This window comes from Cupressus sempervirens, chromosome 1 (assembly GCF_028749045.1).
Source record: "Cupressus sempervirens isolate cs-2001-9-10 chromosome 1, ASM2874904v1, whole genome shotgun sequence".
NCBI classification, from domain to species: Eukaryota; Viridiplantae; Streptophyta; class Pinopsida; order Cupressales; family Cupressaceae; genus Cupressus; species Cupressus sempervirens.
Genome location: NC_143118.1, coordinates 601,713,262 through 601,785,350, shown reverse-complemented (window position 1 = coordinate 601,785,350; position 72,089 = coordinate 601,713,262). Strand labels below are relative to the sequence as shown.

Genomic DNA, 72,089 nt, shown 5'->3' with positions numbered 1-72,089 from the left:
CTAAGTCATATCATGATATCTTCTTTTCAAATCCTCTTCATCAATCAAATTATATGGCACTCTATACTATTAGTAAATGTCTTACCATTCATGTTTGACATTAATGACAACATAAAAATTGTTCCATAGTTGTAGTTCCAACAAAGAAGTAAATTTGGTGAATGAGTGAATCAACCGAGTGAGTAAAGAGAAGAAGAAAGACCAAGAGTAGAGATTTGAACAAGAAAAGGTAGTTTCTATTCTTAATGGATTATTTATGTTGTTACTATTTAACCATTGTAGTAGAAATTCATAAAAGAATTGAGTGTACCTAGCAGTTCTATGAAATCCTATATGGTAACATCAATTAGTGGTGTTTGTATTTCCTTTAAATTAGGCTAATATTTAGTCATAAACAAGGAGTGATAAGGTCTAGATGATCCTTTGGTAAAATCCTTGAAAAAGGTCACATTAAAAATTTGTGTGTAACCTTTAACAAGGCTCATTCCTAGAAGAGATCACTTCATAAGAGTGAAAAAAATTGGGTTTCTAGTCCCAAATGGTTTTTCCCTTCACAAGATTTCCACGTTAAAATATTGGTGTCAAATGTGTGAATTTTATTTGTGTTTCAATTTAGTTTACATGTTTTAATAGTTTACTACAACTTGGTAATAACTGGATAGTTTATTGATAGTCAATAATGAAAAAAATAGAAAGTGAATACTTAGTAAAGAAATAAATGAAAGAGTTAAGTGTTAAGTTGATTGACTAAAATGAGTGATTTTTGTTAAGGTTTATAATTTTTTATTAGTACTCAAATATTTAAAGAGACTCTATGATAAATAAACATAATTGATTCACCCACTCCCCGTCCCCTCCCTTCCCCCTCTCAATTGTCTAACAATTTAGTATCAAAACTTAGTGCTTGAAGAAATAAGTTTAAAGGAACTTGAGCTAAGATTGAAGATGTATGAGAGGTATAAAAGCTAAACAAGGAGAAACTTTCCTCATGGAAATACTGAATGAAACTACATCTTTCTAGTATTGGAGATAATGGAATACATTGGTTGGAAAGTGAATATGTCACCCATGTTGGTCCCTAGACTATATTCAATTGATTGAAAAGAGGAATAATAATATTCTAATGATTGAGATTTCATCTTCACTCAATGATGTGAAGTTTGATAATATCAAGAAAAATGCTAATGCTAAGCAAATGTGAGATAAATTAAAACTAATGCATAGAGGAGATGATAAAGTAAGAATAGTCAAAGAGGAAAGATTGAGAAGAAAATATGATGACACAAGAATGAAATAAGGTGAGAATGTTAGACAATATGTGAACCAAATCAAAGATGTTGTAAGTTAAATTAGAGTTTTTGGATGAACTATGATGGATTCTAAAATTGTAAGTAAATTTCTTAAAACTCTTCTGCATGTTTAAGATATTAAAGTTAATGCAATTCAAGAAGCAAGAGTTATGCCTAATAATGATTAGACACTTGATAGTCTAGTTGGTCAGTTGACTTCATTTGAGTTGATCAATTATGAGAATAATATGGTTACAATGGGAAATGCATTTAAGTCTTCACTAACCATTAGCAATTCAAAGAAAGAGAAGGAAACAAAAAAATTAAGTTAATCTAAAACTGAAGATGATTAGGATGAGCTTGAAGTGTTACTTCCAAGAAGGTTATCAAGAGGTAAAGGTAAATCACCCTTGATCTATTTGAAATGTAATGAGGTTGGTCACTTTATTGCTAAATTTCCTAACAGAAGTAAATCTAATAAAATTGGTAGAAGTGACAAGAAAGATTTCAATTATAGGAAGAACATGGATTTCAAAGACAAATGTAAGAAGTCATGCTACATTGCTGAAGAAGAGCACACCAAGTCTAGTTCTGGTGAAGACAAGGAAGAAGTTGAAATGGTTTATGTTGCAATAAAAAGGGATCCAAGTGGTGAAAAGTATAAAAGAGAAACTATCGTTATTTCACATCTTAGTAAGAATGATTCTTGGATTATTGATTGTAGTTTCTCACATTGCATGACTGGTGATCTAAGTAATTTTTAAAAAATTGAAGAAATTGATGATGGTGGGATGATTAAGCTTGGTAATGGTGTTACATGTCTAGTGAAAGGTAAAGAATCACCAATGTTCAAGGATAATATCAGATGTGATCATGCATATTAGGTTCAAGGACTTGAATATAATCTTTTGAGTGATTCTTGGCTGAATAACTTAGGTCACAAGCTGGAATTTGAGAAAAGTAAGGTCAAGATCTTTGATGATGAAGCAAATCTAATTGGAATAGGAATGCAATCAAAAGGTAACTTATTTTACCTTGATCCTATAGGTAAGACATGTTTATTTGCTAGAGTTGAGGATGTGTGGTTATGACATAAACGGTTGTGTCATGTAAACTTTGAAAACATGGTGAAAACCAATATAAAGAAAAGAGTAAGAGGCTTACAAATCTGCAAAAACCTAAAAATGTTGTGTAAAGAATGTCAACTTAGTAAGATGAAAAATTATAGTTTTTCTAGTAAGAAATACACTTCAAATGATATTTTGGAATTGGTGCATACCAATTTATGTGGTTCAATTGGAATTGGCAGTTACTATGGTGATAGGTATTTCATATTGTTTGTTGATGAATATTCAAGGATGATGATTGTAATGTTCATGAAGGTAAAATCACATGAATTTGATATGTTTAAGTGGTATAAATCTAGATTTGAAAAGGAAATTGGTAAATTTTGAAATTTTTGGCATCTAATAGAGGTGGTGAGTTTATGTCTATTAAATTTACTAAATTTTGTGCTAAGAATGGTATTAAAAGATAGGCATCTACACCAAGGTCACTACAACAGAATGGTATTGTTGGAAGGAGATATAGATCTATTGTGGATTGTGCAAGGACCTTGATTATTGAGTAGGTATAACAGATATTCTGAAGAGAAGAAATCAATATTGTGTTTACCCTCTCAACCGAGTTCAATTGAAGAAACAGAGAAACAAGATACCCCATGAACTATGGTGCAGTTATACATCGAATGTAAGTTATTTCAAAATCTTTGTAAGTAGATGTTATATTCACAAGGATGTTAGGAATGGTAGACTTAAAGTTAAAGGAATGAAGGTATGTTCCTTGGTTACTCATCTAAGAGTAAAGCTTATAAATGTATGAACAAAGATACTAATAAGATGATTGAAAGTGTAAATGTAAGATTTGATGAGTTTGCAGAGAGGAATGATGTGGAAAGAAAGAAGGAACATAAATATTACAAAGAGTTTAGTTATGTCTATGAAGAGGCACTTGATACTCTATCTGAACTAGAACACAGAGCTACCAAGAACTAGACAGTTGCTTCCAAGTTACAGAATGTTTTAGCTAAGCACAAAATAGTTCAACTTGAGTAGGATGTTGAACCTCTATTGAGTGAAGGAAATCATGAGAATCAAATATCTGAACCTATATTTCCCAAATATTGGAGGAAGAACTATTCACTTGAATAAGTAATTGGAGATAGAAGTGTTGGAGTACAAATAAGAAGAAAGATGAGAAGGTGCACATTTGATAGCTGATTTTGAACCAAGAACAATAAGAGCTACATTGGATGATGAATATTGGGTTCATGTTATGAATGAAGAGATTGATCAAATTGAGAAGAACAATACCTAGACACTAGTGTCAAGACTTGGTGACAATTATGTGATTGGAATCAAATGGATTTTCAAATATAAGTTGAATGAGAATGGAGAAGTGGTAAGAAACAAGGCATAACTACTATAAAAGGGGTATGCATAAGAAGAAGGAAATAATTATAGTTAAACTTTTGCACCTATGAAAAGATTGGAAGGAGTAACGACATTGTTGGATATGCTACATAAAAGAAGTTCAAGGTATATCAAATGGATGTAAAATATGCATTTCTAAATGGAATACTTGAGGAAGAAGTCTACATGGAACAACCAAAATGATTCATTGAACTTGAAAAGAAGAACATGGTCTACAAGTTGAACAAAGCATCGTATGGATTGAAATAAGCCCCAAGAGCATGGCATGAAAGATTACACTCTTATCCAATTAAGATTGGATTTTCTAGAACATGTGAAAATAGTAATATGTATTTGAAGAATGAATCAAAAGATGTGGTTTTGATTTTTGAAATATTTATTCATAACATAACATTCAAACAGGAAATGATATGTTGAGTAAGACATTTGTTGAATAAATGAGTACTGAATTTGAAATGTCAATGTTTGAAGAGATTAAAAAATTCATTGTATATTGTAAGTCTACCAAACTATGAAAGGTATCTATATCACTTAGTCTAAGTATATGAAAGAAATCTTGAAGACATTTGGGATGGATGAGTCTAAGGAAATTGATACACCAATGGTGATTATAATGAAATTATCAAAAGAAAGCACTGCTAGTGAGGTAGATGAAACTCAATACATATCTATGATTGGAAAGCTACGATATATTGTACATAGTAGACCAAATATTGTACTAGTTGTTGGAATTGTTGTAAGGCTTTCATCTAATCAAAAGGAAATTCATATGAATTTTGTGAAAAGGATATTTAGATATCTCAAAGGAACAGATGACTATGTCCTATGGTATAAAAAAAAGGATGACTTTAATCTTAAAGTCTACACTGATGTTGATTGGGCTAGTAATGTTGATAACAGAAAAAGAACAAGTGGTGGATCTTTCTTTCAAGGAGAAAGATTGATAACATGGATAAGAAAGAAATAGAATTATGTTTCACAATCTGTTGGAAAATGAAGATGGGGTAACTGAGAGGGGAGGGGTGAATCAGTTGCCACAAAAACAAATTCAACAGTCCCAAAGATGCCTTAAACTTAGTTGCTATTGCTACTCGGTAAACACATAAATTACTGCTTAAAACTTGATAGATGTTTAGTTAATTTATTAAGCATTTACTGAAATAAGCGACCATGCAAAAGAAAGTAATCATGAACACAGTAGACACCAGATTTACGTGGAAACCCAATATGGGAAAAACCACCAGCAACTAGTCACCAATTTTCACTCTTCTGAAGTGAGCCTTGTTAGGAGCCAACCCTGTTAAAGGTTACAAAACACACTGTTAGGTGTGACCCTGTTAGAGGATTTAATCACCCTGTTAGGAGTGGCCTTGTAAGAGGTCTTTAGAACAATTCAACTAAATTGCCACCCTGTTAAAGGATTTATGGAATGGCTGTTAAACCAACTCTGTTAGGAGATTTTGGAATCACTGTTACAATGGTTAGAAAGAAACAATGAATGATCTGAAAATACATGCAACTTATCTTGCTGAATACAGATCTCAGTTTAGCTCCACAAGATCCTTACTGATTAAATATATCTTTGCAGCTCCAAGATTTCCCTCTGCTCAACTCTGCTTAGGCACACACAAGTCTCTTCCTTGCACTTCCTTGCACTATCCGTATACACTCTCTATTCCACACTTTTCCGCATCTTGAGCACCTCTTTATATACTATACATAATACCAGGTCGGCCCAACCAACTTGACAAAACATATTCCAAAGTCGGCTTGAACTAACAATCAAAACAAAATTCTTCACTGGCCGACGCTGCTCGGTCAATACAGAACAAAAAAAAACTGCTTCCTGTGTTAACCGGCAGAACTCGGTAAAAACTACAATTACCGGGGAATTCGGTAAACCTGCCACTTCCTTTGGGAACCAACTAGACTCAGTAAAAGCTGTCTTCGACTATCGAGTGAGCTCGGTGAAAACTAAGCTTTCCTAAGCTTACCGTGCGAACTCAGTTAACACTAACCGTCCGCTACAAAATCCTTTGATACCCGAGTGATCTCGGTAAGAACTAAACTTTCCTTAGCTTACCGTGCGAACTCGGTTAACACTAACTCACCGTGTAACATACAGGAATGCTCGGTATACACTGCAAAAGGCTTTACTGACCGACTGAGCTCGGTAGACTCTGTAAACTGTTTTCCTGACCGACAGAACTCGGTAGACTCTGTCTGATAACTGATATGGCATTTGTGTAACATCAAAGACAATACACAATTACTTAATTGTATCCAACAATCTCCCTCTTTGGCATTGATGGCAACACAACATGTCATAGCAGAAATGAAATTTAAAAGCAAGTCTATAGCAACACAACACAATTAACAATTCTCCCTCTAAGATAGAGAACTCTCCCTCTTACAGTAATCTCCCTCTGTGAAGGAATTACATAATCAAATTTCGGAAAGATATCACAGTAAAACTCTCCCTCTTTGACAACACATGCCAAAGACAATCCAATTTCAATGAATTTCATTGTACCTTTAGTACTGATTCATATGCAATATTTCCTTGATTTGCTGCATCAACTGATGATTGTTCAATTTTGTAAGAGTTGATGCATCACTAAAACTTATTTTTAGTGAACTTCAGATAGGGGAATGACCCCTAACTTACCTTTGAGATACAAAAATGCATCCTTAGGTAAAGGCTTTGTGAATATGTTAGCAATCTGTTCCTTTGTATGGACATATTCCAATCTGATTTCCTTGTCCTGCACCAATTCTCTGACAAAGTGATACTTGATTGCAATGTGCTTAGTCTTAGAATGCATTACTGGATTCTTAGATATGTTGATTGCACTTGTATTATCACAAAACATGACAACTGGTTACTTGATTTCCATCTTCATGCCTTGTAGCAATTGCTTGAACCAAACAATATTAGAACAGTTTACTGCTGCCGCAACATACTCTGCCTCTTCTGTTCATTGAGATGTACAATTTTGCTTTTTTCTTGTCCAAGAAACCAACCTCTTTCCAAGAAAGAATGCACCTCCACTTGTGCTTTTTCTGTCGTCAAGGTTTCCTGCCCAATCAACGTCAGTAAACACTTTTAAGTCTAGGTTTCCTCCAAATTTATACCATAATCCATAATCTTCAGTTCCTTTCAGATATCTCATTATCTTCTTGATTGTCATCATGTGATTTTCTCTTGGTTTGGCTGAAAATCTTGCCACAATTCCAACTACAAGAGCAATATCTGGCCTAGTATGAACTACATATTGTAACTTTCCAATCATAGATCTATACAATGTCTGATCTATTTCCTTTGAATCATCTTCTTTGGTAAGTTTTAGTCCAGTACACATGGGAGTTCCAACTGGTTTACAGTCTTCCATACCAAACTTTTTCAATATCTCTTTGATGTATTTTGCTTGAGTGATGTAGATGCCATTCTTGTTCTGCTGAATTTGAAGTCCAACAAAGAATTTGATCTCACTGAACATTGACATTTCAAATTCCTTGCTCATTTGTTCTGAAAATTCTTTGCAAAGATCATCATTCCCTGTGAAAACAGTATCATCTACAAATATTTCTGCCAGGACAATCTTATTTTTTGGTCCTTCCTTGATATACAAACTATTGTTATCATTATTTCTTTGAAATACAATTTGAATAAGATAGCTATGCAATCTTTCATACCATGCTCTAGGGGCTTGTTTCAGACCATACAGTGCCTTGTGCAATTTGCAAACCATGTTCCTTTTATCTGGATCTATAAAACCTTCAGGTTGTTCAATGTAGACCTCTTCATCCAGTATACCATTTAGAAATGCTGACTTGACATCCATCTGATAAACTTTAAATCCTTTGTAAGTAGCATATGCTAATAAGGTTCTAACACCTTCCAATCTAGCAATGGGAGCAAAAGTTTCTCCATAATCTATGCCTTCCTCTTGAGAATATCCTTTGCACATTAATCTAGCTTTGTTTCTTGATACTTTACCATTTTCATCCAACTTATTTCTGAAAACCCACTTTGTACCGATTACATTTTTGTCTTTAGGCCTGGGTACAAGAGTCCATGTCTTGTTTTTCTCTATCTGCTCTATTTTTTCATTCATTGCTTCAATCCAATTATCATTTTCTAATGCATCTTTGACAATTCTAGGTTCAAAATCAGCAAGTAAACAAGTACCTTTCAACTTACTTCTTGTGATGGTTCCTTCAGATTTATTTCCAATGATCTGATCTGATGAATGATGTCTCCTGACATACTTGGCTAGAATAGGTTCTTTTCCTTTTGGATGAATCTTGTTGTTATCTTCTTGCATTTCACCTTCATGCTCGATTTGGTCTGGCTTGGTATCAACTTGCTCGGTATGCACATGCTCGGTTACCTCTGGCTCGGTAATCTCTAACTCGGTATTCTCTGACTCGGTAGACGTTGGCTCGGTAGATGTTGGCTCGGTAGATGTTTCCTGCAACTCGGTTAGTGATGACTCGGTAGAATAAGGTTTCTGATTCTCAGATGCAGTTGATATTATATCCGGTTCACTGAAGACGAATCTTTTGTAATCTTCTGGTTCTCTTCTGCTTTCTTCTTCAGTCTTTTCTGCAAACTCGTCAACTTTCACATGTATACTTTCTATGACTTTGTGAGTAGATAAGTTCAAGCATCTATATGCTTTACTCTTGCATGAGTATCCAAGAAATATACCTTCATCACCTTTTACATCAAATTTACCTTTTCTAGATTCTTTCAAGATATAACATTTGCTTCCAAATACTTTCAGATAACTTACATTGGGTTTATAGCCATACCATAATTCATAGGGAGTTTTGAATGAGTCTTTTTTCAACTGTACTTGGTTTAAGGTATGAACTGCTATACTGATAGCCTCCTTCCAGTATTTGATAGCAACATTCTTTTCTATCATCAAGGTTCTTGCACAATCCATGATGGATCTGTTCCTTCTTTCAGCTATGCCATTTTGTTTAGGAGTACCTGGTGCTGAAACCTGTCTTTTGATTCCTCTTTCAATACAAAAGTTATTGAATTCATGTGAAATAAATTCACCACCTTTATCTGACCTTAGGCATTTCAATCTTTTCCCTGTTTCTTTTTCTACTCTTGCCAAATACCATTTGAACTTTTCAAATGCTTCTGATTTGTTCCTTAGGTACATGACGGTCATCATTCTTGAATAATCATCAACAAAAAGAATAAAATATTTTTCACCAGTATAGCTTTCAGTTCCAATAGGTCCACATAAGTCAGTATGCACAATTTCTAATAAATCTTCAGACTGATAATTTTTGCTTTTGAAACTAGACTTATCCATCTTTCCAATTTGACAATTCTTGCATAAACCGACCTCTGGTTTCTTTAAATCAGGAATGCCTCTCACTTTCTTGAATTTGCTTATCTTTACCAAATTGTCAAAATTCACATGACATAACCTTTTATGCCATAACCAACTCTCTTCTACTTGAGCAATAAAACATGAATGTTCACCAAGTTCAAGATAGAACAAGTTACCTTTAGTTTGAGTACCAGATCCAATCAGCTTTCTTTTACCGTTCAGCAGTCTTGCTTTGCCTTGGATGAATTCTACTTTGAGTCCATTTTTGAGTAACTATGCCACACTCAACAAATTGTTCTTTAGGCCTTCTACCCAATAAGCATTATCACATACAAGTTCCTGGGTTAGAGTGATTCTTCCTTTTCCTTTGATGCAACAAGGTTCATTGTTTCCAAATCTTACACTGCCACCATCATACTCTTCAAATTGATCAAACTTTGTTTTATCTCCAGTCATATGATGTGAGCAGCCACTATCAATGATCCATGTATCATTCTTACTTATGTGAGAGATGAGTGCCATTTCTTCATTGTCAGATTCATCTTTTACAACAATGTAAACAATCTCATCCTCTTCTTCATCATTAGAATCATTAGAATCTTTAGCCATAAAACATGATTTCTTACTTTTATCCTTAAATGATTTGAGATCTTTCTTACTGTTCCATTTATTATCTTTCTTTTCATCTTTATCTTTCTTGTTTGGACACCTTGCAGCAATATGACCGACTTCTTCATATGAAAAGCAGATTATGGGTACTTTACCTTTGTATTTACCTCTTCCTCTTGAATATTTCCTTGCAAGTAGAGCTTCAATTACTTCAAGGTCACTGTCAGAACTCTGATCTGATTGATCTTCACTCTCTGACTGAGATTCCTTCTTCTTCTTGCCTTTGTCCTTGAGTGAAAGCTTGGCTTCAAATGCAGACTCAATGTTCTTTGCAGTTGGAACATAATTATCAAAATTATCTAGTTCAAATGCTATCAATCTTCCAACTATGGCCTCTAGGTTTATCTTGTGATTGGCCTCACACCTTCTTTCTTGAATGGCTGATACCCTGATGGCATAAACTGGAAGTAGAGTTCTAAGAACTTTACTTATGACTGTCTCTTCACTGATACTTCCTCCAGAAGCTTTGATAGCACTGACACATGCTTTAATTCTTTCAACATATTTGGCAATGTTTTCATCTTCTTTCATTTTCATCTGATCGAACTATCCTCTCAGACTTTCAGCTTTGGCTCTTCTGACATTGTCATCTCCACCATAGATCTCTTTCAGTCTTTCCCACATTTCATAGGTAGTAGTGCAGTCCTTGACATCATCAAACTCTTCATAACTCAAGGCAGATGCAATATCAATCATCATAATGTTATGAGTCTTCTTTATAGCAATGTCATTGACTGATAATGTACCTGATGGTTCTACATATTCCTCATCAAGATATTTCAGACCAGTGTCACCAATGGAAGCTAGATGAAGTCTCATTAATCCCTGCCATGCTGAGAAGTTGTTTCGGTTAAGCCTTGGGATTTCCCTCTTGTAAGACATCTTGATCTTTGGCTTAGATCTTTGAAATCTCCTCCTGCAAGCACCAAAAGCTCTGAGACCAATTGTTGGAAAATGAAGATGGGGTAACTGAGAGGGGAGGGGTGAATCAGTTGCCACAAAAACAAATTCAACAGTCCCAAAGATGCCTTAAACTTAGTTGCTGCTGCTACTCGGTAAACACATAAATTACTGCTTAAAACTTGATAGATGTTTAGTTAATTTATTAAGCATTTACTGAAATAAGCGACCATGCAAAAGAAAGTAATCATGAACACAGTAGACACCAGATTTACGTGGAAACCCAATATGGGAAAAACCACCAGTAACTAGTCACCAATTTTCACTCTTCTGAAGTGAGCCCTGTTAGGAGCCAACCCTGTTAAAGGTTACAAAACACACTGTTAGGTGTGACCCTGTTAGAGGATTTAATCACCCTGTTAGGAGTGGCCTTGTAAGAGGTCTTTAGAACAATTCAACTGAATTGCCACCCTGTTAAAGGATTTATGGAATGGCTGTTAAACCAACTCTGTTAGAAGATTTTGGAATCACTGTTACAATGGTTAGAAAGCAACAATGAATGATCTAAAAATACATGCAACTTATCTTGCTGAATACATATCTCAGTTTAGCTCCACAAGATCCTTACTGATTAAATATATCTTTGCAGCTCCAAGATTTCCCTCTGCTCAACTTTGCTTAGGCACACACAAGTCTCTTCCTTGCACTTCCTTGCACTATCCGTATACACTCTCTATTCCACACTTTTCCGCATCTTGAGCACCTCTTTATATACTATACATAATACCAGGTCGGCCCAACCAACTTGACAAAACATATTCCAAAGTCGGCTTGAACTAACAATCAAAACAAAATTCTTCACTGGCCGACGCTGCTCGGTCAATACAGAACAAAAAAAAATTGCTTCCTGTGTTAACCGGCAGAACTCGGTAAAAACTACAATTACTGGGGAATTCAGTAAACCTACCACTTCCTTTGGAAATCGACTAGACTCGGTAAAAGCTGTCTTCGACTACCGAGTGAGCTCGGTGAAAACTAAGCTTTCCTTAGCTTACCGTGCGAACTCGGTTAACACTAACTGTCTGCTACAAAATCCTTTGATACCCGAGTGATCTCGGTAAGAACTAAACTTTCCTTAGCTTACCGTGCGAACTCGGTTAACACTAACTCACCGTGTAACATACAGGAACGCTCGGTATACACTGCAAAAGGCTTTACTGACCGACTGAGCTCGGTAGACTCTGTAAACTGTTTTCCTGACCGACAGAACTCGGTAGACTCTGTCTGATAACTGATATGGCATTTGTGTAACATCAAAGACAATACACAATTACTTAATTGTATCCAACACAATCTACTATTGAAGCTGAATATGTTGCTACTACAATCAATTGTTCAATATTTTATGAATTAAACAATTATTGGAAGGAATGCAAGAAGAGGTAATGAAGCCTATTACTATTTACTATGATAATACAAGTACAATAAATATTTCAAAAAAATTGATGACGATACAAAATAAAGCATATACGAATCAAATATCATTATTTGAGGGAGAAAATATAAGAGAAACAAGTGAGACTTGAATATTTGAAGTCTAAGGAACAAATTGCTAACATATTTACTGGCCACTACCTATGAATGCTTTTTAAGTATCTAAGAGGTAAACTAGGAGTTTTTCCCCTATCCAAAATTCACTAGGTGAAAATGTATGTTACATCAATTCATGGGTGAATTGTAATATCTTTATGAGGTTGATGCAAAAGTGTTCACACTTTAGGAGCTTTTCTAAAGTTGTGAAATTGATTGTGATGCAATTGATGTATACAATATATGAAAGGTACAAGGATAACTACAAGATTTTATAAGTTTCATGGTGAAATTTATAAGGACCTTTGTCATTGATGTCAAAAGGGGAGATGGTATGGATGAAATGATATGGATATATAAGATGATATAGGAGAGAGTAACTAAAGAGGAGAGAAAGAGTAAAAGAGAAAGTTAATCAAAAAGAGAAGAAATTATAAAAGAACACAAAATTACCCAAAAGGGAGAGCACATACTAAAGAGTGAAATCTATTACAAAGATGAAGATGAGATTGAACCTAAAACAAGAGATCATATTCTATGAGGGAGAAATGTTGGAGGTATTGAAGAAGTTTTTGCTACAAAAGATACATACTAAGTACTAGATTGATGACAAAGAATTACAAAGTTGTATTTTTGGCACTACATACATTTAATTATTTTATGTAATGTTTTATAATGTAAAATCTTGTGTTGTGTGTTATCATTAATACCAAAGGGGGAGATTATTATCGTAAACTGCTAATGTAATTGATAGTGGGGGTTGTTAAGTGATTATTCTATGAATGTCTATAAGAGAGTCATATCAGTTGTTATATTGTCATTGATGTCAAAATTCTTAGTTGACTAGACACTTTTCTAACTCGGTAGAGTGTCATATTATTAGATTGATGAAGAGGATTTGAAGAAAGTATGATGAAGACAGAAGTTATATGTAAGGTATTCAATGGGTACTTCAATGAGTTGGACAATAATAAAGTAATGTAGGTTTGATTGTTTTACAATTCTATATTGTTGCAAAGTATTGAAGAATACAAGGTTAATTGAGTGACAAGGTTAATGAAGGGAGACTGTATTCATCGAGTGACTACAATGTTTCTCAAGCAATTGGAAAAGGAAGAAGAAAAGAATAGTGTTTCCTGAGCAAGTCAAAATTAATCAAGTTCTACATTACCCAAGTGAATGTTATGTTTACCAAGTAATAGTTGGATGAACAAGATTGGGGAATTGGAATCTACGGCCAACTTTTGATAGAAATATGGAAAGTTCAAGATAGTTTAAGGTGTGAGTCAAAGTTTGTGGCAAGATCTATGGCTAGGAAAATTCAAGAGGGATCTAATGAAAGAAATTGAATGAAGATAAGGATGGAAACAAAGTTTTATGAAATTTATAATTTCAAAGTGTCTAAATTCATTGTATAAAGGAAATTTTTTATAAACCTAAGATCAACAATGGTAGTTAAGTGGTAAAAGATGGAAGGATCAAGAAACACTAAGAAAACTATTTAAGGAGGAGAACAAGATAGTTTAGGATGTTGATCAAGAGTTGATGATGTTGGTTAAGATCTAATTGAAGGTTGGTTTGAATGCAAAGTTCTTGAAGGAAAAAGAGTAAAGAGTTTAGCCAAGAGAAATAAGAAAAGCATAGGAAAGATAAGAAATAGAGTTGATGACTAAGTGAATTAGTCAAGTGAGTGAAGAGAAGAAGAAAGAGAATGAACAGAGATATCAACAAGAAAAGGTAGATGTTATTCTTAAAAGATCATTTCTATTGTTATTATTTAACCATTGTAGTATAAAATTTTGGAAGAACCAAGTGGACCTAACAAGTCTATGAAGTCTTATATGGTAACATCAATTAGTGGTGTTTGTAATTCCTTTAAATTAGATCACTCTTTAGTTGGGAACAAGGAGTGATAAGGTCTACATGATCTTTTTGTGAAATCCTCTAACAAGGTCACATTAAAAATGTGTATGTAACCTTTAACAAGGTTGGCTCCTAGCAGAGCTCACTTTAGAAGAGTAAAAAAATTTGGGTGGTTGGTCCTAGGTGGTTTTTTCCCTTCGCAAGGTTTCCACGTTAAAATATTGGCATCAAATGTGTGAATGTTATTTGTGCTTCAATTTATTTAAAATGTTTTAATAGTTTATTGCAACTCAATAATAACTACATATTCACTAAGCAATAATTGGATAGTTTACTAACAGTTGGTAATGCAAGGAATAGGAAGTTAGTAGTTAAAAAAGAAATGAATGAAAGAGTTAAGTGTTAAGTGAGAGTTATCTAACAAGAATATCGAATAAATAAAGTTGTAGTGTTGGATAATTGCAAAAATAATTGTATAAGGGGAGTCTTGTAGATATTAGACTTTGTGTCATTGGTGTGAAAGGGGCCATGATGCAAAGATTACATGAGGAGTGGGGGAGATTATTGGTAGTATACAAATATTTTAGTGTTTTTATTGATTTCAAACTTGGTTAATTTTTAAATTGGTTACAAATAGTTTATTAAGATGTTTGAAGTATATTCTATAACATTGAGGTGATGTCAAAGCGGTTGTGTCAATTTTAGGTAAATAGTGTAACTAACAATATGTTGGCATGTATTTTAATATCTTGATTAATGATTTTGGTGTGGTATTTGTGGATATACTATTCATTTTCTCTAGGTTGCAAGTGAGAACCTTTCATAAGAGTTATGTTAAAATTATGTGTTGGATTCTATAATGACAAAGTACTAGTTGTTGTAATGCTTTATATTCTTAGCCTTTGATAGTTTTGTTTTTTTGTTCTTGTATATGTTGTATAGGTGTTAGGAGATGTTATGTTGTTCATTACATATGTTATTAGTGATTTGTATGATGATTTAAGATTTTTTTGTTTTCTTTCTTTACCAATTCTATATTCTAAAGCCTACCTAAGCAATTTGGGATAGTCTAATTACATGTTGTGATAAAGGTAGAGCTTTGGGAGTGCCTAGATGGTGTACTAACATAGTTTGATGTTTCATGCATTGTTTATCTTTCTACTAGGCATTAAAGATGGTGTTTTTTGTTTTTTTTGTAGTAAATATTTCATCTAATTAGGCCAACCTAATTGATGATGTCAGTGTCTTTGTTTTCGTTGTTCATATCATTTTGTAGAATGGAAACAAATGGGAAACAATTTTATATTTCTTTGGGCACCCACTTGGAAAAACTAAATTGTCACCTTAGATGTCATGATTGGCTATATGTTTCTTTTATTGATAACCATGAGTGTTTCATAAAGAGTGGGTGTCGGGTTTCTAAGAGGCCTATAAATTGGGGCTCATACTTCTTGTTTAATCATCCAAAGTTAAACATATAATCAATAGTTAAATTTCTCATCTAGAAAGGAATGGATCATTCATAATTCAAAGCTCATATGAAGTTGAAAATAAGTATCCTTGATTTGAAAGTTGAGTTTAGTTCTAATTTGTAAGTCTTTTAACATGTTCCTAATGATTTAGAATATTTTAAAATTATATTTTCATCTACTGAAATTATAAAAAAATCATTGATGTTTATTCTTGCATTTTTTGCAATATTCTCTTTGTTATTTTATGTGTGAGTGTGAGGTGAAGGAGTTCTTCATCAATAGCATCAAAGCATGTGTTTGGGACTTCAAAGTTTCAAGGTTATTGTTGATTGTATTCCTTTTCTTTTCCTTCTTGAATTCAGTTAAGTATTATTATGTTATTATTGTTAATTTTGGGTTATTTATCATATCTTACCTTTTTCATAGCCTCTAATCCTTAAATTCTAAAATAAATGTTTTTTATATTAATCAATAGAAAAAACTAGAATGTTAACCCTACAAGAGCTTGAGGGCATACAAACAACATGCTAACAATAGAAAAACATCGATCAAAAGTAGCCAACAATAGAAATAATAAAGCAAATAAACCTAGGTCATCACTCAACAACCTATAATGATGAAAGTTACCACCATAGTACCGGTAGTTCTAATTGTAACAAAACAAGCCAAAATCCTACTAATACAGTTGAATCCATAGCACAACCAAATAGAGTCCAGCAAAAAGTTACATAGTCTAATAGTTAAAATATATAGAAAAGTCCAAGAGGGGGATGAGGTCAAATCCCCATTAAGCCTTTTTGGAGGATTTGGATTTGGTGCGGTCCAACCCAACTAATACAACACATGGGACCAATCCTCAATTAGGATTTAAACAAGTCTCTTTTTCCTTCATTGCTTATATTTTCCTTCACCTTATTCATCTTCACCAAGCATCATGTATCAATTTTTAATAGGTAATCTATGTTATTAATTAACTTTTGTGAATATTGAGATTTCCTTTTATTGCTACATGTTTTAAACATCTCAATCATCAAAGTCAAAAATCTATCAAAAATCTTGCACTTGTAAAATGTTAGAGATTCCTTTCTACTCACACCCTTCATTTGTATTCTTAGTCACCAAAGTTCAAAATATAATTTTATCCTATATTCATGTGCTCTTAAATATCCGAAATGGATATTGGCCCGATTTTATCTCAAGATAATTTTCTAAACATAAACATATGAAGATGCATTATAAACCAACAATATAAACCAATCGATTCTCATAAAATACCTTAGAATATGTTATTGCATTATAGATCAGCAATACAATAACTAACATTCGAAATCCAATCTTAAACACAATTTTACAATCAGATTGAAAAACTAAGAAAAAAAACCTATAAGCACATGTGAGACATCTAATGTGACCTCTCCATGGAAAATGGGTTTGCATCCATTGTCTACCGGCATGAGGGTTTATGTCCTCAAGATGGATGAAATTTGAAGTTTTTCAAATAACTCTCTCAAGAGAGAAACTAAAATTTGAATCATAAAACCAAGCATATGGAAATGAGCTTCTCCTCCTCCTTTAAAAGACCCAACTTGTGACTCTTCAAATTTTGTATTCTTGTCCCTATCCCTCATGCCAAAACATCTCTTATTCACTCTCCTTTAATTAAAATTGAGTTAATAACTATGTATTAAGTCCTCAAAGGTCATATATGGGATTGGCCTATCAATTTTTAATGTCCCAAAAAAAGGGACATTACAGTCCCCCCCTCTCGAGATTGTTTTCTCTCAAACAACTGCAAGCATGCAACCATGATACTTGGGTCCTATATCAAAATCATGAATAATGCTCCAACAATCTGCTATGCTGCTGTGATATGAATGAAGGACTGAGAACTGCAAAGTCATTCACTGTCTTCCCATAATAACAATACATCAAGTGTGCTAATGTCAAGATCCCAAATCATGTTGTCATGAGCATTGGATATGATGAGATAAAAATGTATCAAGGAGCTATGTATATCACAGTAGATAGTAATGACCCAACCTAAATTGTTGATGTAAGAAACAAGTTGCTCAATAGCCAAAATCAACAACATGGCCACATCAAATACCATATTGTCAACATCAATCTAGAGAACCCCCAAGTACATAGGTACTATGAGTAAGAATGAGGCTGAAAAACCATCCCCTATTATCAAAACATAACTCTCATCAATCCTCCACCAAGATCTATTAAATGGTTGATGTATGAAATCCATCCAACTCATATATAGGTTGGAATCAAGAACCAAATATGGGTTGATCAAAGGATGAGAAACTATAGTGAATCCACCACAGCAATCCTGTAACCAAGATTCACTACTAGGAATTGTATCTGGATCCAAAATTCTAGAGTCTAGATCATCCTCTTCATGAAAATCAAAGGGAGTCTCCTCATTTATCTCAAAAAGGGGATTATCGGAAGTCCAAATAGCATCTACTTGAAACAAGGGATTGTCTACAAGTTGAATGTGATCTAAAATTTTGGTACTTGATCTTTTGGGACAACTATCCAAGTCATAAGTCTGTTGAATGCTATCAAGTTCATTAATTATTTATTGGAAAAACTCCTGCCTCTCTTTACTCTCATGCTCCCTAGTATGATTTGTGACCCTAACCTAATTTTTTTCTTTATAAAGAGAAATCTATGTATCATACAATGCCTTGTGAGTATACTTAAGCTCCCTACTGAGCTCCATAATCTCATTCTTTCCTTTACTCAATTGATCAACATATATTCCAACAAGCTTAAGAATGTAATCCTTGTTGAAAAGCAAACATAAATTATCTAATTTTGTAGATTCAAGGGTTGTTTTGACTACCTACAAACCAACAACAAGAAAACTTCCTTCCACTCCCTTTTGAGCCTTCCTATAGAGATCCTCAACCATCCAATGAGTTTTGTCATAACATACCAAAGATGCCACAACCATGTATTCACTAACCTTCAACTATTTTTTTAAGCCATGCATCTCATTATTGTTAGGTTGATACAACTCATCATCTTGTAGTGTCATCTTAGATTGTTCCTCAAAGTTAATATCATGTGTATAAGAAACACATGGCTCATCACACCTCTCAAAAGTATAATCATAGGCATCAATTTCCTTGTACCTTTGATTTGCATGCAAAGGCAAAAGTTTTTCTATGTTACCATTTTCACACAAAGGCTCGTCATACAAAGACTCCAACATGCTATTACTTTGAGTACAACTAGCCTCATCAACATGTTTGTCAAAACTAACCTGGAACTCACCAATTTAGAAACTTGTATGTTCCTTATCCATAGATGAAATCATCTTATCTACATTTTTCCTAGCTCTCATGGTTTGAATTTCTTTAGCCTCCTCTTCGTTATTATGATTCTCACAAATATGATTGGGTTTACTAGTGTCCTCACATGTAAAGAAAATTTGTTCTTGCTTCATAGGGGTTCCTTTAATTTTTAAACCCATGGAGATCAACTCACTATCCATCATGTGATCCTAAAAATTTTCGATTCTATGCCTAAGTACTTCCTCCATGAGCTCGAAGGCTGCAAAGAGATCATCAACTTAAATGGCCCTTTGCAATATCTATGTTTCCTCCTCCAAAAGGCTAACAAGGTTGACTACAACCTCTTGAAAATATCAACATCAACCTCAAGAATTGAAGATATAATAGTGTGCATGATCTTTACACTTCCTGAATGGTAGCTCCTAATTTCAAACGAGAAGCATTCTAATAGCTGAAGAATTAAATCATTGCATTCAAGGATAATCATAATATAAAATAATCTCATCTTTGCCATAATATTCAAAATATGAACCCTCTTGTCAAAAGCAAGGTCATTGTCATTATGTAATCCCTCCAAGTTCTTCACTATCAGCTACAAAACTTTCTTCAACGCCACATTATTGTAGATTGTTGTAGGAGATGTTATTCGCATAATCTCATTACAACAAGAGGCAATTGTATGCCTCACATCTTTATGTGGATGTTCCATAAACTTGGGTTGGACCAAGGTAACCATTGAAGGTTGTAAAGCTCAATTCATGAGCCTACAATCTGCCTACTCTACACAGGTCAAATATGTCTCTACCTCTTCCAATTTGGAGAGAACATCATTTGAGGAATCCATGTGTTATAGTTGCAACCTGAGTATGTATAGCCAACCCAATTGTTTTTCTTTGTGCAAGTTTCTCAGTTGAGGTCCATTGAAAGTATTGTTAAATTCCTTTGAAAAAACATTGTTGTTCAGATCTTCCATTTTTCTCAAATCTAAAATCCACAATGCAATATGCTAATCTTATTTTAATATTTTGTTTAGTTGACTTTAAGAAAAAATCTCAAAATTGCATGAATAGTCCCTATGATGATATCCCAAATTCTATCCAACGGTCTTAGCAGTTAGACCAAGTTATAGAGCCCAATATTGTCTAGTGTATTCTTGCAACTTCAGTTTGGTAGACCTCCCTGACTTTTTTTGCCTTGATGTTCTTGAACCTCTATTTTTTGTAGATTGGCATTGGGTTATTTTTTTTGCACCAATTTTTGAATAATTTGAAACTTGTCAATAAGCAACTGCCAATAGATTTAACTCCATAGTGTTATCTATTATATTCTTCGTAACTTGAATTCTACAACTTAGAATCACAATGATATTTATGAAATCCCAACACTTACTAATCACCCAAAATTACTTCATGGATTTTGAATACTTAATATCTTGAAAAGTTGGGGTAGATATAATATGACTCAGATTATACAGAATAACACTTCTTTATATCAACATGACATTGCGACTTAAGTAATGACAAACCTGTTCAATTTATGCTAAATGATGTAATCCATGTGATTGTTGTGTGTTAACCTGGGAAGGTCTCCTTGATACCTTCTAATGCTTGAATGTCTGACTAGACCTATGTGGCTTACCACATGCACACTTGACCCTTCTTGGACACACGCAGAGTATGGGCTTTCAAGGTGTTCAACAATTAGATAAAGAGCTATATTAACAGTCAACCATTTAACGTCCCGATTGACTATGATTGGGTGACTTCAAGAGCTTTAGGTAGTACCAATTTGTGCTTTTGTAAGTTCAGACACACTCTATGACATCCATTGTGATCAGAGGAGGTATTGGCATCAACGAGAAACTCCAACTAACTATGCTAACACTACCCTCAATAAGTTACTCAGAATCATGTCAACATTACAATCACTCAACACTACTTATTGTCCCCTTCAAGTATACAATTATGCTAGTGGTAATTTCTGAGTAGTTCTTTGCAGTCCTTGCACTCACTCAACTATACTAATAATTGTTGATGGCCCAAACTTTTAAGTCAACGACAAATATTATTACTTGGCTCTCAAAATCCTACTAATAGGGCTTAACAAGCTCACACGATATATCCGGCTATGTTCAATCAACTATTTAAATATTGGTGTTTCTGTATCTCAATTGTTCGACGATATTTTAAGCTCATGCACATTTCACAATCTTTCAATAGATGATTTTCATGATAGTCAAACTCCAAGTTTAATGAATCTCAATACTATGATACCTAGTTAGAAAGAAAACTCCTTGCCTTAGGTGGCTTGATGCATGTCTAGAAAGGCTATGAGCTCTATGTTTAGAGAATATATATTTGTAACTCCCTGAATACTAATGATGAGCTTCTCCCATGACATTCTTCTACACACAATAACAGTTACCAATCATTCGACTACCAAATATTCTTACTGTCTCCACATCTCCACTCCATGTTGCCTATTATGGAAGATGTCTCTTAAGATTTTCATTCCCAAAATCCTAGCAATCGACACACTTCAATTTATTGCACCATTTTTTTGTGTGCATTGCCCATATGGACTATGTGAATGATAATAGGACCCAATAAATTTGTCTTATATATGTGCCCAATGAAGTATATTTATCACTTGGCTTTCATCATCAACAAAATCACTTATATTCATTCCAGCAGCCAAAATGAATGACTTACAACAATCAAAATGTATTAAATTCCCAAAATTATTTCCTTGACCCCCAATAGTGTCATTTGAGTTTCTCATAACTATTCATGGCATGTACCATTCTCGCATCAGTCAAACATAATCAAAATACTTGTTGTGGACATTAAGACAACATTTCTAAGCGTTGGGCATATGAAAGTCAATGCAAATTTAACTCCTTCAGCGTTTGAGGTTGCTACGAACAATCTTCATGGTAATTGATGAGTAAATTCTGCTCATGTCTATTCACATTCCTCTATAATAGCAGCCCCCAATATCTTTAGTTGGCAATCTAGTCAATTCATGTGCCAATCAACTCAACCATTTTTGGGTTGTGTATCTAGTTGTGATGCTGAAACACAAGCCTCCCATGACCAAGGTTAGAGGATAGATATAGGTTTACATGTTGACCATTTCCTCAAATGAAGCATAATACTTCCCACAGTCTATCCAAAAGCGCGTCTAGATGTTAATTGTAGTGTGTATGAAATAGAGTCACTTGAGACTTATTCACAACCTTGACCAATCTTTAGTTGAATATCATCACATGTTGTGCCCACCAAATACCCAATGCTTCCCTTTACAGAAGTTGAGAGATTGAACTATGGAAACAAAAGCATATATTTCTCTGCCAATAATTTCTTCATAAATATATAATTTTGTACTAGTTAGTAGTTGAAATTATGGCAATATTGTAGTCTCTGAGAAAATTCATAGGCTGGTAGGAAAATCAGCTTTGATATCATTGAAATATCCCAAATGGATATTGGCCCAATTTTATCTCAAGATAATTTTCTGAACATAAACATATGAGATGCATTATAAACCAACAATATAAAGATTCTCATAAAATACCTTAGAATATGTTATTGCATTATACATCAGCAATACAATAGCTAGCATTCAAAATTCAATCATAAACACAATTTTACAGTCAAATTGGAATACTAAGAAAAGAACTTGTAATCACATGTGAGACATCTTGTGTGGCGTCTCCATGGATAATGGGTTTGCGTCCACTATCTATCAGCATGAGGGTTTACATCCTCAAACTCAATGAAAGCTTAAGCTTTCTAAATCAATCTCTCAAGAGAAACTTAAATATGAATCATAAAACCAAGCATATGGAAATGAGCTTCTCCTCCTCCTTTAAAAGACCCAACCTGCGACTCTTCAGCTTTTGTAGTCTTGTCCATGTCCCTCACGCCAACTCATCTCTTATTCACTCTTCTTTAATTAAAATTGACTTAATAATTCTATATTAAGTCCTATCAATTTTTAATGCCCTAGAAAAGGGGGCATTACAGTTCTGATCTTTCAAGCTATCATTGTTCCCTTGATTTCCTACTAAATTTTGTCATCTTCAATCCTTAAAACTCAAAAGCCTTCAATTTTAAAAATACTAAGTCCTTTATGTGTTGGACATCTAAAATTGATCTTTAATACATTCTTTGGTGCATTTCTATGGTTCCTACATTCCTTGTTCCTTCAATATTAATAAAATTTATAGAAGTCTTAAATTTTCTCTACTATTTATCTCATTTTGAACATTAAATTTTTCCTTGCCTCCTCATCCTTTCCTTTTGTGATGTCCTAAAATTTTAATTTTAATTTACCTTTAGACTCTATTATCTCGTCATCCCTTGTCAAACTTATCATCTTGATCTTCTTCTCTTTAAAAGTCAAACATATATTTTTCTTTTTTATGAATAGACCTTTTCCAAAATTTAAAGATACATATTCACAAAAAAGGGGTCGGGGGATACAGGATCACCCCACGAGTTCAAATGGTCCAATGCCAAAGATCAACTATTCATCAAAAAAACATAGATAAGCAAAAAACATAAAGCCTTCAGGCTGCAAGGGCAATGCCAGCCGAAGGAGGGTCTTTATCATCTTAGCCCCAGAAATCCTTGGGGTTAGTGGTTGGCTCAGGGGGAGCCCAGCCGTCAACATCAACATCATTTTATTTATCTTCTTCATCCCTGGGAGGAGAAATGGCAAGATCCAATTGAGGGAAAGCCCATTTGGGGTCATGGTGAGTAAACAGCCAAACCGCATCAACAGCAACAAGGGGAGCCACCAAGGACCAACTCGAGCCTAGCCTCCAAAGAAGCGAGGTTGAGCGGCGACAGCCACAAAAACCACCACTAGGAGAGCTGCTATGAGGCTGTGACCTAGGGATCTATGAGTAGCAAACAGATCTACTCCAGCCTCATTGGTAACTGTGAGGAGGAGTGCCATCACCGAACAAAACATCTAGTGGCATGCAACAACTATATAAGGGGCATTTCCCTAGTGAGCAAGTAGCTCTTACAAGTGAGCCACCTCCAGTGAAACTTTGTCAGTTTGTACTTGTATCTACAACATAACATTATTACATATACGTGCCTAAGAGTACATTGCAACATGAATATCAAGAAAACTATGAGAGAATAAAATAGTATTGTGATCTTTCCAAATAGTAAACAAAATCTCCATTATAAAAGCATGCCAAATCTGGGCATATCTAAAAGGGAGTCTGGGAGCATCACCCAAAACCACCATATGCCAAGTGAAAGCCTCTGGATGAAAAAGCTTGTAAAAATCATAAATCCAGAACTAATAATTATGGGCTCATTTGCAAAACCAAAAAATATGCATGAAACTTTTAGTCTAACCATAAAAAGGGCATATAAGATCTGGAACTCCCAGATGTCGGAGCCAAGGACCCAAAGGCAAGATCTGGAAAAGGAGACACTAGGCGAAGTGAGTAATCTTTGGCTCTGTGATGATATGCCAGACAGTGGCAAATCTAAGACTCCAAGTCTTATGAGAAGAATGCAAATGACAATGCTGATTAAAAGTATCAACCATTTGGAAAAAGTTGAACATTTACAGAATTCTATTAGTCCTTTTGAAAATTCTACAAATTCTTTTAAATTTTTGTAATGTCTCGTCCTATTTCACTAGCATGGAGTGGAGATCTATTGTCTGGGACTGGGTCGGCGGCTTATATTAATGGTACTCTCTTTCCTTGCTACTTAAATGAAAAATCCTCCATGAATTTGGAGAGCGCCTTAGAAACAAGCTTCATTCCCAATAATAGACGAGTTGTAGATTAGCATTTCACTCTACTATTATTACAAGGACTAATTTTTATCATTTTGAATTGGTTTCCTTGGACAATGGTTCTTTGAACACCGAAGATTGTATACCCACAACTTTGGCATCTAGATTGTTTAGACACGGATAACAGCACATTTTGTTTAGGTTATATTTTTTTAACAAATCATGCCCATTCCCACTGGATGCGAACTCATTCCCACCCTTACAAAAACAATATGTTCTCTCTTCTCAGCTCTATCTCATCTTTAGCGGAGTGGGGCATTGCAGATAGACAAAATGTCAGATGGCAGTGATTCATTCAATGGACATGGTGACGATAGTCATGATGATAGTGGTGGCTATGATTCTCGAGCGACTGCAGACACGGAAGAAGATGATCATTCAAGGAACAGTCTTCCACCACCTCCTACAAATTGAGTGGTGGTATATGAACTGGCTCCCGCTAGAACAATTAATGAAACTAATCATCTTAATTTTGGCATAACAAGGTGCTCTATTTGTTTGGGAGATTTTGAAGCAGGGGAGGAGATTCGGGAAATGCCCTTTGTCATCACTCGTTTCACTCTCGTTGTCTTTGTAAATGGTTGTTAGAGAGTCATGCTAATTGTCCCTTCTGCTCTCAGAGGTTGCGACAAGATCAAGAAGAGCATAAACAAGACGAGGAGGAAGAGGAGGCTGATTTTGAGGCGGTGCAGAGATAAAACGAGGAGGAAGAGGGAGCTGAATTTAGGGTGGAACAGAGACAAGACGAGGAGGAAGAGGAAGATGATGTGTGGGAAGAGGTAGATGAGGAAGAAAAAGAGGAAGACGAGGAAGAGGAAGATGAAGAGGATGATGAGTGGGAAGAGGATGATGAGTCGGAAGAGGATGATGTGTGGGAAGAGGTAGATGAGGAGGAAGAAGAGGAAGACGGGGAAGATGACGAGTGGGAAGAGGATGATGTGTGGGAAGAGGTAGATGAGGAGGAAATGGAAGCTATATTTGGGGTGGTACAAAGACAAGATGAGGAGGAAGAGGAAGATGATGAGTCGGAAGAAGATGACGAGTCAGAAGAGGATGATGTGTGGAAAGAGTTAGATGAGGAGGAGGAAGAGGAAGACGAGGAAGAGGAAGATGAGGAAGATGACAAGTGGGAAGAGGATGACGAGTTGGAAGAGGATGATGTGTGCAAAGAGGAAGATGAGGAAGAGGAAGATGATGAGCGGGAAGAGGATGACAAGTCAAAAGAGGATGATGTGTGGGAAGAGGTAGATGAGGAGGAAATGGAAGCTATATTTGGGGTGGTACAAAGACAAGACGAGGAGGAAGAGGAAGATGAGGAGGAAGAGAGAGCTGAATATGGCATAGTATAGAGACAAGACGAGGAAGAGGAAGAGGAAGTTGAATTTGGGGTGGCACAAAGACAAGATGAGGAGGGAGGGGCAGATGAGGAGGAAGAGGATGTTGAATATAGGGTGGTACAAAGACAAGACAAGGAGGAAGAGGAAGATGAGGAGGAATAGAAAGACAAGGAGGAAGACGGAGAGGAAGAGGAAGATGAGGAGGATGATGAGTGGGAAGAGGTAGATGAGGAGGAAGAGCAAGTTGAATTTGAGGTGGTACAAAGACGAGATGAGGAGGAAGAGAATGTCAAGGAGGAAGAAGAGGAGGAAGAGGAAGATGAGGATGACGATGTGAAAATTTAACTATTGCAATCACTGATTATTAATCTCCTATCGTAAATGATTATTAAACTGCTGAAAACAAATTTTTAGCTAATATTGAAAAATAACACAACTGTAACTTCACTTATATAATACGGAAAGAAATGAACAACACAATGAACACAATATTTTCAGACAAATTGTCCCTAGAAAAACCCCTAAGGGAAAACCAGTTCTACAAATGAGGAATTATATTAAACTTCAGCAAATCAAGAGATACAAAATTCCTTGCCTCTTACTGACAGAACTCCAACAACCTCCTAATTTCTTCCGCTGATATTCCCCACTGCTATCCCCACGCTAACATTGCGCCCTTGCTAGCACTGCAAGATAATTTGCTATCACTGCAAAATGCTTCTCCAAAACTTGTATATTCAAATGACCCAATGACCCCTTTTTATACTACCCTATTGAAAAAATCAACGACCGAGATTAAATCAAACCAATGGCTAAGATTAAGACAACTCGACAACCAATAATAGGATTGGTTGCAAGGTGTCCAAAAGAGAATCACTAAAATTAGTAAATAATTATCCTTGCAATAATCATTTACTAATTCTTGGCAAGTGGACAAACAGTTGTCCAAACTACCCATAACTAATGTTGCTGCTATACATAGATAAGGACAAACAGCTGTCCAAGCTACCCATAAATACTACTGCTATTTCCAGGTCAGAAATAAGAGTTGTCCAACTAACAATAATTAACACTCCCTCTTAGCGAGGAAGCTGTTCTGCATGACACCCATCTTATCTCTAAAGAAGATAAATTTGGTCTTTCCCAAAGCCTTCGTCAAAATGTCTACTACTTGCTCATCTGTAGGTATGTATTGTAGTTGAACAATACCTCGTTGTATACAATCCCTAATGAAGTGATATCTGATATCTATATGTTTAGACCTATCATGAAACATTGGATTTTCAGACAACTTGATGCAACTCTAATTGTCACAATGTATCACAGTAGTCTCAACCTTCCGACCAAACAAAGCTAATAACAACTTCTGAAGCCATATAGCTTCACATGTCGCCATGCTTGCTGCTATGTATTCTGCTTTTGCTAAACTTAGAGCCAAAAACTTCTGCTTCTTGATGAACCAAGATACAACTCTTGACCCCAAACTAAAACAACACCCTGAAGTGCTCCTTTTGTCCATTTTACTTCCTGCCCAATCTGCATCAGTATAGCCTATCAACTTGATACCTTCACCTCGGACATATCTGATCCCATACTCAACTATACCACACAAGTAACGCAATATATGTTTGGTTGCTATCCAATGCATTGTCTTTGGTTCAACCATGAACTGACTAAGAGAGTTTACTGCAAATGCTATATCTGGTCTAGTGTTGATCAAATACATAAGCGAACCAATCAATTGTCTATATAAGGTGGGATCTACATCCTTCTCCTTAGCTGTATCTACCTTCCTCTAATTTGTAATCATGGGTGTAGACATGGCTTTGTAATCCTCCATCCCAAATTTTTTCAAGATTTCAATGCAATATTTCTCTTGACCAAGGAAAATCTCCCCATCTGTCTGCCACGCTTCCATGCTTAGAAAGTAGTGCATAAGCCCTAAATCCTTCATCTCGAACTCTTCTGCAAGGTTTCTCTTGCAATCCACTATGAGCCCTAGTGAACCTGTAAGAAACAGATCATCCACATAAAGAACAAGAATGAGAATCTCACCCCCAACCACCAAGTAGTAGAGGTTAGCATCTGCTTCACTCTTCACAAAGCCCATTTTCTACAAGTATGTATCAATGCACTCATACCATGCTCTAGGAGCCTGCTTGAGTCCGTACAATGCTTTCTTCAATCTGCACACATGGATCTCTTTGTTGTGTGCTACAAAGCCTTCTGGTTGTTCTATGTATACCTCCTCCTTCAACTCACCATTAAGGAATGTTGTCTTGACATCCATTTGATGGATTTGCCATCCCATCTGTGCTACAAGTGAGATTACAGCTCGTATAGAATTATACCTGGCAACTGGAGCAAATGTTTCCTCATAGTCTATTCTCTCCTTGAACCCCTTTGCCACGAATATCGCCTTGTATTTCTCGATGCTACTGTCTACACCATGCTTTATCTTATAGATCCAGCATGATCCAACTACAGCCCTATCTGTTGGTCTAGGTACTACCTCCCACACATCATTCTGCATTATTGAAGAATATTCCTCAACCATAGCATCTCGCCATACCTGATGTTCTGCAGCTTCCTAATAGCTCGAAGGCTCACTATCTACCAATTGACTAACTAATGCCACATAGTCATTGAACTTGGCTGGTTGTCTTCGCTGTCTAGCACTCTTCCTAGGAGCTCCCACAAACTCCTGAGTATCCCTTTGTGTATCTGGAACCACATGGTTCCCACTGCCAACTGTAGAGGATGAAATGTCAACCTCTAAGTCTTCTAGATGCATTTCCTGTTGCACCTGTTGCTCCATACTCTGTGAATCTTCACTAACTGAGTCTACACTCGTACTGGTAACTGTACTTGAGCTTTTTTGCCCTTGACTTGGTCTTGGAGCTTCCGTTGGCTACTCACTCTAATCATCTGCTGGCAAATCTCTGGATCTCCTGAATGCCTTCTCCTCCATGAACTTGACATCCCTTCTAACAATAATTCTTTTAGTCCCCAGAATGAAAATCCTATATGCCTTTGAGGTCTCACTGTACCCAAAAAAGTACTCCCTCTCTGCAGTCTGATCTAACTTTGTACATGTATCTCCAGGAATATGGCAATATGCCAAACTCCCGAATATCTTGAAGTGACTAACATCTAGCTTCTTCCCTGTGAAAGCCTCCTCTGATGTCATCTTCCCTAACACCTTGTGTGGAACTCTATTTTGAATGTAGACTGTTGTATTACATGGCTCTGCTCATAAGTAACAGGGCATGTCCTGGTCATGTGCCATAGCTCTTGTTGCCTCCGATATAGAATGGTTCTTCCTCTCAGCAACTCCATTCTGCTGTGGATTGTAAGGAACAATCCATTCTCTCTTGATTCCTTCTCTGGTATAAAACTCCTGGAAGACATTTCCTTTGTACTCGCCTCCATTGTCTGACCGAAGAACCTTTATCTTCTTTCCTATCAAATTCTCCACAAGAGCCTTGAACTCTTGGAATCGATTGAAAACCTCATCCTTAGTCTTCAAGAAGTATATCCAGGTCTTTCTAGAGAAATCATCAATAAAAGTAACATAGTACTCATATCCTCTAAGAGATTTTGTCGACATCGGTCCACAAACATTTGAATGTACTAGATCAAGAACATCCTTAGATCTGGTGTCACTCCTTGGAAAAGATGCTTTCGCAAACTTCCCCAACACATATCCCTTACATACATCGTCATGCTCTGTGCTCACCTTTGGAACACATGTCACCGTCTCATGAAGCAATCTAAGTGCTCCATGATGAATATGGCCCATCCTCCTATGCCATAGCTCTCCAAGATCTCTAGGATTATTGTTGCTCATGAGTGCCTTAGGAGTATCAAACTACAATCTATAAAGGTGACCACTCCTAACTCCAATAGTTATGGGTGATTTCCAATCCTTGTGCTTAATCAACACATTTGTCCCTCTAAAGAGTACATTATACCCCCTATCCTAAAGAACAGATACAAAAATCAAATTCATACCTAAGCCTAGCACATATAACACATCATGAAGTGGAATTATCTTCCCATTCTCCCTCTAAAACTAAACAGTCCCTTTCTCAACAGGGTTGAGTTTGGACAAGTTTCCCATAGAAATCTAGATGTTGGTGTCCTCCTCCTTGTAACTGGAGAAGTACTCTCTAACTCCTGTCATATGAAGTGACGCCCCACTATTTATATACCAAACACACTGTGAGGTTAAGCTAACCATACAAGCTATGAGTGCAAACTCATCTTCCATTCTACTAGAGAGTTCTTCTGCACTTTCTGAAGCTGCCACCCTTCTTCCTCTCTAGGCAATCACTGACATAGTGGCCAAACTCGTGACATCCAAAGCACTTGACCTTAGAAAGGTCCTTCTTCTTCTTCTCACTTTGTGAATTTGATCCTTTGCTAGATCTCTTCTTTGCTTTCCCTTTACCTGCTAGGGAAACACTCTCTTGTTCCACCTCATTTTTCTGACTCTTGTTGGCCCCATTGACAAGACTTAGTCTAAACTCCTCTTGAGTGAAATGAGTCCATAGTTGATCCCAACTCGATAAAGTATCTCGTCCACTGACAACTTGAACAAAGACACTCCATTGTTTAGTAAACCCATTTAGGGCTATTCTCACTAGCTCATCATCACTAGGGCTATCTCCAATAGCTACTAACTTGTCCTTGACAAGTCTGAGCCTAGTGAGGTAACTTGTGACGTCTTCTCCCTGATTCATTCAGGTATTCTTTAGCTTCTCTCTGAGAATCAACTTTCTGTCGGTGGTAGCATTCTGGTATAGATTCAAAATGGCATCCCACATCTTCTTCGCCATATCTAGCTCTGCGATATGTGGAACAATATGATCCTTGACACCATCAAGGATAATCCTCCTCGCTTTGGCATCGTCCTTTCTATATGTTGCAAGCTGGGTTGCATCTGTTGGTACAAGTACAACACTGGTAGCATAATCCTTGATACCATTCTCTTCCAACAATAACGAAATTATGGCCTTCCAGACACCAAAATTTGAGGCACCATCCAATCTATCCTGATCTCTCAAACCAGTTGAAGCCATCTCAAGGGTTTAAAACAATAATAAATCTAAAGAGATCAAAATTTCTTTCTTAGGGAAAAACTCTTCTACCTTTAACAACGCTCTGATACCATGTGAAAAATTAACTATTGCAATCACTGATTATTAATCTCCTATCATAAATGATTATTAAACTGCTGAAAACAAATTCTCAGCTAATATTGAAAAATAACACAACTGCAACTTTACTTATATAATACAGAAAGAAACGAACAACACAATGAACACAATATTTTCGGACAAATTGTCCCTGGAAAAACCCCTAAGGGAAAACCAGTTCTACATATGAGGAATTATATTAAACTTTAGCAAATCAAGAGATACAAAATTCCTTGCCTCTCATTGGCAGAACTCCGACAACCTCCTAATTTTCCTCGCTGATATTCCCCACTGCTATCCCCACGCTAACATTGCGCCCTTGCTAACACTGCAAGACAATTTGCTATCACTGCAAAATGCTTCTTCAAAACTTGTATATCCAAATGACCCAATGACCCCTTTTTATACTACCCTATTGGAAAAACCAACGACCGAGATTAAATCAAACCAACGGCTGAGATTAAGACAACTCGACAACCAATAATAGGATTGGTTGCAAGGTGTCCAAAAGAGAATCACTAAAATTAGTAAATAATTATCCTTGCAATAACCATTTACTAATTCTTGGCAAGTGGACAAACAGCTGTCCAAACTACCCATAACTAATGCTACTATACATAGATAAGGACGAACAGATGTCCAAGCTACCCATAAATACTATTGCTATTTTCAGGTTAACAGACGAGTGGGAAGAGGTAGATGAGGAAGAAGAGAAAGTTGAATTTCAGGTGGTATAGAGACAAGATGAGGAGGAAGAGGAAGTTAAATTTGGGGTGGTACATAGCCAAGACGAGGAAGAGAAAGCTGAATTTGGGGTGGTACACAAACAAGATGAGGAAGGGGAATCTACAATTGGGGTAGTACAGAGACAAGATGACGAGGAAGAGAAAGCTAGATTTGGGGTTGTATATAGACAATACGAGGAGGAAGAGGAATCTACATTTGGGATTGTGAAGAGAGAAGATGAGGAAGATGAAGTTGAATTTGGGGTGGTGCATAGAGAATGACGATCTTTAAACCTTTTAGAATTTGAAGATGAGGATATGGTGCAAAGACAAGATGAGGATGAAGAGGAAACTAAATTTGGGGCGGCACATAGAGAATGACAATCTTTAAACTTTTTGGAGTATGAAGATGAGGATATGGTGCAAAGACAAGACGAGGAGGAAGAGGAAGTTGAATTTGGGGTGGTGCAAAGACAACATGAGGACAAAAAGGAAGCTAGATTTGGGGTGGTGCATAGAGAACAATGACCATTAAACTTTTTGGACTCTAAAGACAAGGATATGGTGCGGAGACAAGATGGGGAGGAAGAGGAAACTAAATTTGAGGTGAACTTATCAAAATCTGAAGAAGAAGTTGAATTTGGGGATGAGCACTTACATCGCTCTTTGGAATCTGAAGATGAGGACATGCATGTAGAATTGCCTCCTTTGAACTTTTTGGAATCTAAAGGAGATGAAGTTGAATATGAGGATGTGCATTTAAAATGCCCTTTGGAATCTAAAGATGAGGAGAAGAGCTTAGAACTTCCTTTGAACTTTTCAGAATCTAAAGGAGACGAAGTTGATTTGAGGATGTGCATTTAAAATACTCTTTGGAATCTAAAGACGAGGAGCGGTTAGAAGAATTTCCTTTGAACTTTTCAGAATTTGAAGAAGAAAATGTTGAATCTGAGGATGTGCATTTAAAACAATTTTTGCAATCTAAAAGCGAGAGCTTAGAAGAACTTCCTTTGAACTGTTTGAAATTTAAAGGAAAGGAAGCTGAATCTAACTTGGATGCATCTTTCAAATCTAAAGACGAGGAGGTGCATTTAGAATACTCCTTAGAATTTGGAGATGAGGATGTGCATTTAAAACTATGTCCTAAGAAGAGGAAGCAGCATATGAGAATGTGTCCACCATCTTTTAACTTTATGGAATTTGAAGAAGAGTGACCTAAAGGAAAGGAAGATAAAGAGAAAGATGAACTTGAAGAGGAGGAGGAGTGGTGGGAAGAAAAGGAAGCTGACAAGGAAGATGAACTTAAGGAGGAAGAGGAATCCATGGAAAAGCAAGATGAACTTGAGGAGGATTCTAAAGGATATAAGTGTAGAGAACAAAAATAAGATCTACAAACTTGAAATCGATGTTGCACTGGTACGCATATCCAAACCCCTGATATATGTATCTTGTACGAAGTACTTGCCCAGGTAAATACCCTACAACCATAACACCATGTCAACTCACAATTTACCCCCCACCCTTACAAGATGACTGATTTTTGTTTCAGATTTTCATTTGCATATCAACTTATTGTTTATCAAACTTAATTCATTATGTAATCAGTTTGTAACTTCGACACAATCTTGATTAACAATAAACTTGTAAGTTTCAATTTTTCTGTTCAAGTTTAAATTAGAAATTTATCATTTGCAATATGTCATATAATTTTTTATTTTTCTTTTTGATTTTTAAAATTTATCTTCTTTGTTATGCTTCTAAAGTTCAACATATATATGCTGAGGACTCGTATTTCCAAATTTTCTATAAAATATCAAAATTATATTATAAAATTATGCATACCCAAGTACCCATGTAACCTTGCTTGAAACATACTCGCATAGAATTGCGATTATCTCATTGCTAGTGCTGAAATGTCTCTGTGTACACATCAGTGGTGGCAAGCAACAGCACACCGGAAGAAACAGAATATCATCCAATGAAACCTTGGATATCATTTTCAATAGCATCCATAATGTATATTCTACCTTAACACATTAAGAGATGGGCATACAAAGTTTGACCAACAATTCCAATTTAGAAATCAAACTAGAGTCGCATACCAATGAAATCCACGAGTCTTTGTGCCTCTTTATTCTAGAATATTAGAAGATCTCCTACGTTTGAAGTGCATCAATGAACTCTCACCCACGGTGCTGAGAAAAAAGGAGTTTCTTATAGCGAAAAGTATGGGCTAGGTGTATAACAGTTCTAATAAAATTGAACCCAACGAAAGAATTATGTTGACGTAGCTATTGAGCGCGCTATTGAGTAAGTCTTTTGGTTCAAAAAGTGGGTTTCATTTTCAGAGTGTATGCCATTTCCAGAATGTGATGATATATTATTGAAGAACTAGGTTTCATTTTTAGTGTGATGCTATATTATTGAAGAATGAATGAACCAAAAGACCACTCTAAAAATGAAACCCGTTCTTCAATAATATAGCAGCACACCCCAAAATTGGGTTTCATTTTTATTATAATAGATAACTAAACTCACAACTAAAATTAATTATCCCTTGTGAATTTTGCAATACAGAAAATCATCATAGGTTTAATCACTATGATGAAATTTTAGGATGCAATGTTGAAGCACTATTGAGGACTGATCTTTTGGGCCAGATCAACACTATTGAGGATTTATCTTTTGGGCCAGATCTTGAATCTATTTTTGAGTTCTGTGACCACTTGGGATGGGATGAATGACAAGGCCCATAACATCCAAAGAAAATTTTCTCGATATGCTCTTTGATATAGAATCAAGGTCACAGGAGACGGGGAGACTTCAAGGTCTCCGGTACTGGTACTCGTAACGGTACGGAAATTTTTCATATAAGAGACGAGGGTACTTGGAGACGGCAATTTTTTTTAATTTTTTTTTTATAATAGTTTAAAGAGTCTAATATTAAAAGTAAATACAAAATTTGAAAATAGTAATACTATTAGACTAAAAGGCTAAAGTAAATAATAATACTAATGTTACATAAAAAAATTAAAATATACTCATAGAGTCAAAGATTTCAAAACTCACATGATCACAATATTGTATCTCATAGACATATTTGTTTTTCGAATATTGCATATGATCAACATCATATCAGATTGATAATCGCTGATATTATCATTACATATTCAAATTTTAAATTCAAAGAAGTATAGTTTGATGCTAAATTGCCGATATGCAAACATAAATGAACACTTTGTACAATAAACAAAAAACAGAAATATATCTAATATTAGTATGTCGATGGTACTGTCTTCTACTCCACAAGGTTGTGATCATCCATCTCAAGGTCCTCAGCTATCATGCTCTCCAAAAAATCATCACTCTCCAACTCAGGTTCCTTTGATGGCAGTACAACCGGGGGCAAATCATTAAAACCATTTAAAGTTATTAATTTATTAAATAAAATATTTTAAATGATTTAATCATTTAAATTGTCGGTGGTCTTAATTTTTGTATTAAAAACATTAAAAAGAGGGCTAAAATATATAAAATTATTTAATATTATATTTTACATTTATATTTTATCAGAGACTTTGGGAGACTTCACTTTTTGGATTAGCAGACGGGTAGACTTCAGGAGACTTCGTCATGAAGTCTCCGAGACACGACTTTTAGGGGGGAAACTGGTCTCCCAGTAACCATGTATGGAATCCTTGCACATTTTTTGTGATGTAGATTTTGTTTTACTGGACAATACAAAAGCCTGCTTACAGTAATTGACTTTTCAGAACTGGCAGCCAAGTTGTACGGTGCTCCAGTAAGGAGGTATTTACAAAGACTTTTAAATAATTGTTACTAAATATCGAAACCGACTGATTACATGATCTTGATTATTTATAGCAACAGAGTATTTATTCATGGTCTGTCATAATCTAAAAGTCCAATGGCATTTGGTCCTTCAGAAAACACCTTCTAGAAAAGATAACCTAGATTACAATGTCCAAATAGAGATGAAATAAACTAAGCTAACGAAGAAAGTTGTGGTGTCAATAGGTTAGAATATGCTAGCTAGAATACCAGAAAGGATGGACTATTTCTCATTATAAAATTGACGTACTATCAGTAAAAACTGCATTTTGATATTTCCATGATCAAACTTGTAGTTCAAAAGATATTTGCAGCTTGAAAAATCCAACAACTTGGAATGAAGGGTGGTGCCTTTGTAAATTCAAAAGTACGAGTCATTACATAGAGACATTGAGCAAGAAAATGCAGGAGTCAAAACAGTCCATCGAGGTTTTTCCAGCAGGTTTTTTATTCCAATAGAATACAACTCTCTGCGAGGAAGAAATTTTGATGCCTGCAAACATCTGGATCCATACGATATCCCTGCCTTTCGTAGGTAAGAAAATCAACAACCATGAGCAGCAGTTTTATTGGAGATTCATTGCATACAGGTACATGATTTCAAATGACTGTGCCACTAGGAATCAATGCATCTTTGATAACAGTTACAATGCCATTCTTTATGAAGTAACCATCTGTTTCCCTTGCAGCTTCTTGCACACCATCCTTGTTGATAATCTGAACCACAAACATAAGCTTTAAAGTTAATCAACCATAAAAACCTTTAGAAAAGATGATGACACCTCCTTTCCAGATGCTAGGGGCAAAAAATAAAAAGACAATAACAGTACCATAACATTATCTCCTATTCGAGCATTCTTGTCAATAATTGCCCTTTTCACATGGCTATCTCTTCCAATGCCGATTGGTACACTTCCATTTCCTGAAAGCAAGTTTCTCTCTTCATCCGTCTGCACATAATCATATAAATATTAGTTTCAATGAAATCTTGAATTTGAGGTAAGAGCATCAAGGAAAATATCTAAGGAAAAGAAAGTTCATACAATTTTTTTTTAATAAGTATGACTTCAGAGGGAATACAAAAATAAAATCAAAGTTAAACAAGCAGAGCAGGATAGAAAGAGCAGATACTTCGTAGTAATCAGCACCCATGAGTAAAGCATCCTGAATAACTGCACCAGCTGAAATCCAAGATCGTAGTCCAACAACAGAATGATGAATTTTACAGTTCTACATCAAGAAACAATACAGTCAGCGTCTAGAGTATAAGCATAATGACTTTACACTAGCTGAAATGAACTTAGTATTTAACTCCTTTAAAGGAATAGGCGAAGTTCCAACCAAGCAAAATTCAAGAGAAAAATCATACTTAGATCAGAAGTGATTTCGTGGATTGTGCATGTTTGTATCCCCCATTAAAAATGAAGGAAGAATAAGCAATCTCTATGAAGAAAAGCACAGTCAAAAGCACTTTTGGTAAGCTAAGCATTGGACCATTGGGTTTATTATTAATCTAGGAAGGAGACAAACTGATCACCATGTCATCTGTTACATTTATAATCATGGCATTCCCCTTAATGCCTGTCTTCTGACTATACAACCCAGATCCAGTTTGAGTAACTATTTCAGCTCCTAAGGATTATGAGTCCATGAATATTAAATGCTCACGGGAACCCATCTCCTCCCACTGCACCGAACCCCACCCAAACCTCATAGAGCCACCTAGCCTAGAAGTGTTTAGGTTTAGGTGGAGAACCCAGAGCGATAATGTGATGAACCCGACTGGGCGTTGGCATTGGATAATTAAACAACCTTTATTCAAGTGGTATGACAGCAGAGTATTTGTCTTCTCTAATGAGTGAAGGAACTACACACAACTCTCTTGCGGCTGAATAGATATATATATGAGGTTGTTTGAAGTTGAACTTGTCCATCTAAAATCGGACTATTGTTAAGGTTCCATCCTTCAAAATAGTTTCATCCAGGACCATATTCATTGAAGTAAAATGTCACGATCCAAGAGAAAATTACCTTGTAGATAGGCAATTTATTTTTGAAGTATTGACAAGTTCTATGAATTAATCATGCATACATGGCCACTGTACACGTTAAAATTTTAATAGCAAGCATAACCATATCTTCTGGACAAAATGTGTTGTTCAGAGTTCAAATCATGCTTTGAAAGTAGTTATAAAAAAAATTAAACAAAAGAAGTGTAGAATTATAAGAAAAAAAGGTTCCAAGGTAGTGGATACCACCAATGTGTGAAGATATGTACAGAAAGAGTTCAAAGCACAATTATTAAAAACTAAAATGGTCTAACGAGCCAGAGATGCATCTTACCATGGTATGTTGAATCCAAGGTGTGAAATAATCGATTATCTAAGTGCTTGATTTCTAATGGAGCTCGGGAACATGAGACAAACTAAATTACAATGGACTAGCATTGATAAGAATGCTTCAATGTTCAAACAGTCATGTTGAGTTTAATTCTTCAAGGAGAAAGCCAATAGTTAATTTCCTGCAGCTTTGTCACATGTGTGCTTATGTTCATGATGAAATCTGATATCAACCCATTTTTAGAGTATGTCAACAAGTTCTTCATTAATATGATACTAATAAGGATATCATTTCTTAGCAAAAGAGCAAACTAAAACACCCTCTCACTAAGACTATGCATGCAGGAATCAACATAAAACTCATACTAAAGAAGTGACTAAGACACTATAATGTGGCAATATATGTAAGAAAAAATATAATGCTTACCATTATAACACATCCCTCACCAATAACACTGTCAGTGACATCTGCATCAAGCATCTTTGATGGTGGCAAAAATCGAGACTGTGTATATATTGGAGCTGATCTATCATAAAAACTGACAAGCAGAATAAACTCTCAGTGAAGAGATCTGATGACAGTAACATTATATCTTATCGACTAAAAATAATATTTGTATGATAAAATACTTAATATGGCAGACATCAGATCTAAAACACCAGCAATGAATCATCTTGAAGTTCAAGTAATTGCAAAATAAAATACCTGAAATCCGGAATAGGCTTCTTGGTGATACCCAAATTCGCATTATAAAATGCCTCAATGGTACCAATATCTTCCCAATATCCATCATATAAATATGCTTGTACCTTAAGTTTTTAATCAGAAGGAACAAACATAAGAAATGGAACTTTAGGAACTAAAGCAAATAAGAACACACACAATGCGCTAGAGAATTGCAAAGGCAGGAAAGAATGAAAACCAACATTTACAAAGGATAAAATCTGGCCTGTTCTGGAAGATCACAAAAATATTAGCTACCAATGTATATGAGAAATTTATGATAAGATGATAGAATATTCAGAAAGATCAACTCACCATTCTCCACTTTTCATGCCCCTGTACCATTATCTTGTTATTGCTTACATCTACAATGCCATCATTACATTAAAACAGCACTGTCTAGTGTCAGGTTGATTTTATCCAGAGCTAAATAAGGACCGGCAATGCCTGTTTGGCCTTTGAAAGGATTCATATTCAGTGTGATTTTGGTTAAGTGTTCAGATATTCTGATCAAAGGATGGAAACCCAACACCAGAAAAACAAATATTAACGTTTCTTCATCCATCCAAAGTAGCATCAGTAATTAGGTTACTAGATTTTATTATGAACAATTTTGCACAAAAGTGCTGCCTTGCCCCTAAGAAATTATTGTGATAACAGAATATAGATAACAACGCTAAAAATAACAAAAGCGCATTGTGTAAATAATTCAGTAGAAAATGATTCTGTAGTAACATAACTGTGAATTGGGTTGCAGAAGACTCTTCCAACACCTTCCTTTACAAAGCTGCCTACAATTAATTGCTTGAGAATCCATTGACCAAAAGGCAACTCAAGAAAGAGAAACCCTTGAGTTTCTAAGCAACACGTAAATTAACATGAGCACTTATGATCCAGTTTCTTGCTAGTCAAGAATTAATTTTCTTATGTCGCTGAAGATTTTAATGGTTTGTCTCCCAGCAGGTTGCTATGGCCGCCTCCAAGTCTTTGACACAGAAGTGCAAATAAAAATATACTATATCTGTCATTTAACATCTTAAACTTCTCTAATTTCAATTTTGAAAAGACAAGTTAAAAACTCCTGTTTCTGGCTAGAGAGGACACTTTTGTTAACATGAACATGCCAAAAATAACCTACAGAAGGTATTTCCCACTCCTTGAAGGTTGGATTCATTACAACAGAAAGAATCCACGAGGAATATGGCTTTACTTTCATCTAAAACTGCTCTGAATACCTCTACAGCATAAGTCTCTCCCAAATACTATCAATGATCAAATCAGCTGCAAATAGGCACAAACTACATTGGTTCTCCCAGTTTCATCCTGGATTCTCCAGCTTCATCAAAGCCTGCCTCAGATCATGCTTTTCCTTTTTTTTTTCCACCGTATGCCTTTGAAGCAAAACAGGTAAATATTTATCTGTCCACTTGTAACTATAACTTTCTCCTATGGTTTGACTGACTCTTCTGATGGTGAATAACTAAACATTTCTGATTGCAACTATGTATCAAGTGAATAATAATGGTGGTAGACTCCACCAACAAACCTTACACACGTCAATTAAAGACCTGATCATGTTAAAGAAATAGACATTTTACACATTTGAAGTTTTCAGATTATCTTCCATTGCCTTGAAATTCGACTTGTCTCTACATAAGAAATGATCTCATTTTATTTCATTTTTATTTTAAGGTAGCTACTGTTGGAAATATAAGAAGAGTAACAAAGAGGGGAGGGGTGAATCGGTTAACACAAAAATAAATCCCAAATCCCTTTAGATGTTAGTACAAAATAAACTCTGAAAATTGAATACTGTCGATGCTCGGCAAACACACATAAAATGTTGTAACTCAGTAAATATTGAATATGCTCGATAAGTACTTAACATGAAAATCTTAGATGTTATCTGTGATTACCATTATTTTAATTTAGATGCAAGCACATAAAAGAAAATAGCATGAACACATTTGACACCAAGATTTAACATGGAAACCCAATTTGGGAAAACCACCAATTGCAACTAGTTACTGTTTTCACTCTTCTAAAGTGAGCCCTATTAGGACCCAACCCTATTAAAGGTTACAAAACACACCGTTAGGTGTGACCATGTTAAAGGATTTAATCACCCTGTTAGGAGTGGCCTTGTTAGAGGTCTTTAGACAATTCAATAGAACTACCACCTTGTTAGAGGTTTTACAAATAGCTATTAAGCCAACTCTGTTAAGAGATTTCGATCACTGCTATAATGGTTAGAGAGTAACAATGAGATGACTTGATTTCTGATTCGACTGAATTGCTGATTACAGATCTCTGTTCCGGCTTGTACTTGATCCTTCCTGATTGAATACATCTTTTCAACTTCACAAGGATATTCTGCTTATCCTTCTGATTCGCTTCCTTACTGCATCATTAGATCTTCAAAATCCTCCATGCATTCACACTGTTACACTCTTTCAAATTCTCAACATGACCTTATACTTATATCATTCATATTGTCAAGTCGGCTCATATACAACTTAGAATAACTAATATTCATCACCTCAGTTGACTAGAACCAATAGATAAATCAATTAAACTCAATATGCCAAAATAAGAAAATCCTTTGTTAGCCAACCCTGCTTGGTAGACACTAACTCAAAAACAATTTTCTTGTATTAACCAAATGAACTCGGTTAACACTGCATATTTGCAAAGATCCTTTAGCAAACGAGTGAGCTCGGTTAATACTCATTCCATCCAACATTTCCTTCATTAACCAAGTGAGCTCAATTAACACTAATCTTCTGTAAACTTTCCTTTGATGCCCAAGTTAACTCGGTAAACACTGCCTTTTGAACTAGGAAAACATAGGAACGCTCGGTAGACACAGAAAACTGTCTTCACTACCTAAGTGAGCTTGGCATGCATTGACTAATAATGATATGACATTGTGTAACATCAAAGACAATACACAATTAATCAATTGTATCCAACAATCTCCCTCTTCGGCATTGATGGCAACGCAACATGTCATAACACAATGAAATTTTTGAAACAAGAATAAAGTAAGGAATGTATCCTTAATTTCAAACTGATTCACATCTACGAGAACTTCCTCTATCAGTGTGAACTCTCTCTGCCTTCAGTTTCTCCCTCTTTCAAAAAACTTCTATCTATAACAAGTATTAACAAGTTCATTCTCCCTCCTCATAGACATCTCTATGATAGCATACTTCTCCCTCTTACAACAAACTTCTCCTTCTACTTAAAATTCCTTATGAGATATGACAATAAACTTCTCTTTGACCTCACATGTCATAGACAACAACTCTATTAATATCAATGTACCTTAAGTACTAATTCATTTGCAATATGCCCTTGTCAATACTGCACCAATTGATTGATCTTCATCAGGTTCTGGTTGATGCATCACTAAACTTCATTTAGTGAGCTTCAGAGAGAGGAATGACCCCTAGCTTACCTCTTAGATACAGAAATGCATCCTTAAGTAATGGCTTGGTGAATATGTTTGCAATCTATTTTTTTGTGTTCACATATTCCAATCCGACTTCCTTATCTTGCACTAATTCTATTAAGAAGTGATATTTTATTACAATGTGCTTTGTTTTGGTATGCATCACTGGATTCTTTGATATATTGATTGCATTGGTGTTATCACAATATATGACTACTGGATCTTTCATCTCTACTTAAATTACTTCCAACAGTTGTTTGAACCAAACAATGTTAGAACAATTAACTGTTGCTGCCACATATTCTGCCTTTGTTGTGGATTGAGAGATGCAATTTTGTTTCTTGCTTGTCCAAGACACTAGTCTTTTACCAAGAAAGAATGCTCCACTACTAGTGCTCTTCCTGTCACACTAGTCTTTTACCAAGAAAGAATGCTCCACTACTAGTGCTCTTCCTGTCATCAATACTTCTTGCCCAATCAGTATCAGCAAACACCTTTAAGTCCAAATTGCTTTCAAATTTGTACCATAAGCCATAGTCTTCAGTACTTTTTAGATATCTCATGATTCTCTTGATTGCCATCATGTGATTTTCTCTAGGATTTGCTGAGAATCTTGCCACCATACCAATTGTTAATACAATGTCAAGCCTTGTATGTACTACATACTGTAATTTTTCAATCATTGATCTGTATGTGGTCTAATCTACTTCCTTTCAATCATCATTCTTAGAAAGCTTATGTCCAGTAGACATAGGGGTTTCAACTAATGTTGAATCTTCCATTGAAAATTTCTTTAGTATCTCCTTGATATACTTAGATTGAGTGATGTAGATACCATTTTTGTTCTACTGAATCTGCAGTCCAACAAAGAATTTTATCTCACCAAATATGGAAATTTCAAATTCTTTACTCATTTCTTCTGAAAATGCTTTGCATAAGTCATCATTTCTTGTGAATAAGGTATCATCAACAAATATTTTTGCCAACACAATCTTCTTGTCTAGTCCTTCTTTGATATACAGACTACTGTTATTATTTGTTCTTTAAAAGCCAATCTATATCAAGTAATTATGAAGTCTTTCATACCAAGCTCTGGGAGCTTGCTTGAGACCATATAATGCTTTGTGTGATTTGCAGACCATGTCTCTGTTGTTAGGATCTACAAAACCTTCTAGTTGTTCAATGTAGACTTCCTTATCAAGAATTTCATTCAAAAATGCAGATTTAACATCCGTTTGATACACTTTAAATTTTTTGTGTGTTGCATATGCTAGTAGAGTTTTGATACCTTCTAATCTTGTAGCAGGAGCAAAAGTTCCACCATAATCAATACCTTCTTCTTGAGAATAGCCTTTGTACACCAATCTTTCTTTATTTGTAGAAACTTTTCCATCTTCATTCAACTTGTTTTTAAACACCCATTTTGTGCCAATTACATTTTTATCCTTAGGTCTAGAAATGAGGGCCCAAGTTTTGTTCTTCTCTATTTGTTTTATTTCTTCATTCATTGCTTCAACCCAACTTTCATTATCCAGAGCATCTTTAACATTTCTAGGTTCAAATCCTGCAAGTAAACATGTACCTTTTAATTTGCTTCTTGTCATTGTTTCATCATATTTGTCTCCAATGATCTAATCAGGTGCATGATGCCTTCTAATATATCTTGCTAACATGGGTTCTTTGGATTTGGAATGAGTTCCATTGTTTTCATCACGAACTTCAATATCTAACTCGAGTTCCATTGTCTGCAACTCGGGTCCATTAGACTCAGTTTGAACTAGCTAGGTAGCTTCTGACTGCGACTTGGGTCCTTCAAATTGTGACCTGGGTTGCACTGTCTGCAACTTAGTAACTATTGAAAATTTTGGGGACTCGGGAGGTGAAGCTTCCTTTCTCTTAGATAGATTTGTCAGGTATCAAGTTCACAGTAAACAAATCTTCTGTAATCCTCTAACTTTTTGTTGTTTTCTTCTTTACTCTTTTCTACAAACTCATCAATTCTCACATGTGCACTTTCTATGATTTTATGAGTAGACAAATTCAAACATTTGTATGCTTTACTTCTACAGGAGTATCCTAAAAATATGCCTTCATCACCCTTGACATCAAATTTGTCCTTTCTAAATTCTTTCAAGATATAACATTTGCTACCAAATACTTTCAAGTAACTTACATTAGGTTTGTAGCCATACCATAGTTGATAAGAAGTTTGATTTGAATTTTTCTTCAACTGTACTCTGTTCAAGGTATGAACTACAGTGCTGATCAACTGTACTCTGTTCAAGGTATGAACTGCAGTGCTGATAACTTCCTTCCAGTATTTGATTGCAACATTTTTTTCAATCATCAGTTTTCTTGCACAATCCATGATGGATCTGTTTCTTCTTTTAGCTATACCATTCTGCTGAGGAGTACCAGGCGCTGATGCTCGTCTTTTGATCCCTCTTTCAATATAGAAATTATTGAATTCATTGGAGATGTATTCACCACCTCTGTTTGATCTTAAACATTTCAATCTCTTTCTAGTGTCTTTTTCTACTCTTGCCAGATACCACTTGAATTTTCGAAAAACTTCTGATTTTTCTTTTAGATACATTACAGTCATCATTCTAAAATATTCATCAACAAAAAAAATGAGAAGCTTTTCTCCACTGTAACTCTCTATTCCAATAGGTCCACATAAGTTTGTACACACATTCTAAAACTTCTTCTAACTGACAGTTCTTGCTTTTAAAACTAGTCTTTCCCATCTTACCAATTTGGCAATTTTTGTATAGACTCATATCAGGCTTCTTCAAATTAGGAATACCTCTTACTCTTTGATGTTTGCTCATCTTAACCAAATTATCAAAGTGTACATGACATAATCTTTTGTGCCATAACCAGCTTTCTTCTACATGAGCAATAAAACATGAACTTTCACTGAAATTAAGATAAAATAGATTACCTTTTGTTTGCTTGCCAGATCCAACCAGATTTCATTTTCCATCCAGTAGTTTGGCCTATCCATCCATGAATTCTTGCTCGAATCCAATGTTATCCAACTGTGCCACACTCAATAGATTATGCTTTGGTCTTTCAACCCAATAAGCATTGTCACATATAAATTCTTTAGTCAAAGAAATACGTCCTTTCCTTTTATGTTACAAGGTTCATTGTTTCCAAATCTCACACTACATCATAATATTCCATGTGCTCAAATTTTGTTTTGTCTCCAATCATATGATGTGAACAGCCACTATCAATAATCCATGTACCATTTTTGCTAAGATGAGAGAAGTGTCATTTTATCTCCTTCATCATTAGATTCATCTTTAACTGCAATATATACCATTTCATCTTCACTGTTATCAAAATCTTTAGCCATAAACAAGATTTCTTACCTTTGTCCTTGTAGGTCTTGTAGTTCTTGGAATCCTTCTTGGCTTTGTGTTTATTGTTTTTCTTTTCATCTTTGTTTTCTCTGTTTGGACACCTTGCAACAATGTGACCAACTTCTTCATAAGAAAAGCAGATCAGAGGAACTTTACCTTTGTACTTTCCTCTGCCTTTGGAATACTTTCTTGCAAGTAAGGCTTCAACAACTTCAAGATCATTGTCTAAGTTTTCTTCTATTTCTTTTTCTTCACTTCTTGATTGACTTAGACTTTGATTTCTTACTCTTTTTCTTGAGTGAGAGTTTAGCTTCAAACTCAGACTTAATAACTTTTGAACTAGGAACATAGTTATCAAAGTTATCTAACTCAAAAGCTGTCAATCTTCCAACTAGAGCATCCAAAGATATTTTATTATTTGGATCACGTCTCATCTCTTGAATAGCAGACACTCTAATTGTATAAATAGGAAGAAGAGTTCTAAGTACCTTGCTTACAACTTTTTTTTTCAATGTCTCCTCCAGATGCTTTGATTGCGCTCACACTTGCTTTAATTCTTTCCACATATTTTGCAATGTTCTCATCTTCTCTCATTTTCATTTGATCAAAATGACCTTTAAGACTTTCAGCCTTAGCTCTTCTTACATTGTCATCTCCTCCATAGATGTCTTTCAATTTGGTCTACATTTCATGAGTAGTTTGGCAATTTTTTACTTCATCAAATTCAGCATAACTAAGAGCAGATGCAATATCAATCATCATTGATGTTATGATTCTTCTTTTTAGCAATATCTTCAACTGATAATGTTCCAGTGGGAGTCTTATATTCAGTATCAAGATATTTACAACCTAAATCACTAATGGTAGCCAAATGTAACCTCACAAGTCCTTGCCATGTTACAAAATTGTCTCTATTCAATTTGGAAATCACTTTTTTGTAAAACATTCTGATCTTTAGCTTAGGTCCTTAAAACCTTCTCTACAAGCACCAAAAGCTTTGATACCAATTGTTGGAAATATAAGAGGAGTAACTGAGAGGGAAGGGGTGAATCAGTTACCACAAAAATAAATCTCAGATCCCTTTAGATGTAAGTACAGAATAAACTCTGAAAACTAAATACTGTTAATGCTCGGCAAACACATAAAATGTTGTAACTCGGTAAATACTAAATATGCTCGGTAAGTACTTAACATGCAATTATTAGACGTTATCTGTGATTACCATTATTTTAACTTAGATGCAAACACATTTAAGAAAATAGCATGAACACATTTGACACCAAGATTTAACATGGAAACCCCATTTGGGAAAACTACCAATTGTAACTAGTTACTATTTTCACTCTTCTAAAGTGAGCCCTGTTAGGAGCCAACCTTGTTAAAAGTTGCAAAACACATTGTCAGGTGTGACCTTATTAAAAGATTTAATCACCCTATTAGGAGTGGCCTTGTTAGAGGTCTTTAGACAATTTAATAGAACTGCCACCTTGTTAGAGGTTTTACAAATAGCTGTTAAGCCAACTCTGTTAAGAGATTTAGATCACTGCTACAATGGTTAGAGAGTAACAATGAGATGATATAATTTCTGATGCAACTGAAATTGCTGATTACAGATCTCTATTCCTGGCTTGTACTTGATCCTTCCTGATAGAATATATCTTTTCAGTTTTAGTAGGATATTCTACTTATCCTTCTAATTCGCCTCCTTATTGCATCATTAGATCTTCAAAATCTTCCATGTGTTCACACTCTTACACACTTTCAAGGTCTCAACTTGACCTTATATCATTCATATGTCAAGTCGGCTCATATACAACTTAGAATAACTGATATTCATCACTTCAATCGGCTAGAACCAATAGATAAATCAATTAAACTCAATATGCCAAAATAAGAAAATCCTTTGTTAGCCAACCCTACTCGGTAGACACTAACTCAAAAACGATTTTCCTTGAACTCAGTTAACACTACATATTTGCAAAGATCCTTTGGTAACCGAGTGAACTCATTTAACACTATTCCATCCAACATTTCCTTCATTAACCGAGTGAGCTCGGTTAACACTCATCTTCTATAAACTGTCCTTTAACACTCGAGTTAACTCAATAGACACTGCCTTCTGAACTAGGCAAACACAGGAACACTCAGTAGAGATAGAAAACTATCTTCACTGCCTGAGTGAGCTCGACATGCATTGACTAATAATGATATGACATTTGTGTAACATCAAAGACAATACACAATTGATCAATTGTATACAAAAGCTACATCAAAATTTAAATATGAAAAAGAAATAGATCCATAATATCTATATTATTCAGTAACTGCAGCTCTGAAAATGGCTTAGAGCCAACCATATGAGATGAAGAAACAATTGGTAGTCTCTGCATTTGGATACCTTTACCAAAAAACCAGGGATGGAATAGCAATGGAAAATAAATTGTCACAGGGAAACTTGGATGTTTTATGAGCTAAGAATGTGAACTATGGCACATAAATACAGTGGGGACGTCTCATAAAAGAAGGTGAAATGAATTGGGAATTGGGGATGGTTAGAGGTGAATGTCAATAAAGTGTGGTTGACAAGTAACTTAGATGGCACTTGGAAAGTCATATTTACATTATGTTTGATGGTTTATATTTACATTATGTTTGATGGTTTATAGAATTGGATTTCATTAATGTCTGTTCTTCACGTGGTTGAGAATGAATGTAAACATGATAACAACGTGGACAAAAATTTACTAATAGTTGGGGTGTGAGAAAGAAAAGTAACCAGGTGCATTGTCATGGCATTTTTTGGCATTGATTAAATTTATTTTTTTGTGAGCTATATATTTACAGCTATTACTAGCATAATGTATGTAAGGTAAGATAGAAAGGAGCGCATAAACTGAAAATCATGATTGGTCAGAAAAGCAACTTTACTTTGCACTTAACAGTTGGGACATTTTTCTTAAAGAAACTAAATGTTTCACTAATCAAATTATGACAACATTTACACATGTTAGACTAATATCTTCTACACTTCTATAGAGCTTCTGCATCAACCATTCTAAACGTACCATAGAACTTGTTTATTTGCAGAAGGTGATCAAAAAATGTAGGAGAACTGTGCTGACATTTTTTTGTGCCAAAACAAACATAAGATTCTACCCAGTATGGAAGTCTAATATATCATTGATAGATTATGTGGACCTAGAGTATCAATAAATAGCAATTATTTATCTTCTTCCAATCAACTAAGAATTTTTTTAATACTGTACCTCTGTATAATGCATTATACCAAAAAGCAATGGTGGGAAAACATTTCAACAAATGACAGAATATGTGATAAGATTCAATTATTTTCAAAAGAATTATATAAACTGATGCCACTAGGTAATAATTATTATTATATACTTCAAGCAGTGATGCTGAAAAGACACATTTCCCTGACAGGTTCCCTAATCATGTTCATGTGCTTCACTTGCTGAAGAGTCTTTGGTTCCAAATTATAAGGTAGCCTCAATAGAGATGAAGGTGTACTGTTAGAGACAAACACTTTGTCAAGATTTTGCGGTAATCAGAGTATCTTTTCTTTGTATCATATCCATGTCCATATTTATCTACATGGAACTTAGTACCTTCTCTCTATTGGATCATCATAAACTTAGATCACAATTGTTTTAAAAAGTAACAAAGAAGAATCCTAAGGTACACTCACACAAACACAACCATTATATTTGAATCAAATTGAAAATGCACCCAGCTCACGATGAATAAGCTAAAATGCTATGCACCTATGGAATGAGGCCAACCTTTCTTTGGATTTGATTTTAACAAACATGCAGCATCTTAACAAATCTTTGATTTTAAAAGCTCCAAAAAAACATAAAAGACAAATTTTACTTACTGTCATTCCAATAGATGTGGCACCTGGTATAACTTCACTTCCAAAGTCGTTTGCTTCAGGAAATTTTTCACGTAAAAGATTCATCATTGCATCTTTGCTAACAACGTAAATCCCCATACTAGCTATGTATGGCATCTCCTTTGCTCGTTCTTCATCCAGGCCTAAGATTGTAGTATCCACCTGTGATCAAATAAAAAATCAAGGGCATTTCAGATCAAGTTATTTCACATTCATGACATTCTATATGAAATCTCTCTAAGTAGGCATCAAATGCATGAGCCCAGAATACTTTGGAACAATTTACAGCATGTACATTCATCTCCATTCAAAATCCAAATACCTGCAAAACAAACATATTGTCCGTCTACATATACAACTATGTTATTATAAGTGGTAAGGTATGTTGTACACCTTGCAAGCCATGCAATATTTTAAAAAATTATATTCTGTTGTGATTTTGGCCCCTCATTGAATGGGATGGAACCCCTAGGGGAATCCATGAGATTTGTTGGGTGGCACTATTTGCTACTTAGAATGTTGAGCATGTCATGCAAGCAAAACTTGTAAGAGCATAATGAAAGGAGATACAGATGGAACGTTGGAACATGTAAGAGAATACAAAAAAAGCAGAGGAGTTACATTTAAGTGAGAATGATTCTCTGAGGTAATAGAATAATGGCCTGGCAACCCATCTGGTGTGTTGACAAGTAAAAACTTAGGTGAGTGCCTCTTTTGGTCTATGTATTAAGTGTTGGCATATGTTCCTGCAACTTTTACAAAATCTGCATAGAGCATCATTGATGCATGTAAAAATCTCATTGTATTTGTAATCTTTGTTTAGTTAGTGGCACTGATCTTTAAGACTGGGTGTTTTATACCTGAGAGGGTTTTCTCGGAATAAGTTTTTTGCAAACAGTACTTTCTGTTTTGAATTCATTGTTGATCTCTTCTTTGAATTTGTTGTCATTTGGATTTTACATATTTTCTGTTTTCCACCTGTGGGTTTCTACATTTGATATATATTTTTTGATATGTAATAATCTGAAATCCTAAAACAGACATCAATATGAGCCATCTTGGAGTAAGAATCAAACACAAGAACCAGGTATAATTTACCGCTGGAAATATGCATAACTTATTGCATGTCTGTTCAAGAGAGACAAAAAATTATCAAATTCCATTCCATTCAAACTTAAAATATCTTCAACACATTATATATTCTCATTTCAAAAGCATTGCTAATCTATTAAGGCCTAATCTTTGGACTCCACCCACTAATGTCAACTTAAGTAGAGGTAAATGACTAAAAGAAACATTACACGCATCGCCTTCAGCTCTTCTCCTGTGGGTTTCTCTGCAAACTCAACAATACGGCCTTCACTGTCAATTTTCATTAGACCAAATGCTGTTGCCCGTTTCTCATCCATTGGCAAAGCAGCCACAGTAATATCTGCATTAGTTTCCCTATGTGCCTGAATGAATTTCTGATAATCCATTCTATAGAGATGATCTCCAGCCAGAATCAGAAATTCCATAATTGAATGCTCCTCAAACAGCCACAAGTATTGTCTAACTGCATCAGCTGTTCCCTGCAACATGAAAAAATAGAAAGTCATTTTACAAATGTTTCCACAAGGAATGTACCCATAAGTGTCGTATGTGATTCAATCTTAAGCAAACAATGCAGATGCACAAATGCTTATCATCCAGCCAACCAAACACTAAGTGCAAAAATCCAGATGGTGAGTGGATCTAGTTGTATTGACAATTATAAGTATCACAAACCAATGCATTTCATTTTCTAAAAAATGACTACAGCTTTTTCCTTTGTCGTGCAAGGTTATGAAAGGGAAAAGCATTATAAATACAACTAAAAATGTCCTGTCTCTAAAATAGGATACCAATTATGTGTTGGGTGTTGAGCATGCTAGAATGCACAGACCTATACTTATTCTATGTTACCCTGAGTTTCCGGGAAGGGGGGACGGGGGGACGAGGAAACGGGTTTCCAAGACTTTTTTTTTGGCTGATATAGGGGACGGCTATCTATATATATATATATGAATTTCAGAATTACATAGCATTGTCACATTCATCATAGCAACATAATTTAAAATTATCAATTCCATTCATCAAATCAGCATAGAACATAGGATCAAATCGAATCATCGTCTAAAAATTGGAACATAGGATGACATCAAATGAGAGAATCAATCTGCCATAGATTAGACTTTAGAGCCCTTTCTTATGGGTTTTGGAGGAAAACCAAATTTGTTGTGCCAAATCTTCCTAGACGGGTAGCAGTCATCTTGTTTGGGCAGTAATCAGCTACAACAATTTATTTCTGAGCAATTATTGCTGCTATCAGAGCATTATCAAAGCTGAAAACAATCTTAGTATTCCTCAACCCAGCAGCAAACATTTCCAGGTCTGCAATATGAATATCAAATAGAAGTCCAATTTACAATCATTTTTCAGGTCTAGTTTGTTGAACAAAAGTTGAAGTTTTAATTTTTAGTAATAGTTGGATGCTAAGTTTGTAATGGCTTCCAAAAATATATATTTCAACATGGGTTATATTAACATATTTTATTATTTTAATGTGGGGCCAGCGAATGGGCAGAAAATCACTATTTATTAATGTTTTTTTTTTAAGTTGAATTTTATTTTAAAATTGGAAACTTCAAGCAGTCCCTAGGACGGATGGGAAACAGCTATAGAGTCCCGGGGATGGTCAATACCATCTGGAAACGTGTTGACCGTTTCCGAAGTTTTGGGGATGGGTTCCGATCTTTTTGCTTGGATGGGGACAGCTTGGAAACGTTTCCAGCCATCCCCAAGTCCCCGAAACAGGGATGGTTTCCGAAACTCAAGGCTTAGGGCTGGAAACGCATCCCTGGGTAACATAGTCTTTATTTAAGTAAAGAACAATAATGAAAAGTTGAAAGCCAACAAGTTTTATAGAGCAGAAGTAATATCTTTAAATAATTTTGGACTTATTCACAATGCATACAGAAGCTCATGAGACTGGTATTTTAGAGAGATGAAAATTACGGAGTGCAGCACTGATAACAAAATACCAGTTGAAAGACTCCTTCAGTTCAGCGTCCTTGTTAGCTAGTCTTTCTTATTCATGTATTTCTAGTTCAAATTCAGCTTGTAACCTCTTCTGGATCTGTTTCTATTCTTGATGTTATTTCTACTAGCTGTGATTTTAAGTCTCTTTAGACTATTTTGGTCATCTGTGCACAATAATAATGTTCATTTCTTCATTTCTCCTGAATATGCATCGTAAAGTAAGTGCCAAGGCCCAAAACTTTAGCATGCTAATTGCCTAAAGAATTGTAAAACCTGAACAATAGGCTTCTTTCAGGGTAACCATGTTTTGGATCAACTCGGCATTGGTTACAAAAGAGGTCAATGCACAACTGATCTGGAGAAACGACAACAAGCAAATCATCTCACATACTAGCTATGATAGTATGTTTACATTCTTACATGCAAGTCCAGGTAAAGTTATTTATAAATATGATCAATACATGACAGCAATCATAAAAAGCACAATTTTGTGAAAGGATTTTGCACTATTGTGTCATAGTTTGTTGTCTGCATATATGTATATGTTTGGCCAACAAGATAAAAACTATGTTTCCAGCAGCAGCAGCATATATAGAAAATGTCTCCTCCTCTTGCATATGTCTACTTGTGTACATGTTAGAAAGTACCAAAAATCAGTTTTTAAAAGCAGAGCTCTACCATAGATATATGAGCTGCTTGGAACATGTTAATATTAGAACAATATAACCAGTGACTCAAGACATTATGTATCTACTCTCATATATATGACCTCAAAGCAACAACATCAAAGAAACTAATTACATGCCCTGTGCACCTGGCATGCCATTCTGATATATCAAGAAAAATAAGCATAGATTTTACATGAAATAGGTTTAAAAGTATCAGCAACGGCATTGTGTGTTCCAGTCCAACACACAGAAATACAAGTCAAGCAAGCATTCAAATCATCATGTCAAGATTGAACACTGCTAAAAAAGTCAAAAAGAATATAAACCCATTTTTTTCACACTGAAAGATTAAGCCTAATATTTATATCTGTAACCAATATATACTAGTAAAAAGAAATATAGTTTATTGAAGAATGAAGTGCACAATGTTTACTGCTCATTCACTGGGGTAAACAAATTAATGTTTTCAATGCCTATCCATTAGCTTGAGGAAAAAGGCATCAACATAAGTTGAAACGCATCATATCTTTGTTCATCTTGAATTTGGATATGAAAATTCCTCCCTTAAGATGTCTAAGGTTAAAAACAATATCTAAGATTTCCTTCAATGTTTTCACTAGGTATCTTCATTATAAAATGTTGCAAGTAGGTTCTGATCATAAGCACATGTGCTTCATGATTTAAATGATTAGAGTGATAGTTCAATTATAAAAAGTTAGGGCTTGAAGCAAAGAATAATAAATAAATTGACGCACACATTGTCATATGGCAAAATGTTGCCAAAACAACAAAAACGCATATAACTTATAAATCAGCAAATCCAAAAATGTATTCTATGTAATTTCCATGTCTCACTACATCCTATATTTTTTAAAAGAATCATGAACAGTTGCTGAAAAAGAATTTAACAGATTTAAGATATTCTATAACAAGCATGGGTATAAACTTTTAAATTGGGAAATTGAATACAGCTGCCATCCAGGAAGTCCAAATGTGCACCTGAAACCAGTTTGGATTTTCTGGACTTTGTTGTGCAGCAAGTACTTCCACAAATCCTTCATTCTTGTAGCCGCCCATGTTGCTGGCATAAGCCCGTGAGAGATGACGATTGAGAGAGGCTGAATTGAACTGGGTGAGAACATATATCTTAGATATATTGCTATTTATGCAATTACTAACAGGGATATCAATCAGCCTATAATTGGCACCCAAAGGAACAGCTGGTTTCGCTCTCTTCTTAGTGAGTGGGTAAAGACGAGTACCTGCACCACCTCCTAGAATAATACCCAGCACACTCTGGAAACAAGAAATTCACAGTAAAATTTCAGTAAGTTTGCCATGTGCACTAAACATCATCAATATGCTAAGAAGATAAAAAAATATATGTTGGGACACCTTTTTAAGTTTTTCATAATTCCTCGAATCAAACAGCACCTAGCAGATTGGTTCAAATATTTATGCCTAAGAGCCAAAATATTAAAAGCAATTTAACATAAGAAATAACTAAATGAAACCATGAACTGAATATCATGTTGACCTGTCAAGTAACTAAATTCAATTTTTGTGCTAAAGGCATATTATATTCACATATGCATGCAAAAATGTCTGTCATATAAACTAAAAGCATTTAATATGACATGTTTGTGATACTTAAATGAGTCAAAAACAAGAACTCATTTCATTATTATTTTTCAAATTTCACTTATTTTTATAACAAGATCAATAAGTTGTTATTCTCAATATAAAATACAAGAACAAGAAAAGTCTTTCTACATTGTTCTAAATATATAATATATTTAAATTGTAGTAGAATATAAATTATAAAGAATATTATTAATTGTGGGGATTAGAAGTACATATAATCCAATTTATTCTCAAGGTTAAGAATGGGACTATGTTGCATGGGTACGCGTACACACACCCCTGGGATACGCACCAAGGTGGCCAGGTACCGGATACTTGATGGAGAGCAACATGGCTAAGGACCTTGATTAAGATTTTTAAATTTTTGTTTCGATTTTTTGTTTACGTACAGCTTCCAGTGTTTATCAAGCTTAATTCAATATGTCATCAGTTTGAAACTTTGATACAATATTGATTAACAGAAAACTTTATCACTGCTTAAGTCAGAAATTTATCATTTGCAAAATGTCATTGTTATATGATTTATGATCTTCTTGTTCATGTTTAAAGTCTTCTTTCTCTGCTACGCATCTAAATATGTAGCATATACTATTACAAACATATTGCAAATTTGAAACTGAAAACAACACATCACATCTGCAAACTTTATCACTGTTCTTGTTTTGAAAAACAATTGTCATGACAAATATTTGCAGATTTTCTAAAATATTAAACTATATTAAAAAAATTAACATATCCAAGTCCCATCCCCTATTTTGAGAAATACCTGTACACAAATATCCCCATCCCCGTGCAACTTTGGAATGGGAATATAGAATAAAAATATGATATGTAAATATAATAATAATGCAGGTAGGTTTTAGCTTTTGTCGAGAGTTTAAGAGATATATATAAAAATATGATAATATAATAATCACAATTTGGTACTAAAAGTTCTTTTTTGTAAATACTTTGATGGAAATATAAAAATATAATAACAAGAATATATTAAAACATATTATAAACAAATCTCACTAACAATTTAATATTAATTACAATAACATAATAAAAAACAATTTAACATTAATTATAATATAATAATATAATTACTTTTTAAGTGGAATAATGAACAAATATGATATCTTTTGGCTATCTACAGATGGTATTAAACAGTTCTAAAAGGAATAAAAAGAGCATGTGTGGTAGATATAAAGGCATTAGGATGTATCAATAATTAGAAAGAGATGATGTCTCAATACCGCTAAGAATGTATAGAATATTTTCATATTCCTGCAAATGAAAGTATGAGTGCAACTTCAATGAGCTGAAATCTACCTGGATGGACCTATGCTTGGCTGAATGCAACAATGTGTTCGATATAACATTCAAGAAAAGTTGTTCAAGTTTGCATGGTCAGCTTCATCTAGCAAAATTGATATTTGGAAATAAGGTGAAAAACCTAGCTGGAAACCACAGTATTCAGTCTGTCAAGTAGTACAAGGCTAATTACACCAGCTATTCTTATCATTCAATAACAACATTTGTTAAATTTGCAAAGGAATGAAAAATACGATTTATCATATATATTAATCTGCGGTCTCTATACTTGTCAGTGGAATGATATATATTGTAGTGTACTCTATGTTTATCACTAAACTTGCATCAGATATAGAAAATTTCACCTTTAAGCCAATATAGATGTTGTATGATAGTTTTTCTATACCTCTGCCTATGTATAAAATGACACATAAAGATTCTTTAAAGGATACTCATCCATTGGATCATCTAATTTTGGAGGGGAGATATAGTTCTTACAAAGGATGTGTGAGGCTAGGAAGCCCCACCAGTAGCCACCCCATTTGAGGCTGGGAGACTTAATATAGGTTGGCATTCCATGCTATTGGGCTGGGTCGAACAGCTCGAAACACCTTGTATGATCTCCCATGTGGTGCTCAATATGGAAAATGAGTTGGATTGGACTGATCTTCAAACGAATCCCATACACACATTTGGAATATTAAAATAGTAAATCTGAATTCTACTTTTACAATATTGTCTTATATGTCATTTATCTTGTGCCACTAACCTGGTTGCAGGTTCTACAATAGGCAACATTACAAAATAATACATAGTAGATGTGAAAGGCAAGTTCAGTATGTGCACCAATTCTTAGTAAGAGTGCTGACTACAAGTTTTTCCTAGAGATATGACATGTTTCCAATATTCATTGGGTCCAAAAAGACCTAAAACAAGCGGAACCCCTGGACATAAGGCTATGTTTAAGTCCAGAATCTAACATGATCAACATTTCATTATCAACTATTAGTTACTTTTGTGCCTGAGTGGACAAGCAGTTCTAAAGATAAAGGTTAGGAATTTTTGAAATTCACCCTTTCCCTGCTTTAATATTGTTTCACAAAACAACATTGACCAGCAAAACCACCCCTTAAACAGCTCATCTATGTTACTGAGTACAGCCTTTGATGCCACGATACCCATACCAGTACAAATCTGGGTGTTTAAATATGCACAGCCTACAGGCTATGGTATGTTAAATCTTGTCTAGATGTAATATCCAACAGTGACAAATATAGGTTCATCCCGTCTGTTTAGTCTGTGCTGCATTTGTGGTACACTCAACAGATTGTACTCTCTTATAACTGTAACCTTGTCTACCAAACAGATTGGCATTATAATCGTGCTCAGAAATAAAAGAAGCCTTCTTGGCATGAAGAATAAATTTCTTTGCAACCCTTGCAGCATTGATATGCTGCTCAGAGTCCAATTATGCTCTCAGCTCATCAATAAGGTAGCTGTCTGCAACTGTGCCAAGACATAAACACGGTTCCATTTTCTATAACTTTCCACTGGAAAGGTTCAAAAATTCAGCGAGAGAGATTTAACAATTCTAAATCCATTAGTAGACCAATCACAGGGGTTTCATGACATCAGCGATAGAGTGAGGGTGCATTTATGAATTGATATATTTTGATACAGTAAATGTTTCACAATTGACTGAAACTTCTACCAGATCTCCTGTGGCTTTGTGTGACATATTAAATTCAGGCATCACCACCTTTGGATCAACTTTTGATTGGATTCAGAAACACAGCCATCAAGTATATGGAATTACCATTTTCTCCCAACATTACCACAATCTGAGAATTTGTTAGTTCTGCCTCCTTAAACTTAAGTACAAAGTTATGCTGAGTAATGCAGGCTTTAATGTTTCCTCGGTGCTTTCCTGTGGAACTCTGAAACCTTGAATGTAAGTAATTTGTTATAAAATGAAACCAGATAATTTTGCCAGAAATAAAACCAGCTAAAAATGCATTGACCCCTTCTGTAATTGAAAATGAAAGTGTAACTGCCCCATAAGTCCCACTCTTTCCATACATACAAAAAATAATGTCATATAAGTAATTCTCAGCCATGAGCAAAAACCAGAAAACTTCTTGTGCTTTAAGATGTTGCTTTACATTAAAATATTGAGGGTTCGTCCTATATATACATATCAGCTTTTGACATTGTAGTTACTGTACTTGCAAACAGCTATAATTCACCACCAGATAAAATACCAAGGTTCCAATCAATGGCTTGATTCCAATGCATACCTGTTAAAGGTTCTGAATTTATTTCCTCTTCATTTTTCTGAGAATAATGTCCCATATTCCCTTGTATTACCATAAGTAAATAACCAACACATTAGGTCTCTTGCCTTCGTGTTATTATCTGCAATGAGTAAGACTGTTACATAACTCAGGTCCTCAGAAATTTGATAGGATTCTGTTCCAATCAGGAGGATTGTTAAACCTTCTGGTATTGAACACAAGTTTTCACAACAAGATAGCTCAACTTTGAGTTGAATTTTATCAGAAGAGTTCTGAAGGCTGTTGTATTTGTGTGAAGGAATGTCCACTTGAATCTATTCAGATCATTAGCCTCCCAAAAAGTTTGGATGAAGACCTTTGACATTAAGACTGGATTAAGTAAACCAAGAAGGCCAAGATAGGTGTTTGGTGTCGGAACAAAAGTGGATTGGAAATCTACTGCAATCAAAATCCTGTTAGCAAAATGGAGCTTTGCTAGTGAAATTTCAACACCAGGGCACTTCACATTGAGTTCTGTACCCAGTCTGGGGGAATGTATTTGTATATTTACTTATTGATAAACGGCATAATCTTATTCCAAGTTAAGTCCGACCCCATGTGCCTTTACCCATACACTTACACATACTCATATCACATATGTACTGATCCCCCACCTTATTTATCTATAAATATACATTCCAATATATTAATCCAAACTATGCACCTATTAAGTCATGCACATATCTCTATACATCATGATATCATTTGTTTAAACCAGTTCTATGTCCTACTTCATTTCCATGGGCAGTGGATCAACCCTGCATCTGCAGATTTGAACCCTAACTTTCAAAATTCTAATTCTAATTTTGGCTATCCCAACCATTCCATTCCCACCATGGGTCAACTGAACAATCATTTTGCACAATTTATTGATCTGCCCTTGTAGTTAGTGTCATTCAATTGCATTCATTGGCTAACGTTGAATATTATTTACCTATCTGCAAAAGAAGGGTGTTAGGAATATTTTGACTACAGCATCTAAAAAGAGCCTAGTTTATTTCACCATAGTCTACAGCATTTGCACTACTGAAGTTTCCTGTTCTCGATCCTTTACAAAAGATTTCCAGAGGCTGACCTAAGACATATCCAATAGAAACATACAGGCAGCCCTCTATTTCTAAATACTACAAATCTTCAGAGAAGGCATAAGCAAACCATGGAAGTGAAGCAAGCAGTGTGTATTTGGCAGGGTCAGATCTGCATCTTAGAAATAATGCCTCTATCAAATTTGCATTTACTGTCCTAGAATGGTATTTTATTCAGAATTGCATTCACCCACAGTTGTCATTAGTTAATCTAGGTAAATATATGCCTATGTTATCTGACTAGCCTAGACTGATCGTAGGAAAATTTTATTTTCCTTTAAATTATAATTTTATTTTTCTTTAAATTATCTTATAATTGATATGTATTATAATAAAGTTTATATATTATCTTAATTTCCCTTAATTATAAGTACTATGAAAAGCTTTTATAAATGCCAAAAAAGACAAGAAACAAAAATATTAAGTAATTTGTGCTGCAGGCCATTAAAATATAGAACAGCCGGCAACCTTCTGTTAAACCTTCAGGGGTTAGAGTCTAGACCCTCTTCAAGCAAATGTACACAAACTACTAAGCTCTCCACAGTTAAGGTTGAGAGATTGAGTAACTGGAATTTAAACTTCTAGTGTGAATTTCCTTGAAGAAGAACAGACAAACGTTAAAACAAATCAGTGCTTGAAATTAATATCTATACAATTTCAAGCCCAGTCCTTCAGAACTTTTATAAAGTTGAGCATTCAAAACACAGAAAAATGAAATCAAAACTCAAAATCAATATTTAAAGAATTTAGAGATCTAAAACTTGAATTCATCAAAATTACACTTAGACATTTTCATAGTACAACATTCAAAGAACAGATAAACTAAATCAGCGGTCTAAATATTAAATTAAGGAATAAAAAGTCTGAGAGTTGATTTTTTTCAAAAATGTGCTAGAAAATACAGCATTCAAATTGCATAAAGACTGAATCAAATAAAATATTTACATTAAGAATTCAAAGCCCCAAGTTTATTTTCCAGACTGTATTGTAAGACAGCATTCAGAGTGCAGAAAAACAAAAACAAAACCTGAAACAAATTATTTGCAAGAGATGACATAAGGGAGTGGATAAAGAATTCGGAATCCCTAAATTTTACTTTCTACCAAAATGTAGTGAAAACTGAAAAGTTAAGAGACACTTAACTCAAAAGCTCATTTCGAATTAGAGATCAAAACACAAAGATTGTTGTTTTGAGGGGATTTTAAAGTCCCAAAATTGATTTCTGCTGTCATGTATTAAAAAGGAGGAGTTGAGTGGCAAAAACAACAAATATTAATATCTAAAGTCAATTTTTCAAAAGTTGAAAGCCTAAATACAATTTTCTTTGGAGAACAATGAAACAGATTCAGTGCGCAACAATAATTGAGACCAACGGTTTAAGGGAACTCGAAGCCCTATATTTAATTCCTTTTTAGAGATATACTAGAAAACGTTGAATCCAAATTCAAGACAAATAATATCAACATTCAAAATTAATGGCATAGAAATTTAAAATCTATTCGATTTTATTTGGAAATCACCGCTTTCAAATTGCAAAAATAATTAATCAAAAATGGTCGTTAACTTCTTATTGGTATCCGATGCCCCCACATATATTTCGTTCTGTATTTATTTATAATAATTGGATTCAAAGCATTTTACACCATATTAGAAATCCAATTCGTAAATCAAGAATTAAACGTTCGAGATTCAAATTTCCAAGGAAAAACATATAAACATGCATAGTTATCATGCGAGGAATTCAAACACCTAAATTCACTTCCCACAAAGTTTTAACAAAAAGCAGAGCATTGAAAACCTGGAATCCAAATCGAAGAGCAGAAATCCATATCTTCAGGATTAAAAGTCCTATTAGTACCACAATATACAACAAACCACAGGATTCCAAAGGCACGACAGAAAAACGAAGTCGGGACAGCACGTATGAAAGAAATAAAAAGTCCCAAATTAGGTTTCTATTCCAATGCACTAAAGCCGGTAAACACAAGGAGCAAAGAAAGCGCCGCCAAACACCAACTTAAGAGTGCAAAAAAGCCATAGAAACATGCAGAGTCGTTATACGAGCAACTCAAAAACCTAAATTCAGATTACACAAGAACTTGAAAGAAAACAGAGCAGTCAAAGAAACGAAAATCCAAATCGAAAATAAAACTCTATATCTTCCAAACTAAAAGTCCTCAACTCAATTTCTTCCACGGTACACAACAAATCGCAGAATTCACAAGGCAAAATAGCAAAATCAAAACGGTCAAGTACTAATCAAACAAATAACAGTCCTAAATGAAATTTAAATTCGAATTCACTTCCAAACGGTAAATTCAAGAAGCACAGAACTGAAATTTCTAAGTCAAACACCACACAAAAACATCTCTCACAGTCTAAATTCTTCAATCCTAACTTCAACTACTGAACTCACCCGACTAGCGTCCGGATCCAAGCACGTAAGCTCATTGAAAGTATCCGAAACAGCCTTAGGACAAACCATCCTGTATCTTCCACAATCGCTCAGTTTCTTCGAAATCCGCCTAGAATTACCGGGAAGTTTGACACCGTAAAAAGAAGAATGCGAGGACGAGAGGCTCTGCGGATCGCCCCGCAGAGAAGCAGGTCCAAAGGAAGCCTCACGCCTACTGACTGCAAACTTCGCTGCTGTTGCCGCCATGGTGCATGCTGCGGCTGCCATTGTCGCTAAACAAATTTGGGCTCCAGCAAGACAGAGTATGAGAGGCCGTTAACGAACGTATGAGGTGGCGAGATAGCGGGTTTGTATTTATAGTGAAGAAACTCCGAGCAGTTTTCGGAAACCACGAATGGTTTTGAAAATGATTGCACAAAACTGGAGTGGTATTGTCGACGTGGACCCCGTGCTGTGACGGTGGACGGACAGCGTGCCTCGGGAATAGGTTATGGGGATCGATGTCTGGCTAGTTTAGAAGTTGCACATGTGATTGTGCATTGTGAATTGTGACGTTTGAGGTTTTTGTAAGCTTCACTTGTCTTTCACATAATAGATTTTATTCACATCTCACTCGTGGTACCTTTCACCAAGATATTATTAATATTTTTTAATGGTTTGGAAATGGTTGATTTTGCATCCATATGCCCAATTGCATGCACATTGATGGAATGGTTTAATGTAATTATGCATATTTTGAGATATTTTTTATATTAGATTTTATTTTGTTCATCTTGTGTAGCTTTTGAGAGAGTTGTCATCTTCCATTTATTGTTATATATCTTTGTTTTTGTTTTCATATGGGAATTTGACTTGTTGATGAGTATGTATCGTTGTTTCAGGTTAATAGTGTGGTATAAGATCAATCATGCACTTTAGAAACTTAACCTAAAATTCAAGATTCAATTTTTGTTCTTACTTGATTATTCAACTAGTGATTGTGCACTAGCTTCCTATGTGCTTGCATGATTAATTGTAATCAAACAACTCTTTGTTTGAAATTATATAAAGTGAGAAATGATTTACCCTATGGGTGTTTTGCTTTCAAGTATTAAAATAAAAATAAGTGTACATCAAATCATTATAGAACACCTACATGAATGAAAAGTGTTGTCTTGTGTCATATGTATGAACATAAAGGCAAATATAATCAACAATGTTAATTTAGCAGACCTTGGGATCTACACTCTATTAATCTTTAGAGGTATTTTTGAATACAATCAATCCTTATGCATCATCAAACATCAATAATTAAGTAAAGCAGATCATAAAAGTTTGCAATTAACCAATTCAAATTAGCATCGCATGAGATTGATTATGGCACACAAGATCAATACATGTGTTGAAGATTGATCCATTAGACTATGAGACCACCCTAGTTCAAATTTCACAATTCTACTTCTCATGAATATAATAGTATAGGATTATAGTTTACAGTTAACTATTCTCAAAAAACCAAATAGTTATTTATCAACAACTAAAACTAATTGTGGATTTGTCTTTGTTATTTCCAAAATTCAAAGTGTTCTTACATGTTCTATCCAGCTCTTAAATATATTTATTTGATTATGGTTTTTAGATATAATATATGTATGTGGTAAAGAATAATGACTACTTACATTTAGACTGTTAACATGTTAACACATTACTATCTCACCCAATAATAACTCATGTACCCTTTGTGTTGTTCTACATGCTAATAGTTATAGATTGTGTGCATAATACAAAAATCAATTGCATGTGCACAAAAGAAAATTAATGGATCAATAGTAGGGTTATCCCTTAATATTGGTTCCCAAACTTGGGACATGGAATTTTTGAGAGTGAAGAGAAAAAAACTTTACAAGTAGATTCGTTCAACTTTGTTTAAAGGTGTTGAAAGCAACCAAAGATACCTTCAAATGGAGGTAATATGTTCAATCAAAGTTGCCTTCATTTGAAGGTCCTTGGCTAGGAAATTTTAATCTCTTCCAAAAAAAGAAGAAAATCCTAAGAAAACACAATATAAAACCTTGAGTTGGATAGTGAAATGTAATGATCTTACAAACTAATTTGCAAAATTATTTTCCAAAAAAATAGCTTTCCAACAAGTATAACTTTAATATATTTTGGTATTAGTGTATATTTATTTTTAATGGTTTATTAAATGTAAACTTTCCATCTAACATAAGTTTTATATTCTACACATGCAGGAAAATAGAAAATTATCCAAAATTTCTAAAAAAAATCTATGCATTAAGTATAGATGTCGTCGTTCTAACAAAAAGGGAAAAGACAAATATTGATACATACAAACAAGCAATGGTGTTTCAACATACACCTATCTCACAATTAATATTAATTTAACTTTAAAGCTTAATTAAAAAATGTAACAAAATATTATAAAACAAAATACAAGTATTAGACCCTTATTAATGGAGCTTGAAAGGTTAGTCTTTCTTTCAATCTCAAGAGCAAGGAGTATTGAAAGGCATTGTATGTTGGGTGGATAAAGATCAATTTTGATGGCACGTCAAGGGGCAACCCAAGCATTAGTGGAGCAAGTAGTGAAATATGAAAATATTAAGGAATTATTTTGGGATCCAAGTCAATCTCTTTGGGGTATTACTACAAATAATGATGTTAAGCTTGGAGATACTTTGATTGCGATGAATCTTGGAAATGAATTGGGAGAAGATGGAATGCATTTGGAGGGTGATTCCCTCATCATGGTCAATGCAATCATGCAAAAATATATGCCAGGTTGGAAGCTCCTAAAAAATGTTAATGAGATATGGGAGATTGTGGGAAATTTAGAAGTGTAGACACCTAAAATTGTCCCTTACGAAATTGTTAATTCATATGAATCAATTACCTTTCCTAATCTTATAATTAAATAAATTTGATTTAATTAATTATTATTTTTCTAGATTCATTATATATTTATTAATTATGGTGTTATCCTTTTTTCTTAATATTTGATTAATTTAAATTACTTAACATACCCTATCCCCTTGTCCTAAATGATGCGCTCATTGTAATGCTCATCATTTAATTTATCAACCCAAGGTGATGTCCATTGTTTAAAGCAAAGAAGAACTAAAAAAAACTTGTTTGATAGTCTATTGTAGAGAATACTTGTTGGAATAAAAAATAATCTAGAGAATAATAGCATGAAATGAAATAATAATCTAGCTCTACTTGTAGGAATTGAAAAGGACAAACTAAGTCATGCTTGTTGGAAATGAAATCTTTTGTTGAATTGAATTTACTCTATAAAAAAATGGAAATTATATTGCAATGAGAAATGAAACTAAACTATCATTTTTTCCTAAGCTAAAGCAATCCTTTCTAATGCCAACCTTTGCTCCAATGATTAAAAAGTATTTATAAAATACACATATTCTATGTTTACCAAACTAATCTACTAAGAATTTGGATCTAAGATCCTACCTCTAAGAGATTGTTTACAAAACTTTGAGAAAACTATATTTTTTGTCCTTCATTTTGCACCTTAACTTTAGTTTATTTTAGTCATTAGATGCTCCTTTATTTTTTTGATTCATACCCAACTATTTCAGTATTTGTTTGACCTTGTTGTCTATTTTCTAGACTATTTTAAATCCCTCAATTTCATTAAGAAATGAGAGAGACATTGTTATTATACTTTAAGGCTATATTTTAAATTGAAATTTTCATCATTTATTATACCAATCCATCTCAATTAATTCAAACACAAATATCTCCTTTTATGTTTAGAATCATGCCAAATGGTTAAAATATGATTGTTAGATCTTCAAGTCTAGTTTTCATATTTTTAACTTCATTGAGAAATGAGTTGGTTAAGGCTATTTTACTAGGATTACATCTTTGACTATTTCTAGGCAATTGATTTTAAGAAATATTTTGGTCTAATCACAAGTTGGTATACTAAGGGGGAGGAGTGAATCAATATACTTTATTAGTTTCAACTTTTCTATTTTTATCACACTACACATCAGTCTACGTGGTTGTCCTAGCTACAACTTAATCAGTCATGATTAAGTAAAAATAATGAACATGAACATAGAAACACATAATATAGTATTTATCTTGTGGAAATTTGGCTAGGATAAAAAACCACAGTGTGTGAGTTGATCCTCACAAAGCTTGCACCCTCTTGAAGTGTGCGCAATCAAGAGCATATCTCTGTTAAAATATTACAATGATACTATTAGATGCCACTCAATTAAGGGGTTTTTATGAGACCTATTAAATGCTTTCCATGTTAGGAGAAGCCTAGTTAAAGGACTTCAGAATACAAGTTAATGTGTCACCCTGTTAGGGCATTTAATACAAAGAACCTATTAGGGTCCACCTTTGATGGGATTTACTATTGTAGAGATTAGTAAACAGTGGGGAAATAATCTAATGAAATAGATATTATACTTAGCTTGATTATAGATCCCTTTATCACTCCTTTGACATGCATGCAATTATGCTCTACCTTCTCTTAGCTCGACAACTTCAGACATGATCACTTACATTCTTGGCATTGCTTACTCTTGCATGCAATCACACTTGTGTTGTTCAAGCTCACTGACATCTCCTCAACATACCAACTCCTTACCTATGACTTCTCTTTATCACTCTTTTTTACTTTGAGATTACACTCAACTTGGTTATCTTGGCTCTCTAGATAATCAATCAACAATCTAGCCTTTCTCTTTTGACTCTATTTTCTTTTATAGTTGCTTCTCATTTGGTTTTGAAACCCTAATTTATGAATTCAAAATTTGAGTTCTCAAGGCTACTCTTGGCTTGACTTCTCATTCTTGTTGTGCATTTCTCTTGTTAGATGTAGCATGTTTGTACAAGAGTTCCAGATATCTTGTTTCCTCAATGAATTGCATTAGTGAAAAAAATTCAAATTCAAATTATTTTAATTGTTCCTTGATATGACAACTCATCACCATTAAGTGTAGCAATGAGTGTGCTTCTACCTGCTTCTTGACATGGCAGTCATGGTATCCTGCTTCATACTTCACTTGGTCATTCGGCCAATATGTATTGTATGATCATTGGTCATTCTGACTTCTTTTTCTACTTGGCATCCTTCTATACATTCTTTCTTCACTTAGCATAGTTCCATCTAAGTGGATATCATCTATCATTGCATCTATTCGGATTGTACTTCACCTTTCTCTGATCACCGTTGTGAACTAGAATTGTGCACACAAGATCAATGTGCCTTTTCGATCATGGCTTTATATTGATCTTGGTTCCTTCTTACCTTGACATCAATAATAAAAGTGTCATAACTAAATCCACCAATCATTCTACTGCCCAATCTTTGAGCTTTGAGACAGTTATGCCAACAATCTCCCCCTTTGGTATTGATGACAACACTTCAAAATTTTTATTGTTCTAGTGTCTTTCTTTTGTCTTCTTCTTTCAAGATCACCCTATAAGATGATGCATCAACATGTTCTGACCTTTCTTAGTCCTTTGTGGGTTTACTTTAACTTAACTCCTTTTGCTTTTCTTCTTTTTCTTCTCAACTTCTTGGTGTTCTTGCCTCTTTTTGCTTCTTTCTCTTCTTAGTTCATCCTTCCTTCTTCTCAACTTATATTTTCTCTTGCTTGGCTCCCCCTTTGTTTCTCGTCTTCTTCTCTTCTTGACTCTTCTCTCCCTTTAAAAAATATGCCAAAGGTATGTACCATTAGCTCTATGACATCTTCCCCTCTAGATTAGTCCATTTATTCTCATCAATCCATCATTTGATTTCTCCACTTTCTGATCATGGGTCAACACCTACCTTTTTATCTTACTTTAGGATTGATAGGGGTGATACCCCTAAATTCTCTTTCAAATACTCGAAAGTATCCTTTTGTAGAGGCTTTGTGAATATATCAACCAATTGCTCCTTGGTTTCCACATATTCTAACCTTACTTCCTTTTCCTACACACGCTCTCTTAGAAAATGGTACTTGATTGATATGTGCTTTGTCTTCGAGTGCATTACCAAGTTTTTTGATATGTTGATTACACTAGCACTATCACAATTGATAACCACTAGTTCCTCCATTTTCTCTCAAATTTCTTCAAGTTTTTATTGGACCCAAAAACATGAGTACAATTCATTGCTACAACAATGTACTCTTCTTCAATCGTTGATTGTGATATGTAGTTATGCTTCTTGTCAGCCCATGCAACCAACCTTCTTCTAATAAAGAATGCACCACCATTTGTTCTCTTTATGTCATCTATGTTCCCTACCTAATTAGCATCAGTAAAGACACTACACTCAAAGTTTCCCTTGTGAGGATACCAAAGGCCATACTCTTTAATGCCCTTTAGATATACATGAAGACTCTTTTCATAGCTATCATGTGTGACTCCTTTGGGTTAGTAGAAAAGTTGGATACTATTCAAACTCCCTAAATTGTATCTAATGTTTTGTGCATAGCATACTATGGTTTACTAAACATTCATCAATAAAGTGTCTCATTTACTTTAGGGATTTTATCTTCCTTTGATAACTTGCAATCGATCACTATTGGGGCGCCCACCAAATTTGCTTCCTTCATACTAAATATCTTCAAGATCTCCTTCACATGTTTTATTTTCCCTATGAAGTTCTTTCCTTTCAATTGGCATACTTGAAGTCCAATGTAGAATTTGATCTCACTTATCATGGCCATTTCAAATTCTCTCTTCATGGCTTCATGGAATCAACACTCAACTTATCATCTCCTCAAAGATGATGTCATCCACAAATATCTCTATTATCGAAAAACTTTCTTCTACTTCTTTCTTTAGATATAGATTGCAGTTGTCACTTGTGTTGGAAATGTAAGAGGAATAACTGAGAGGGGAGGGGTTAATTAATTACCACTAAAATACTCCCAGATCTGTTAGATGTCAGTACAAAAAAACTTTATAAAAACTTAATTCTGCTGATGCTCGATAAACATATAGAAAATGTTGTAACTTGATAAACACTAAAAATGCTTAGCAAAAACTTAATATGAAAATCTTAAGATGTTATTTGTGATTACTTATTACTTTAACTTAGTTGCAAACACATAAGAGAAATAGTATGGACACATTTGACACCAAGATTTAACGTGGAAATCCAATTTGCAAAAAACCACCAATTGCAACTAAGGAGCCAACCCTGTTAAAGGTTACAAAACACACTATTAGGTGTGACCCTGTTAGAGGATTTAATCACCCTGTTAGGAGTGGCCTTATTAGAGGTCTATGGACAAATAGAAATGCTACCTTGTTAGAAAATTTACAAATAGCTATTAAGCCAACTCTGTTAAGAGATTTAGGTCCCTGGGTGACTGCACAAAGTTGGGTCACAATTCCGCAGGAGTCAAATTCACAGAATGAGATCTCTTAGAAATGGGCACCCGATTTTTTTAAAAAGGCACCCGTTTTCGACTCGGGTACCCAACCCTAAATTTTAAAAATGGGCACCCATTTTTTATAAAGTGGGTACCCGTTTCTCAAAAAATTAAAAATTTGACTTTTTAAGAAACGAGTACTCATTTTTTAAAAGTAAAAAATGGGTACCCATTTTTTAAAAATCAGGTACCTATTTTTTAAAAGTAAAAAAAGGTTACCCATTTCTAAAAAAATCAATTTTATAAGTTTTGGGGGGATCCACATGCCGCTTTTAATTTTTCAAAAAGGGTACTCATTTTTTGAATTTCAAATAACGAGTGCCCGTTTCTTACAACATGAGGTGGTATTTTTTTCCTGCCTCGGATTTTGGTTTGGGATAGACTTGGTGAGACTAAGCCTATGCCTTGACCTCTCAAGATTTGACTAAGGCATTGAACTGACAAATTCATGCCTTGCCATAATTTTTAGAGGGTCTACCTGATCAAATTTTTTTACAAAACAAAAGCCCATTAGAGCTCTTACTATCCTGATTTCAGAAATATAAATTTTGTGGTGTTATGATTTTATTTACTATTTTTGTATTATTTTTTAATCAAAGGTGGTACCTAAATGTAAAATAGCGACATTCACTAAAACTTTAATAAATTTTTTATTTTAAGATTTTTCTTAAATTAATTTATATGTCATCAATCTACATTCAATTCTTTTGAATTTTTTTTTAAAAAAATAAAATTAAAAAGTGAAATTTTGATCAAATTATGGTGTCCATACATGAAAGGTTTTAAAATTTACCGTTATAGCCAATTAAAAATTAATTTAAAAAAAAATTCATTAAAAAATTCAAAAAAAATATTCTCATCAATCTTTGGTGTGTCAGGTAACTTCCTTTAAAAGGATTCACAAAAATTTATTTAGTTGTGTCAAATTATGGTGTCCGTACACGAGCGTGGTATGGTCTTGAAACAAGTATTTTGAAAAAGTGGTTTTTAAAGATCCATACCAAAAAAATAATCTATCATATGGGTATACAAATAAATTACATATTTAAAAAGAAGATCCCATGCACTACAATTTTTATTTCTGAAGTTTTTTTAGATTTAATCTCTAAATGGCTCAAATTTTGGCATCAATTGACAAAATATTTCAAAAACATGAAAAACACTTTCATTTTTTGGCCAAAAGTGAGACCCAGCTTCTTGCACTGACCCCACTGCTACAATGGTTAGAGGGTAACAATGACATGACCTGATATGGATGCAACTGAATTGTTGATTACATATCTCAATTCTGGCTTATACTTGATCCGTCTTGATCAAATATGTCTTTTTAGCTCCACAAGGATATTCTTCTTATCCTTTTGATTCACTTCCTCTTAGCATTATCAAATCTTCAATTTTCTTTTATGTATTATCTTTCATATTGTCAACTTGACCTTATATTTATATCTTTCATATTGTCAACTTAACCTTATATTTATAGGTTTCATATTGTCAAGTCGACTAGAATATAACTTAGAATCATTATTATTCATTTCTTTAGTTGGCTAGAACCCACAGACAATTCAATTGAACTTAATATGTCAAAACAAGAAAATCCTTTGTTAGTTGACCCTACTTGGTAGATACTAACTTATAAATGATTTTCTTGCATTAACCAAGTGAACTCGATCAACACTGCATACACACAAAGTCCTTTTGGTAACTGAGTGAGCTCGGTTAACACTAGTTTCATCCAACATTTCCTTCATTAACCAAGTGAGTTCGGTTAATACTCAACTTTCGCAAACTTTCCTTTGGTGCCTAAGTTAACTTGGTAGACACTATCTTCTGAACTAGGAAAACTATAAAATGCTTGGCAGACATAGAAAACTATCTTCAATGCCTAAGTGAGCTTGACATACAATGAATGGTAATGACATGACATTTTGTGTAACATCAAAGACAATACATAATTAATCAATTGTTCCAACAATCTCCCTCTTTGGCATTGATGGCAACATAACATGTCATAATACAATGAAATTTTAGAGCAAGAACAAAGTAAGGAACATATCCTTAGTTTTATTCTGATTCTCATTCGTGAGAACTCTCTCTATCAGTGTGAACTCTTTTTGCCTTCAATTTCTCCCTTTGTTAGAATACTTCTTTTGATAGCAAACTCTGCCAAGTTAATTCTCCCTTATTGACATATCTTTTATTTGTATACATAATTTCTATGAGATATGATAGCAAACTTCTCCCTCTTTGAAATCTCATGCCAAAGACAATAATCTATGAATATCAATGTACCTCAAGTATTGATTCATTTGCAATATGCCCTTGTTAATATTGTACCAATTGATTGATCTTCAACATGCTCTAGTTGATGCATCACTAAACGTTATTTAGTGAGCTTTAGATAGGGGAATGACCTCTAGCTTACCTCTTAGATACATAAATGCATCCGCGGGTAATGGCTTGGTGAATATGTCTGCAATT

General features: G+C 34.6%; 1 protein-coding gene across 1 annotated transcript; it reads right to left on the bottom strand.

Annotated features, from left to right (window-relative positions):
- Positions 1-36,147: 36,147 nt before the first annotated feature.
- Positions 36,148-62,525, bottom strand: LOC149578886 (glucose-1-phosphate adenylyltransferase small subunit, chloroplastic/amyloplastic-like). The gene is made up of 9 exons (XM_089832468.1): positions 62,200-62,525; positions 54,425-54,721; positions 50,999-51,268; positions 49,680-49,859; positions 38,939-39,042; positions 38,660-38,771; positions 37,025-37,123; positions 36,724-36,843; positions 36,148-36,610 (listed from the first exon to the last, which is right to left on the bottom strand). The coding sequence occupies exons 1-9, from the start codon at positions 62,464-62,466 to the stop codon at positions 36,494-36,496; spliced, it is 1,566 nt and encodes a 521-aa protein (XP_089688594.1). The 5' UTR covers positions 62,467-62,525; the 3' UTR covers positions 36,148-36,493.
- Positions 62,526-72,089: the final 9,564 nt, after the last annotated feature.

Excerpts from the sequence above, each read along its gene's own strand:
- LOC149578886 (XM_089832468.1), bottom strand. The coding sequence starts at position 62,466 with ATGGCAGCCGCAGCATGCACCATGGCGGCAACAGCAGCGAAGTTTGCA. Across the intron at positions 37,124-38,659 it reads GTGAGGGATGTGTTATAATG|AACTGTAAAATTCATCATTC; the intron begins GTAAGCATTATA and ends TTCTTGATGTAG. Across the intron at positions 36,844-37,024 it reads TGGGTGCTGATTACTACGAA|ACGGATGAAGAGAGAAACTT; the intron begins GTATCTGCTCTT and ends GATTATGTGCAG.